The sequence below is a fragment of the Arachis hypogaea genome, chromosome 13 (assembly GCF_003086295.3).
Source record: "Arachis hypogaea cultivar Tifrunner chromosome 13, arahy.Tifrunner.gnm2.J5K5, whole genome shotgun sequence".
Taxonomy (NCBI): domain Eukaryota; kingdom Viridiplantae; phylum Streptophyta; class Magnoliopsida; order Fabales; family Fabaceae; genus Arachis; species Arachis hypogaea.
Genome location: NC_092048.1, coordinates 18,379,313 through 18,451,401, shown reverse-complemented (window position 1 = coordinate 18,451,401; position 72,089 = coordinate 18,379,313). Strand labels below are relative to the sequence as shown.

At 36.0% G+C, this 72,089-nt stretch overlaps 5 protein-coding genes and 1 non-coding gene across 8 annotated transcripts in view; 2 read left to right on the top strand and 4 right to left on the bottom strand.

Moving 5' to 3' along the window:
- Positions 1-12,243: 12,243 nt before the first annotated feature.
- LOC112732855 (antimicrobial ginkbilobin-2-like protein) lies at positions 12,244-13,182 on the bottom strand. The gene has a single exon (XM_025781662.1). It carries the CDS (start codon positions 13,180-13,182, stop codon positions 12,244-12,246), a length of 939 nt encoding a protein of 312 aa, XP_025637447.1.
- A 7,477-nt stretch (positions 13,183-20,659) lies between these two features.
- LOC112737558 (uncharacterized) lies at positions 20,660-23,172 on the bottom strand. The gene is made up of 3 exons (XM_025787518.3): positions 22,242-23,172; positions 21,200-21,730; positions 20,660-21,104 (listed from the first exon to the last, which is right to left on the bottom strand). Exons 1-3 carry the CDS (start codon positions 23,016-23,018, stop codon positions 20,994-20,996), a joined length of 1,419 nt encoding a protein of 472 aa, XP_025643303.1. The 5' UTR covers positions 23,019-23,172; the 3' UTR covers positions 20,660-20,993.
- Positions 23,173-26,427: 3,255 nt separating this feature from the next.
- LOC112737557 (uncharacterized) lies at positions 26,428-30,472 on the bottom strand. Of its 2 annotated transcripts, none has more exons than XM_025787516.3 (4): positions 29,265-30,472; positions 27,466-27,999; positions 27,078-27,339; positions 26,428-26,981 (listed from the first exon to the last, which is right to left on the bottom strand). In XM_025787516.3, exons 1-3 carry the CDS (start codon positions 30,135-30,137, stop codon positions 27,229-27,231), a joined length of 1,518 nt encoding a protein of 505 aa, XP_025643301.1. In that variant the 5' UTR covers positions 30,138-30,472; the 3' UTR covers positions 26,428-26,981; positions 27,078-27,228. The 2 variants fall into 2 exon arrangements, with proteins under 2 accessions (XP_025643301.1, XP_025643302.1); XM_025787517.3 differs by having other exon boundaries at positions 27,149-27,339; positions 29,265-30,424.
- Positions 30,473-32,538: 2,066 nt separating this feature from the next.
- Positions 32,539-33,947, top strand: LOC112732854 (uncharacterized). The gene is made up of 2 exons (XM_025781661.1): positions 32,539-32,548; positions 33,526-33,947. The coding sequence occupies exons 1-2, from the start codon at positions 32,539-32,541 to the stop codon at positions 33,945-33,947; spliced, it is 432 nt and encodes a 143-aa protein (XP_025637446.1).
- Positions 33,948-58,371: 24,424 nt separating this feature from the next.
- Positions 58,372-58,479, top strand: LOC112739101 (small nucleolar RNA R71). Its single transcript, XR_003170041.1, has one exon. It is a non-coding gene; the product is annotated as a small nucleolar RNA R71 (small nucleolar RNA).
- Positions 58,480-68,692: 10,213 nt separating this feature from the next.
- LOC112737556 (putative zinc finger protein CONSTANS-LIKE 11) overlaps positions 68,693-72,089 on the bottom strand; it is a 4,649-nt gene continuing 1,252 nt past the window's right edge. Inside the window, exons 2-8 of one of the 2 annotated variants that reach the window (XM_025787512.3) lie at positions 72,053-72,089; positions 71,265-71,483; positions 70,832-71,133; positions 70,471-70,653; positions 69,970-70,055; positions 69,650-69,778; positions 68,870-69,533 (exon numbers count right to left, since the gene is read on the bottom strand). The exon at positions 72,053-72,089 is cut by the window's right edge and continues 796 nt beyond it. In XM_025787512.3, the coding sequence (XP_025643297.1) occupies positions 70,527-70,653; positions 70,832-71,133; positions 71,265-71,483; positions 72,053-72,089 (685 nt within the window). In that variant the 3' untranslated portion in view covers positions 68,870-69,533; positions 69,650-69,778; positions 69,970-70,055; positions 70,471-70,526. Of the gene's footprint in view, positions 69,534-69,649; positions 69,779-69,969; positions 70,056-70,470; positions 70,654-70,831; positions 71,134-71,264; positions 71,484-72,052 lie in introns of both variants that reach the window. The other variant, XM_025787514.3, reaches the window with a different exon arrangement.

Sequence of the window (72,089 nt, the reverse complement as noted above, 5' to 3'; positions counted from 1 at the left end):
ATTATTATATATTTTATTTTAGAGGTCGTAATACCACACCACCTCTATTTTACATCCTAGGTGTAAAGCTCTGTGTGATAGGGTACACTAAGAATTAATAATATCAATTTTGTTATTTAAATAAGTAATTAAAATACTAAAAAACATTCAGTTTTATTATTACATATTTCAAACAAAACTAATCATTAATAATAATCAAGACTAATATATTTTAATAAAATTTTCAGACCTAAACCACTAAGAAACATATACTAACAACTATTTTTTAAATAAATAAATCTGTTGTTGAAAAAAATATTTTAAATAAAATTAAAATTACTAAAATATATACTAATAATTAATTAGTAATATATTCTAATAACAATTAACTAATACTAACACTAGTACCACTACTACAACTACAAGAACAAAATTATATTTTTTTAATTGCTTCTAATCAACTAATAAGTATTTTATTTATTTAGTATTCATCAATAATAAAATAATATTAATAAAATTATAAATTATGTTTTTCTATATTGTTTTCAGCTTAAAACAAATTAATAATAATAAATATTAACCCAACAAAGGATGAGAGGGAGAGAGAGTGAGAGAGAGAGAGGGGGTGGGGAAACACCGGGCAGGGTAGGACTAGACCGCTACAACAGCAGGGTAAGGATCCAAGGGTTTGGAATCGAGAAGAGTATCTATGATTGGAACAGGATTCTTTCACCGTGTTTGTGGATTGGTTACCAGGTGATATCTCGAAGAAAGAATTGTTTGAGTTGTTCTCGTGGACAGGGCGGATCAATGACATATACCTCTCACGGAAGTTGAGAAATGGTGTTGTTTATATGTTTGCGTTCATTCGCTATACGACAAAAGGAGGGGCCTTGAAAGCAATCTCAGAGATGGATCACATGCGCTTAAGAGGGAAGGAGATCTATGTGGGGGAAACCAAGTATAGAAGGGATAGCCTCAAGCAACAATAGGCGATGGAAGTCATCGTTCCACGGGGAATTACAGGTGTCGGGGAGGCTGAGCGTAAGGAGGACAACGTTAACTTGCCAGAAAAGAGACATGTAGGGAAAGATGTGTGGGTTAATGTGAATGGTCCTGCTCAAACCAGAGATACGATTGAAGGTATGAATCGTGCGGAACCTGAAAAAGATGACTACAGGATCAGTCGGATAAAGGAAGTCGCAGTTACAGTGGGACAGGATAATATGGCCTGGTTAGAGAGAAGTATTATTGGAAGTTCTAATGCACCTATTGATTTCCACCTGTTAACTGAGACATCTCGCAGGGATTGGCCTCAGGTTGTTAAAGTCTGTGACATGGGCTTGTACAAAGCTGTGCTGACCTTTGACAGCGTGTGCAGTTTGGACGAATCGTTGGGTTCTATTATGAACGGTCTCTTGCGGTTCTTCTCTAGTGTTTGCCGATGGGAGGAACGCGTGCGATGTGATAAGTGACGAGTGTGGCTTGAGTGCTTTGGTATTCCACTGCAGGTATGGTCAGAAGATACGTTTAGTAAGCTTGGTAGCATGTGGGGTGACGTGGTTAGTTGTGACGATGTTGCAAAGTCTTGTATGTCGTTTCGCAGTGGAAGTGTGAAGATCGATACGTATAGGTTTGAGCCTATTCATGAATACATTCATGTCCTAGTAGGGAAGACAAGATTTGACGTCTTCGTCACTGAGGTGGCAGGCAGTGAATATAGCATAGGGGACTGTGTGAAAAAAAAGGCTTCGGAAGGAAATCGGGGCCTCCTGTCAAGTGCTTGTGCAACTGGAAATAATGCAAGTAACCTAGGCGGTGGGCGAAGCCAGGAAAAGTGGCCGGGATTGGAGGCTGAGGCGGTTTGTTTGGTACCGGCGAGTGGAGAGGAAGTTCAGCAAAATGATAGAATTGTAATTCTTCCTGAAGAATTGAATGAATGAAGTAACGGCTTTTTGAATTCGAAATTGGAAAGGTTGGTTACTGAGGGAGTTAATGTCGGAAGGAATAACACTGATATCCCGGGATCCCCTGCTAACTATTTGGAGACTAATTCTGAGAGAACAATATCCTGCGACTACATTAGGAAAGATATGGGAGTGGAGGAAGACGTCACTAGTGCAACTAGAAGGGATTTGGGCCCTGAGAAGCCCAATAAGCTTCTCACTTGTTCTGGAGCCCCTATTCTACTACCGGTTGACAAAGATGTTCGGTTGGGCCTGCATTCACAAGGCCCACACGGTCTAACGCTCACTGGGCCAGCGGTCATCCGGGTCACAGGGAACCAGGCGCATACGGAGTGTAGGGTTCGGAATGGGACTTCTGTGGCTAAGGGTGCGAGTGACGGCTCAGGAGGGCAGGACCAGGGCGGTGCTGATGATGCAATCGTGGATCGGGCCAGGTTATGCGAAGGTAGCTGTAAGGTGGGTACTGAAGCGAGTTTGCCTGCGATGAGGGGTGGCACCAGGGAGTTCGTCGCGGTGGTGACGGCTGAAGGTGGGAGAGCGAGCCAGGAAGCGGAGAACGAGGGCGGTCAGTTTCAAAGGCTGCTGCTTGCCGACAGAAGGACAGAGTCACTGGCGAAGCATGTGCTCGTGACTGACGGGGTGTTTGGGGCAATGGAGGTGGCTCGAGAATTGATCCATGGAGAGGAGGGGGAAATGCCGTGTCGCCTGAGGAGGTCAACTTGCGGCCGGGGGGTGTGCAGGTGGTTGAACGATGTGATGGAAACCATGGGATTGATGGGGGTGGTCATGGTGAGGTGGTCTCAAGGGATGCGGCTTGTAATTCCATAAGCCTAGGTGAACCAAGTGCTGGTAATAGGAAAGGCAAGGTGAACAGGGTGGTGACAAGGGGTTTGAGAAATGGCGAACCAGCTTTACGAGCAGGGGTGGTTCAATCAGTTGAGACAGCATTTGAGAAGGACACCAAAGACACAGGGAAGGATACAGAGGCTGATGGCTGGGATGCTGGAAGTGTGGCGGGTTCTGAATCCTTGGAAAGTAAATGGGCGACGGAAATGCAAGAAAATAAGGAAGCTTGGGAGCTTGCCGTGGAGTCTGGGGCAGTGCAGTATAACGAGGAGGACAACATTATGGCAATCCTTCAAGCGCAGAATGAGGCGATAGCTCAGAAGAAAAAGTTGGCTAAACAAAAGGAGAAAGCAAGAAGGAGTCGGCCGAAAAATCGGAAAAAGGTGTGTATTAATGCGTTAAAATGATTTTTAGCTCTTGAAATGTTAGAGGGGTGGCGGGACTTGGTAAGGTGAGTATGGTGAAGAACTTTAGGAGAAAATTTAATCTGAATATGCTAGGCTTGTTAGAGACTAAGAAAACAGCTATGACTAAATTTGATGTAGTAGAACTGTGGGGACATGATGCAATTAAATGGGAGGTTGTTGGTGCAGCAGGTGCGTCAGGAGGTCTACTGTTGATGTGGGATGAATTGGTGTTTATGATGAATAACTGTTATAAAGGAGATAGGTGCCTGTGTGTGGAGGGTGTATTGGTAAAAAATGGCTTCCGTTGTGCTTTCTGTTTAGTGTATGGTGCACACACAAGGGAAGACAAGCTTGCTGTGTGAGAGGAGTTAAGTTTCTTATCTGGGTTATACAAAGTACCTTTTTGTTATATGGGGGACTTCAATGAGATCACTCAAGTGGAAGAACGAAGAAGAGCTTCCACCTTACCAGTGTCTGCAGTAGAATTTAAAGCATGGATGCAGGAGATGGAGCTAGTAGACCTTGCACTATCTGATCGTATGTTCACATGGTTCAGAGGCCAGTCGTGCAGTCGCATTGACAGGGTGCTGGTTAGCCTGGAGTGGGTAGAAGAGTTTCCTGATATAAGGCTTAAAGGAGGACCTAGAGGTTTGTCAGACCACTGCCCATTGATTGTGGATGTCACGCGGGTGAAGGTGGCCCCAAGACCTTTTTAGAGCTTGGACTCCTGGTTTACTCATGAAGGGTTCCTGCGGATGGTCAGGGAGGAATGGAGGAGAATCGGTGATGTACAGTTCATAGACAAGTTGAAGGCTTTCACGGTTCCGCTTGGCAAATGGCATAGAGATAATTTTGGAAACATGGAAGGAAGGATTAGACGTTTTGAGGAGGAGATTAAGAAGGTGGACGACTTGGTGAGCAATGGAGTGTATGACGGGACCATGGAAGCAATGAGGAAGGCGCTTGTAAGCTCTTGTAAAACATGGTATATGCGGAAGGAATTACATTGAAAGCAGTTGTCACGGTCCAGGCATGCAAAGGAGATGGACAGGAACACTAAGTACTTCCACAATCTAGCTTCAGCACAGAGGCGGAACAATCGGATTGATGCCTTAATGATTAATGGAAGGTTAGTAAGGAATCAAGTCAGGATCAAAGTTGCTATTCGCGGGTTCTACAAGAGTTTGTACCATCAGGAGACGTCGCATATTATAGGATTCCGTGATGGGCTGGTAAAACAGTTAAGTGAGGCAGAGGCAACAGAGCTAGAGTCGTTGCCCTCGGTTGAAGAAATAAAGGATACAGTATGGGACTGTCGGTCAATGAAGGCACCGGGCAGTGATGGGTACAATATGAATTTTATCAAGAAGTGTTGGGGAGAAGTAGGAAGAGAGTTTACTGAAGCTGTGATGGGATTTTTTCAATCAGCTGCTCTATCGAGGGATTCAAATGTTACTTGGGTGACGTTGGCGCCGAAGTTTGTGGGCGCGAAAGAAATAAAAGATCTCCAGCCGATTAGTATGGTCAGTTATGTATACAAGGTCATCTCTAAGGTGCTGGTTCAAAGGATGCGGAAGGTGATGCCTGGCTTAGTAAGGGAGACTCAGAGTGCCTTTGTGAAGGGTAGAAAAATTCATGATGGGGGGCTGATTGCTTGCGAAACTGTACATTGGCTGAAGGCAAGAAAAAAGAGCTCAGCAATTATTAAACTGGATTTTCAGAAGGCTTATGATAGAGTGAAGTGGAATTTTGTGGATATTGTGTTGCATAAGATGGGGTTTGGACTCAGGTGGAGAGAATGGATTAAGGAATGTGTATGCTCTGCATCAATGTCGATTCTTATAAACGGGTCCCCCTCTAAACCTTCATAGAATGATTGGTGAGGCGGTGAGGAATGGCCGTATAGCGCCTCTTTTGGTTGGCCGGGATGACATTGAGCTGTCCCACTTGCAGTTTGCCGATGATACTATCATGTTCTGTCCTCCTGAGGAGGCCACTATCAGAAACTACAAACGATTATTGCGTTGCTTCGAGGTGATGTCTGGGTTGAGTATTAACTTTGAGAAATCGAGTTTTATTCCAGTCAACTGTGAGCAAGGTTGGACAAGGAGGATGTGTAGTTTGCTGGACTGTAAGGAAACGTCGCTACCAGTCAGGTACCTGGGCATCTCTCTGGGAGCAAACCCGAGGCTTGTGAAGACATGAAAACCAGTTATTGATTAGGTGAAGAAAAGCTTAGTCTGTGGCAAGGTTGCGAGAACCGGACCGGTCATTGAACCGATCGAGTGACTGGTTCAATGGTTCAATGGTTCAACCGGGGTTGAACCGTGGTTGAACCGATTTAATTAAATAGAGAGTAAAATTATAAAAAATTCAATACGTAATTTTAAAAATTTAAATTCAATCATTTCTAAACTAATAAAATTCAAAATTTAACAATTTCACAAAATAAATTATTCATAATTTATCATTAAAAGTCACCACCAGTTCACAAAATTAAAACATTCTGTTTATGAAATCACCTAAATTGCAAGAAATTTGAGAATTCCACTCATTTAGGTGTTTTCATGACAAAAATATCATCAAGCACAAGCATGAAGAGCTACCATGAGCAATGGATAAACATGAGTTTCATAACTTAAACAAGTATCAAGAGACAACCCAAAGTGCATTATTCTTGAACAATTTGCCTAAACAAAGAGTGGTTCAAACTATATGGTAACTACAACATATAATTCAAACTCAAAGCATCGCAGAGGCTTTTAATCGAACACCTAGCACACAATATACAAATTCAGCATAAACAAACAAACTTCAGCTGCAATGCTTACCCATTCAACAACTTCCACACTTAATACAGCCAAACACATTAATAAATAGAAGTAACCAAGCTTATATAAGCAAGAAAAGCATCAACCAACTGAGAAATTTCCAATTCTCAAAACTTGCAACAAACCTAGAATCTACAAACTGAACTACCTTATTCCAACAACCTAGAATCCACTAACGGAAATAAAAAAATCCAACTAAACTAATGTAGAACAAACTATAGAATTAAAGCTAAACAAAACAACAAGAGAAAACAGAGCAAAAACCTGAAGTACTGGTCAAAGATGGAAATGAAGAAGGGAGGAAAAGAGTTGCTGTCGTACTATGTCGCACACCAAGAAACTCTACGAAAAGAGGATGGAACAGAGGCTCAGCTTCGACTCAGAGATAGAAAGTCGCAGATTGAGAAATTAAACCTACATCAACAGAGCAGAATTCTGAAATTGAACATACATCAAATGCTTTTAAAATAACAGAATGATTAATCATATAATTAATAACATAAAAACAACTAAAAAACAGAACAAGATGTCAAGAGAAGAACTCTGCATCTGAAGAACATCAACCTACTTCAAATCTGCCCTAAATTCTTCAATGAATAAAAAATTAAAATTTAATTGAAGAACAGACGAACAAAAGAACAGAAACAAAAGGCCAGAGCACAGAAGAACAGAAGAACAAAAACAAAAACTCAAAAAGATTGAAGAACAGAAGAACTCAGTAGTCACTAGTCAGTACTCACCGGCGGCGAGGAGGAAGGTGAGCAACGGCGACGACAGGGGAAGAGGAAGACGGCGGACGCTCGAGGAAGAAACAGCGTGCCTGCGACTGATGAGTCTGAGAGCGAACAGGGGTCGGTGCGACGGACGGCACGGCGGCAATAGAGGCACAAGGCGGTGGTGGAGGCTAGGCTTGGGGGCAGGCTTCCTGGATTAGGAGATTAGGGATTAGGGTATGCTAAAGTGGCTGGCTCATCAATTCATCACGCGTTCTTAACTTTTTTTTTTAAAGCAAAACGGCGCCGTTTCATGATCAGGAGAGAAAATTGGTACCTACAGAAACCGGCCCGATTCGCCAGTTAACCACCGGTTCGGCCGATTTTTCAATCGGTTTTTTGCAGAACGATTCTGTTAGTGGACCGGACCGGCTAGGTGACCGGTTTTTGGTTAACCCAGTTGAACCGGCCAGTCCGGTCTGGTTTTCAGAACATTGGTCTGTGGAAAGCAAAGACGCTCAATAAAGCGGGTAAGCTGGTTCTCATCAAGTCGGTTCTCAATAGCCTACCAATCTACTATCTCAACTTATACAAGATGCCTAAGGCAGTGGCGGAGAAGTTGATTTCACTACAATGACGGCTCTTGTGGAGTAAAGAGGATGGGAGTCATGGGATGCCGCTTGTGAAATGGGATTTAGTGATGGCTCCAAAAAAGGAAGGTGGGCTGGGAGTCGGGAGTGTGGTGGCTCGCAATGCAGCTTTATTGTTCAAGTGGTGGTGGAGATTTTCAAAGGAGGACTGTCCCTTATGGAAGAAAGTAGTGTGCTCGTGTAATCACATGAATCCGTCTGAGATGCTTAGCATTCAGAGTGTGCCTACGCAAGGGGGTCCATGGAAGGATATTTGCAGTTTACAAATCACGGGGCCACAGGTGAGGGAGAAGATGATTACCGGCTTGTCTATGGAGCTGGGAAATGGCAGAACAATCCGGTACTGGGAGGATAGATGGTTACCTAGTGGAGCGTTGAAGGATGAGTTCCCAAGACTGTTCTCGGTTTCAAACCTTACTGGATCTGTTATAGGGGATTATGGGTTCTGGGATGGGATAGAGTGGGTTTGGACTTTTCAATGGAGGAGAGAGTTATTCCAATGGGAGTTGGAGCTTGTAAACCAACTTCATGAAAGGATACGGTCAGTGAGGCCTATACATGAGAGAGAGGATAGTGTGGTGTGGAAGTTTGATAGGTCAGGTATTTTTTCGACTAACTCTTTTGTGCAGGTGCTGCAAGCGAAAACTCTTCCGGAGAAAATCCAGAGCTATAGCTTCACTAGCACTATTTGGAGAGGGTTCGTCCCACCAAGGATTGAGTTATTTGCTTAGTTTGTGTTGGTTGGCAGGGCGACGACTAAGGACCGCCTGTGTAGATTAGGGGTCCTTGACCGGAATAATGATATGTGTGTTTTATTTTACAAGTCTGTAGAGTCTGCATTTCATTTATTTCTTGGTTGTGAGTTCACTTGGCAGGTGTGGTGTTGGTGCACGAATTGTGAATCACACTTTTCACATCGCGTACCACTAACCAGCAAGTGCACTGGGTCGTCCAAGTAATACCTCACGTGAGTAAGGGTCGAATCCCACGGAGATTGTTGGTTTGAAGCAATCTATGGTTATCTTGTAAATCTTAGTCAGGAAGTCAATTATGTTTATCAGTTGAATTGTGAATAACCAAGAGAGCATAAATTAAAGGTTACTTGTTGTGCAGTAATGGAGAATATGTTGGAGTTTTGGAGATACTTTGTCTTCTGAATCTCTGCTTTCCTCTGTCTTCTGATTCACGCACGCACGTCCTCCTATAGCAAGCTGTGTGTTGGTGGATCACCGTTGTCAATGGCTACCTTCCATCCTTCCAGTGAAAACTACGCTCACGCGCTCTGTCACAGCACGGCTAATCACCGGTTGGTTCTCGATCCGGTTGGAATAGGATTTACTATCCTTTTGCATCTGTCACTAACGCCCAGCCTTCAGGAGTTTGAAGCTCGTCACAGTCATTCAATCCTTGAATCCTACTCGGAATACCACAGACAAGGTTTAGACTTTCCGGATTCTCATGAATGCTGCCATCAGTTCTAGCTTATACCACGGAGATTCTGATTAAGGAATCTAAGAGATCCTCATTCAATCGTATATAGAACGGAGGTGGTTGTCAGGCACACGTTCATGATTTGAGGAAGGTGATGAGTGTCACAGCTCATCACCTCCATCACAGTTAAGCGCGAATGAACATCTTAGATAGGAGCAAGCGTGTTTGAATGGAAAACAGAAATACTTGCATTAATTCATCGAGACACAGCAGAGCTCCTCACCCCCAACAATGAGGTTTAGAGACTCATGCCGTCAGAGAATACAAAGTTTAGATCTGAAATGTCATGAGATGCAGAATAAGTCTCTAAAAGTTGTTTAAATACTAAACTAGTAGCCTAGGGTTACAAAATATGAGTGGACTATGATGGATGATGCAGAGATCCACTTCTGGGGCCCACTTGGTGTGCTGGGGCCCACTTGGTGTGTGCTGGGGCTGAGATTTCGTGCAGAGGCCATTTGTGGAGTTGAACGCCAGTTTTTATGCCAGTTTGGGCGTTCAACTCCAGTTTTTTATCCTTTTCTGGCGCTGGACGCCAGAATTGGGCAGAGAACTGGCGTTGAACGCCAGTTTACGTCATCTATCCTTGTGCAAAGTATGGACTATTATATATTGCTGGAAAGCCCTGGATGTCTACTTTCCAACGCAATTGGAAGCATGCCATTTCGAGTTCTGTAGCTCCAGAAAATCCACTTTGAGTGCAGGGAGGTCAGAATCCAACAGCATCAGCAGTCCTTTTTCAGCCTGAATCAGATTTTTGCTCAGCTCCTTCAATTTCAGCCAGAAAAATACCTGAAATTACAGAAAAACACACAACTCATAGTAAAATCCAGAAATATGAATTTTTCCTAAAAACTACTAGAATTAGACTAAAAACTAACTAAAACATACTCTAAACTATATGAAATTATCCCCAAAAAGCGTATAAAATATCCGCTCATCAGGTGTGCTTGGCTATTTGCTCTTGGGAGGGTTTGGACAGTGCCAGGTTCTCTAAAGCAACACTTTGAAAGCTGGACAAACGCTTTAGGAAGAAAGATGGACCGAAAGTGGTGGTTTATTGGGTTCTTTGCAGTTATTTAGGCAATTTGGCAAGAAAGGAATGCCAGAATCTTCAAGGATCAGGCATCAGATGTAGTGGACATTATAAGCAGGTCTTTTAGCTTCTCTGATGAATGGATTAAGGATGCACCTTGTAGTTGTTGATGGCAATGTCAAAGATGACTCGGGGTCACTAGGTTCTTTGAGGTCTTTGACATGTTGTGTATCTGATTTTTATTTTCCAATGCTCCACCTGGCGGTGTTTACTTCCAAAAAAAAAAAAAATATTAACCCAACAAATAAAGTAACTATAGCTTATCTTGGTCATACGAAGGTAGAATAAAAAGCGTCTTTTATTGTCCCAACAACGACATTTTTTCTCAATGGTGGGGTGAGAAGCAAAAATTTTAGAAGTGGTTTGTTGTTGTTGCTGAAGAGTTAAAAGGGATCGAAGAAGAAAAAATGAGGATGAGATTGCTTCTGCTGGCTAGGTTAAACAAAGGAGAAGAGAAAGGTAAACCACGTGTCGGCGTTCATGTAGAACAAAACGTCACTGAAGTTTTGCTCAAAATGTCGCCGATGTTTTACAATTAATGGTGGTGCCCTTTCCTGCGTGTCAGACGTGCTCCCATAGCGACGTTAAACGCACTTGTGGACTCATTTCTTAGCCAATCTCACCTAATGGACCAATATTAAAAAAAAATTTTACTAAAATTAATTAATATAAAATACATATTAAAATAAAAAATATACATTAAAAATAAATTAAATTATACACGTCTATTTAACTGATTTGATAGTTAATATTTTGTGTGCACATAGTATTTTGATAAATAAATAAATAAACTTATGAGTACGTTAACCCAAATGGTCTCTGTTGCATAGTGCTAGCAAACTATGCCTTAAACTTCTCTTGTGCATTGAGTTGATCCATGGAATTTTTTAAGCTTCACTAAATTTCAGATCTCCAGTATCATCAAAACGTGCTTGTTACAAAAAGTGGATTTTAAGATGATGGTTAATCAGCATGATGGATTGTGGTTTGTACCTGGTAATGCATATTGTACGTTTCCTCTCTTCAACAATGAAAAAGAAAAGAAAAGAAAAAAGCATTACGCTCATAACTCAACTAATACTTCTTCAGTGTGAAGATGAGTAGTGGGGAAAATGACCAATGAACGAATAAGGATAGATAAACTGAGCATTACTAGTAATCTCCAATAAGGGGGGTTTGCGCGGTACAGTTTGGATCAGTTTTGAGTTAAAAATTAATTTTATTTAAACACTAATTTTACTTGTACTGCGGATTAAATTAGATGATTTTTTTTTTTAAATTTGATCCGATCCGATTTTAAGCGGTTTGGATTGAATTAGATTATATTTACGGTTTTATAAATTAAAAAATTTAAATACATATAACAAGTCTCAACATCAAATTTTAAATAATTTACAATGATATAATAAGTCTCAATAATATCTTAAAAAGCCAACAATAACATAACAATTAAAATAAAATTATAAATTAGTTAAAATAAATAAATAAATAACATTTTGAATATAAATTATTTGTTAAATAATAATAATACATAAATAATATAAAAATATATAACAAATTAAAAATATAATAAAATAATAATATTATACTATATTATGTGGTTTGAATTGGATTGGATTTGTTATAATTCGATCATTTCTAAAAAATAGAATCCAATCAAATATAAATTAGTGCAGTTTTAATCCGTTTTCAATTTAAATTAAATTGGATAAACAATTTAATTTATATTGGTTTAAATTTGAGCACCCTAATCTCTCATGCATCTTGACATATATACGCCTCTTATAGTTAGCAAGGAATTCTAAAGTGTATCAAGAGTTTCAGAGCCTATATAATATATGATTGCAACTTCCAAGAAAATGTACCAAAGCTTGATTGATTCTTTTTTCTTTCCAACTTCTTTGTTTATTTTTTTTTTTTGGTGACTACTTCTTTGTTTATTTTGTTTCTGTATGCGTACTTTCTATCAACAAACGAGAAATTATCTTTGAAAGGGAAAAAAAATGCTCGAATAATGGTGGGTAATGGGAAATGATTTATTATTACCATGATAATCTAATGCAACCACACAAAAAAAGAGAGAAAAAGAAAAGAATATATTCATAAAAAAACTTGCAATAAAGAAGAAATTACCATTACATGCATGTTTAGTAGTATTCAAACATTACAAAATAATTTATAAAAAAGGGTTCCTTTTAATATAACTGCAGCTATTTTCTTATCAGAAATAATCTTATTTGAATATTTAAATCTGACCTTACTCTTACCATACCATAGTTATCACAAATAGCAGAACACTTGAAGAAGAGAATCCAATAAGTGTGGAACCTTCAAAGGCTTTATCGGAAGAAGAAGTTGGTGCAGGATTTGGAGAAACAGCATCATGTGGAACACTCGAAGGAGGAAGAGGAATATGACTTGGAATAGGGTAGTGACTATGATCATTAAGAAATGGATAAAGTTCATATCTTACTCTACAACTCTCACTATAAACTCTAACTCCCACTCTCTCTTTACCACACTGTGGAAGTTCAACATATGAAACTGATTCATTGAGACACTTCATGCAATCAATGGTGGACAGGTCCCTACTACACTGTGCCAAACCATATAATGTGTGAAACTCGTCAAGTTCCGACATTCCCGAAGCGTACATTTTTGTTTGCAACCCAGCTTCCTCACAAAGTTGGGTGAGAAACTCTTGAACTCTTTGGCCAAACACAGCATTCTTCGTCGTGGCTTCACCGGAGGATGCTGTCCTCCAGCAGAACCATGACGAAGAAGTGTTTGTCGTGGTTTGGCCGAAGAAGTCTTCGTTTGAGTACCTTATGGTACAATTCTCGCGGAAGATGGTGGCGGCTTTGTTGTTGGGACAGGATGTGAGCATGTCGCCGGAAGCCCGGACGACACAGTTCCAGCAATCATGAGGGGAGAGATCGCCGCGGCAGAAGGCGAGGCCGTGTATTCGGCTTTGGCCTTGGCCTTTAGAGGCCATGGCAAAGCCATTGGTTGGAGCTTCAGCTGTGAGGTAAATTAGAAGCTGTCTTAGGTTTTTGTCATAAGGGTCATTGGCGGTGTAGTTTCCAGAATCTAAACACAAATGTGTAAGGTCTTCTTCACCGGAGAATGAAACTGTGTGGTTGTTCAAGAGGCTTATTAAGGTTAAGAAAAGGAGTAGTGGGAAGAATTTGCACAAAGGCATTGTTTGTCTCTCTATCTATGTTTCTGGCTTTTCCTTAGCTTTTCAATTTGTATTGAATTTTGCAAAGCAGTGCATTGCAAATATATAGGCAAAGTTTGTTGGTTTTACTTTTACTTTTACTCTAATTATTTTTTCTTGATATAGCACATGTATTTTTACTTTTGGTGTATACTTATTTTTACCCTTTTGGTAAGAATATCAATAAAAAGGAAATGTAACTTGTGCATGCAAATATGCCATTACTGATTAGCAAGAAAGAAATATAATATATAAATTATTATTATTATTATTATTATTATTATTATTATTATTATTATTATTATTATTATTATTGCAATTTTACTTTTAGTATTTTATCATATAAAAAAATATTTTAACTTATTATAAATATATTTAATATAAATTTCTTTATATATTTTATGATTATTAATGTAATAAATTGATTTATTATTAATGTAACAAACAACTTAAAAATATTTTATATTATTATTTTTTTATTTTTTGAATCAAAAGAATAATTATTACTATTTTATATATATATATATAAAATTATAATAATTATTTATGAGTATTTTGGTCAAAAGATTAAAGCTTATAAAAGAGAAAAATATATATTTTAAATAAAAAGAGAAAAGAGTATCATTTAGACGATATCCCATGAGAGAGAGAGAGAGGTGTCATTTTTTCAAGAAATAATTACTTGTCTTGATACTTGATAGTGAGTTGGATCTTTTAAAGTGATGCAAAAGATACATTCAAAGTATGTACGAGTTTTGTCAACATTTGCATAGCTATATCATTGTAAGTTATTTTGGTCTTCATTTTCCTACCTTAATTACGAATAGCAAGATGATTAAGAAGAAATAAATTATTCAGCCGGCAATACACTGAAATCGTTGACAAAATTTTCTTTGGTTTTTCTTATCACTTTTTGTATTGTCAGGGTAACAAAAAGTCAGGGTGTTAGAAATCTTGCAGTTATATATGTAATTCTATTTTATTTCCATGCAGTTAGAATCTTCACGACTTAAAAAATATATATATATAGTAGAATTTATTATTTTTTCTAGTATTTTTAGTCATTAGTTCTATTTTTTTTTATTATTTTAGTAATCTAATAATATATTTTTAACTCACACTTTTAAATATTAATGACTAATTATTGACCAAAAAATTTTGTTAACCTTCCAACATTTTTTAAAGAGAAAATCATCTCCTCAATTATATGACCCTTTTAATCTTATCATATAATTATTCATAAGAACCGGCACTTTGTTATATGCAACAGTCACTAATAATTTTGCCATGCATAAAAAGGCTTCTTTAAAGAGAATGTCTTTGCCCCTTAATCATATAACTAGCCACTATCAATTCTTCAAGTTCAAAGAGGGACACTACTTTTTATTCCTCATGTGAAGTGTGTATGCTACACAAATCAGTTTCAAGTTCCCAATGATATGCCTCCTGTCACTATTTGTGCTACAATGATCCAACTGTGCGTTTGTTAGGCAGTTTTTATTTCTTAGAATATTTTTAAAATTATGTAATTAAAAGAAGGAGAATTCTCTCGTGCCTTTAAAATTTATGTCGAAATTTCTTAAAGATGACTAATCTACAGTATTGGGGTATACGCTTCGAGGTGGGATCGATTTTTTTATATTTGAGTTAGATAAGTGAATAATAACTACCGTAAAAAATACCTTAAAAGAAATTGAAATAAGTCATTCCATAAATAAAAATTTCCAATTTTAAATTTCTTGTAAGAATTGGGATCGTAAGATTCATTTTCATGACATGCATGTCATAGTTGGAAGTATCAGCCTTTGGCCCTTTCACTTACCTGTGTTGACCCTAGTAACATTCAAATAGAGCAAGAACTTACAAACATGAAATATCATCATTTGCTTTGCCAACTAGCAATCATTCTTAATATAAATGAATGCGATTGTTGGATATAAATTTAGGTGACTATTTACATTAAAAAAAAAAAGTTTAAGTAATCTTTTTATCTAAAAATTATTAGATGATTTGATATATTAACATAACGCGTATTTTCAAAAATGAAACTGTATAGGAAGGGGACAATGACCCTGATGAGTTTGGAAAACTCTAAATTAATATTAGTGATAATTAAATATTATTAATATGATTAATTGTAAAATTATTAATTTGATTTCAATTCATATATGTTAATTAAAATAAATTTGTTGTGCAGGATTTGCTGTTGGGCCGAAAAGAAAAAAAATTATTGCAAGCCCAAATGTGAATTTTACATTCAGCATTGGTTCAAAAATACTTAAAGAAGTGTGGCTGAATTATTATTATTCTTGATTGTGTCAGATTGAATTATTATTACTAGCCCATTTAAATCTTTGCTACCAAGACCAAAGCTTGGTCTGAAACCAATAATGAAAGAAAGCAAAGTTTCATGCTTCCAACGGATCTCATTTCCATTATGTGGTGGATTTCAAATTCAATTAACTTGAATTAACTTGCATTGGAAACATGAGAGAGAATATGCAATTGATTTGATGGCCTCGTTAATGTTACACGCCACTAAGCAAAGAAAAGGGAGTAGGAATTAATTCAGTATTGATTTAATTTGTTCAAATCCATTACATGCCTTTCTTTCTAATCTCTCTTCTTCATTTGGTCACTTCACAGAGAAAGCATGGAAGCTATGGCAAACTACTGTAGAGAAGAAGAAGCAAGTAACAAGACCATGGTAATGATGGCAAGAAAAAGAAAACAAAAAGTATGCTGTGACTGAGATCTTCACCAAATAAGGGTAAGATTTGGTGAAGTAAGTTCACCCTCTCCATACCAAAAATAGAAGAAGATCTCGGTCAGAGGAAGAAGATTTCAGAGGCATGGCTCGTCTCTGCTTTTGTGTTTACTCATCACAGAAGGTAGCTAGGGAGGCTACGTGAAGGAGGAAGTAAAAGTGGAGCAAGAGGAGCTGTCATGCATCAAGAAACATTAAGGGCTAGGAGTCCTTCTTGGAGTGCAAGTCAAGCGAAATGGCTCGGATTGATGACGCTTGGTGTAAAGGAAAGACACAGAGGTAATTGCATGTTGGTTATAGCATTCGGTTATCTCTCCTCTCTCTCCGGCCGAACCGGTTTTGCATGAAGAAGAAGAAGTTTGGCTTGGTTCAACAACTTCAACCGTAGAGGATTTTTCCTCTATAAATAAGGGAGAACAGCCAAGACTTGAAGCAAGGAGAAAGTGAGTGAGCACAGAGTTCTCATAACTAGGGGTGTGCATGGTTCAGTTTTTCCCTAAACTGAACTGAAACTGCACTAAACCATTTTAAATGGTTTAGAAACTGAACCAAACTGCTTTGTCACATAAAAAACTAGTTTTAAACCAGTTTATAATACAGTGCACCAGTTTAAACCAGTTCATAAAAAAAAACTGGTTTTAATTAAAAAAAACCAGTTTAAACTGGTTTATAGACTAAAACTAGTTTTCACACCCTCTCTCTCCCTCAAAAAAACCAGTTTAAACTGGTTTATAGGCTAAAACTAGTTTTCACACCCTCTCTCTCTCCCTTTCCTCTCTCTCTTTCTCTCTCTCTCCTTCCACTCTCTCTCTCCCCTTTTCTCTCCCTTTCCCACTCTCTCTCCTCTCTCTCTCCCCTTCCCTTCTCTCCCTCCTCTTTCTCTCCCCTTCCCCTCTCTCTCTCCCTTTTCTTTGTCCCCCTTCCTTTTTCTCTCTCTCCCCCCTTTTCCACTCTCTCTCCCTTCTCTCTCTCTCTCTCTCTCTCTCTCTCCCCTCCATTTCCCACACTCTCTCTCCTCTCTTTCTCTCTCTCCCCTTCCCCTCTCTCCCTCCTCTTTCTCTCCCTTTCCTTTCTCTCTCTCCCCCTTCCTTTCTCTCTCTCTCCCCCTCTCTCTCTCTTTCTCTCCCTCTCTCTCACTCCCCCTGCCCTCTCTCTCTCTCTCTCTCTCTCTCTCTCTCTCTCCTTCCCTTCTCCCCTCTCTCTTCTTCTCTCCCTCTCTCGCCTTCCTTTCTCTCTCTCCTTCCCCTCTTCCTCTCTCTCCCTTCTCTCCCTCTCTCTCCTTCCCCTCTTCCTCTCTCTCTTCTTCTCTCCCTCTCTCTCCCTCCTCCCTCTATTTTCCTTTTTTCTCTCTCCCTCTTTCCCCTCTTTCTCCCCTCCTCTCTCTCTCCCTCTCTCTCTCTCTCTCTCTCTCTCTCTCTCTCTCTCTCTCTCTTCCTTTTCTCCCTCTCTATTCCTTCCTCTCATTCTCTCTCTCCCATATCCCTCTTTCTCTCTCTTTCTCTCTATCCCTCTTCTCCTTTCCTTTCCCCCTCCTATCTATCTTTCTCTCCCTCTCCCTCTCTATCTCTCTCTCACTCCCTCTTTCTCTTAACATATAGAAAATTAGATTTTACATTCTCTTTCTTACCCTTTCTCTCTCCCTCCTTCTCTCTCTCTCCTTCTCTCCCTCTCTCTCTCTCTCTCTCTCCCTTCTCTCCCTTTTTCTCTTTTCTTCCCCTCTTCCTTTCTTCTTTCCCTCTCTCCCCCTCCTTTCTCTCTCTCTTCTTCTCTCCCTTTTTCTCTCTCTCCTTCCCCTCTCACTCTTCCTCTTCTCTCTCTCTCTCTCTCTCTCTCTCTCTCTCTCTCTCTCTCTCTCTCCTTTTCCTCTCTTTGTCTTCCTCTCTCCCCCCTTTTTCTTTTCTCTCTCTTCCCTCTCTCTTCCCCTCCTCTCTCTCTCTCCCCTGCCCCTCTTTCTCCTCCTCCCCTTTCTTTCTCTCCCTTTTCTCCCTCTATCCCTTTCTCTCATTCTCTCTCCCCTATCCCTCTTTCTCTCTATCTCTCTCTCCCTCTCTCTCTCCTTCCCTCTTCCCCTCCTCTCTCTCCCTCTCTCTTTCTCTCTGTCTCTCTCACTTTCTCTCCCGCTCTCTCTTCCTCTCTCTCTTGCGCTCTTTCTCCCCTCCCTTCTCTCTCATTCTCTCTCTCCTCCTCCTCCTCTCTCTCTCTTTTTTCTATCTCTCTTTTTCCCCTCTTTTTTCTTCTTTTCTCTCTCCCTCCTTTTCTCTCTTATTTTGGAGAAAAGAGGGGGAGAGAGAGAAGAGGGATATAGAGTGAGAGAAGGTTGAGAGAGAAAGAGAAAAGAGAGAAAGAAAGGGAAGAAAGAAGAGAAAGAGAGAGAGGAGGGAGAAGAAAGAGAGAGAAGAGGACAGAGAAAGAAGAGAAGGGAGAGAGAGTAAGAGAGAAAAGGGAAAAAAGAGAGAGAGAAAGAGGAAGAGAGAAGGGAGGGAGAGAGAGAGAAGAGGGATAGGAGAGAGAGAAACAAAAGGGGAGAGAGAGGAAAAAGAGGGAGAGAGAGAGAGAGAGGGGAAGGGAGGGGGAGCGAGGGAGATGGGAGAAAAAGGAAAGAGAGAGAGAGAGAGCGAGAGGAAAATGAGAGAAAGGAGGAAGAGGGGAAGAAAGAGGAGAAGGAGAGAGAGAGAGGAAGAAAGAGGGGGGAGAGAGAGGGAGAGGAGGGAAAGGAGAGAGAGAGAGAGAGAGAGGGAGAGAGAGAGATGGGAGGGGAAGAGAAAAGAGGGAGAGGAGAGAGGAAAAGGAGGGAAAGAGAGAGGAGAGGGAGAAAGAGGAGGATAGAGAGAGAGAGAGAAGAAGAGAGACGGGAAGGGAGAGGGAGAGAGAGAAGAGAGAGAGAGAGAGAAGGGGGAGAGAGAGAGAGGAAGGGAGGGGGAGAGAGAAGGAGGGAGACAAAAAGGAGGGGAAGAGAGAGAGAGAGAGAGCGAGAGAGAGGAAGGAAGGGGGAGAGAGAGGGAGAGGAGGGAAAGGAGAGAGAGAGAGAGGGAGAGAGAGAGAGAGAGAGGAAGAGAGAGAAAAAGGAGGGAAAGAGAGAGGAGAGGGAGAAAGAGGAGGAGAGAGAGAGAGAGAGGAAGAGAGACGGGAAGGGAGAGGGAGAGAGAGAGAGCGAGGGAAAGAAGAGAGAGAAGGGAGAGAGAGAGAGAAGGGAGAGAGAGAGAGGGGAAGGGAGGGGGAGAGAGAGAGAGAGAGGAGGGGGAGAAAGAGGAGAGAGGGAGGAAGGGGAGAGAGAGAGAGAGTGAAGGGAGAGAGAGATAAAGAGTATATAAAAATTAATTTTAGAGTTTAAATAAAACCAGTTTTAATTTGGTTTAAAACTAAACTGAACCATAAAAACTGGTTTTTAATAAACTGGTTTTTCATAAAAACTATGATTTCAGTTCAGTTTTTTATTTAAAAAAACTGGTTTATTTAAAACAGTTTCAGTTCAGTTTCAATTCAATTCAGTGAAACCAGTTTTTTTTGCACACCCCTACTCATAACAACCCAAGTTAACAAAAGTTCTTCTCCTTCAATGTTTTCTATTTTGTAATTTTCTGTTTAATTTTGTCTGTCTTGAGTCTCATGGAAAAAAGCAAACAGTGAGGTTTGTAAGAAAAAATCATAGAGCAGAAAAAGGCAAAGTGCATAAAATTAAAAGAAAAAGTCATAGATGTCCTTAGAGGTCCTTTGTACATCTGTGTTGTGTTTCATAATTTTGTGGGAATTTCCTTACAAGTTGGGTTAGCACTTAGCAGTTGGAAGCTTGGCAGTGACCAAGTCAAGTTCAGGATTGAGGAGCAGAATAAAAGTGGGTAGGTTTTGGGAGGTAAAAGTAATTGAAAATAAAGAAAGCTTACTTGGTATCAAACGCAAGGAGAGAGCAATATAATTAGTCTTACTAGTAGTGATCATAGACAGAATTATAACTGTAATAGAGAATCAGAACTTCCCTTGCCTAACCCGTAATTTATCTTTCTTATGGTGAGTGTGCATTAGTACAAGTTTTGAATCCATATTCTTTTACGTTCAATAGAGATACTAGTTTCCGTATTTCTAGTACTAGAGACAAATGAATCCTGGTGATTAAAGTTTTAAAAACATACAGTGAATTATTCTTCCTAGAAGTTCAGACTGTTAAGCATAAGTGTATGAATGACTTTATGTGTAATAGGAGCAAAATATATTTGTTTGGAAAAGTATAGAGTACCAATATATTATCTGTCAACTTATTATCAATAATAATTAATTATTATATTTTAATTACAATTAGTATTGACATGTATAAGGAGACACATCCACAAAAACACTTTCGTTACACAGCCATAAAAAAGACATTTCTATTAAATACATTTACAAAGACACTTCTATTAAACACAGCTATAAACAAGAGTTGGCAGAAATTAATAGAATCCTTATTGGTTATGTAGTGGGATTATATTTGTTTTAGTCTGACAAAAAAGAGAAAAAAAAAAGATATTTATACTACACAATGATAAATTGAAAATCTTTGCTACTTCATAATAAAAAATCACAATGTCTCTCTCTAGCTTTTCCGAACCTCTTCCTATATGCTTGTTCTGTTGAATAGTATTAATGTAATTTTGTTGTAAGTTCAAGCATAGTTAATAACAAGAACAAGCAGAAAGTGAAAGCAGGGCCACACAGATCTTGAAGTACAACAAACTTTATAGGTAAATCTCTATCCTATTGAGTTGTAACCTTAGAGAATATTAAGAGTAAAATTAAAATATTCTCATCAATTACAAAAATGTTTTACAGCCGACCAACTTGTTGCAAGAAATGTCATAATGTGTCCATGGATAAACTCCTACCTTCTTGGGCACGTAAAATGGTCCAGAGGCATATTTTGATTCTGCAAGAATTACCGATGGCAAAGCAAAACTACCTAAAATTTTTAACTCTCAGTTATCTGAAATAATAGTACTAGTATATCTACACATATATCATAATAGAATTACAGAAATCACTATGTATGTATTTGTCAGTGCATATAAATCAATTCTTCATCTTTGCATTCTCTGACTTCAATTTCCATCTGGTCACCACCACTTGATGGCAATACATCACAGCAGTGCCTCCTTGGAGCCTTCAACTGAAATACAAAACAGAATTTAATCAAGACTTTGTTTCAAATTTCAATACACGATTCACTAATTAGGGTAACTAACCAATGCTTGACATTGTTACCTGTTTGATGCCAAGATCGAGCTTATCGGAGACCACTTTGATCGATTCCAACCTCATTAGTGACGATGCATCGCTCGAGCAATTTCTGAAAGATCTCTTGTAACTGCTTATGATGCCATCTTTTCCGGAAGAAACACTATCAAGAAAGAAAATGGTTGGCCTTTTACATGGATCATGGTGAGGCTCTACAGTGTTGAAAGTAAATGACTTGGCCAACAAGTTTCCCTTTCTCCACTGCCTGAATGTTTCTTGAACCTTGATAACTTCTCTCAATGGCATATGGTTAGGGAAAACCTGAACCGTGTATCCCCAAGACACGGAAATCGTCCACGAAAACCTGCTGTTATAGCAGACTGTTTGTTGCAGCATCCTCTGAGAATCAACCTTCACTGCTCCAAAGAAATGTCTCAAAGCTTGTGTAGTTGTCATGTTTGGAAAGATTGGATCAGTGTATTCTGGATGATGCAAGGACAACAATGGAGACACTGGATGTGCAGCCAATAAGCCAAAGGTATTTCCGCGCAAATCCACCTTATCCAATTTCAGATATTATCAAGACCAAGAAATCGCATAACAACAACAGTAACAAAATCTTATCCTACTAAATAGTCGAGTTAATGAATCATTCAAATTAAGGCCTCAACATTTTAAATTAGGTGAAAACTCAGATACTAAGTTATCATCTAAACCTCAAAACTATGACAAACCAAGGACCCAGTAACAAATAAAAAAACTTTTTCCACTTCAGCGAATTATCTTCTCAAATAAAACATGCGAATTTTTCTTTTTTGTTTTTACTTTCCTTCTAGCAATGAGTAATTTAAAGATTAAGAGCAGTATATGTTGCATTTAAATAGTGTCTCTTATAACATAGAAAAACAAGTTAGTGGATACAAATACAAATTTTCTGAATTTTTTATACCTCCTGGTTCCTAGGGAAACAGAAAATATCCAAAGACTGCCTTATATCAAGAAAATTATCTACATTTTGATGCTAGATTTTTAAGAACTGAATAAATAATTAATATGAAGTATTTGTTACCTGGTGAAAACCTGGTTCATGTGTTAATCCAACACCAAGTTCAGCTAAGCAAGAATACACCCTGCCATCACTACCATAGAGAAAATGGTATCTTTGAATACAAGAATCAAAAACCTTGGCTAAAACCTTTGCAAGGGAAGAACTGATGGCAAAACCAGCGCCGCCAAAAGCCATTCCAAAACCAAACAACCTATTCTGCTCATAAACCTCAGAGTGCGAACCAATATAGTACCATAGCTCATGATCATACTTAGAAAGTGTCTTCACCACATTCTCCGGGAAGAAGACGGTGTCGTCGTCGCCGAACACATACCACCTCACGTTTGAATGGTTCAAGGCCACTGTCTCGGCAACTACACGTGCCACGCGTATGGCTGACCTCAGGCCACCGTGGCACGTGTAGCGAAACCGGGAAGTGTCTTGAGAGACGCAGAGAGGAGGGAGGGAATTCTTATCATCCCTACCTTGCTTCTCTTCATCTGGTAGTGTATCCAAGAACACACAACCCTTCATTGAATTGTTTGGTTTCCACCACAATTTAACAAACTCTTTTCTCTTAGGCCATGATCCTTTGCTTGATGCAATCCCAAACACAACATGATCAAGAGTTGTTTGTGTTGGTGTTGACACGTATTTTGATGAAGAATGAAATTGTACTAGCTTTGATGTTCCCAAGAACAACACTGATACAAGAACATATATGCCACAAAATGAACTAGTGACTAGAATGAAATTAATCAGAGACTGAACCTTGGTAGGTTTGTGAAAAAACTGCATCTTTAACAAAAACAAAATTTGCAACACCCTGTCATGAAACAAGGCTAATGTGTGTCAATTTGTGAGAGTAAAGGTTTGAAGACAAAGATGGAAGCTAAATATATATATATAATTACAAAAGAAATCAAAGTGCAAATAACCGCAATTCACGGCTAAATAAGTTATGGGGGGTGGCCATGTATATTAAAAATCAATGATATTGAAATACGAAATATACATTAAAAATAAATTAAAAAAATATATGTAATTATACATAAATACATAATAATTATTTTGATGATTGATTTTGTTGGTGTGTAAATATTATTTATTGGTAACAAATTAGGTAATGTTAGAGAAAAGATTTATGTCCTTTCCAATAAGAATTGCACGATTGGATGGTGGTGATGGTCACCAGATTCAAGTCAAGTTAATTAGTTGAATAAGTATGTGCGTTGACTAATGACTAATATAGTATTGAGTGTGGAGAAGAAATCAATGGAAAAGGGTTGGGTGGGGTGGACTAATGGTGATATAGGTAGGCCACCTGTTATGGTATGGTTTGCTTATCCTTACACAACAACTATCTCAACCAAGTACTTTGGTTTTGGTTGGTGAATTAAACATGTCATAAAATGATATATTGATAGACGAAAATTAAGACAAACAACCATAGGGGTCAATATGCCGCTAATGTAGGCCTGAAATGATAGTATTCTACGTTTCTAGTGCTACTGTGTATTTGTGTTTACACGTTTATTATTCTCTTTCCTTTTTCTTCCTCAAGAGGCGTCTTAGAACAGTAGTGACTAGTGAGTAACATCCCTTTTTAAGACTTTTAAACCACCATAATATATAACATCTCATCTAATAATTTTTTTAAAAATATTATTGTTATTGTAGGCACTTTATGTTAACAATGTGTAATACTTTCTGGTTTCTGCTACTATAAAATTTTCCGTCGATTTTCTTTTGTGAGAATAATCATATTCATGTGTAAATTACACTTTTAAAAGTAGTGTGCCAAAGCTAAGCGAGAGATAAAATAAGACTCGGGTATAATTAATCTCACAAAATTATTTTATTGGACCCATACCATTTCTCTTTCTAGAGTAATCTAGGGATGGCAAAATTCCCCGAGACGCGGGGATCCCTGCGGGGACTGCTCCGAATGGGGATCCGATTGTGGAGAATTTTTCCCGCGGGGATGGGGATGGGGGACAAAATTCCCCCAAAGCAGGCGCGGGGACCCGAGCGGGGATCCCCGCCCCGTCTCCGCTATTCCCCGAAATTTATGAATTCCTTGAATTATCCTTAATAGTTTATTTCTCATATATGTTTTTTAGTCATTTCTCACACACACATATATATAGAAATCCAAAACTCCTAATCTTTATTTGCATAACTCCTCTTCAATTCAGAGATCCCTAAGGCTATCTATACTCCATCCAACCTCTCTGCAGCCATCCCCTCGTCACCCCTTCTCACCGCATCGTCACACCTCACCGTGCCATCACCCTTACTGCGTCGTAATTTCTATTTGCGGCGTTCCTTTTCGTAACTCTGCCGTCGTGTCCATTCTTCTCTCTGTTGCCGTGTCTCCCACCTCGTCCACTACTTTTTTCTTTGGCTCGTCGTTGCGTCCCCCCATTGCGTTATTTTGAAAGAAGTCACCATCGTGTCATTTAGACTTTTTGTATAAAATCTTGCAGTTTTTGTGTAAGATAGATACTTGTAGCTCTATTCATATGGAAATTAATAATTAGCTAGAACTATTATGTAGATGGGGAATGGGATCCCCGCGGGGAATGGGGCCCCGTGGGAAATGGGGATGGGGAGCAATATTCTCCCACGGCGGGGAATGGGGCGGGGATGGGGAGCAAATCTGAGGGCGGGGATGAGGAGCAGGGAGGCATCCCCCGCCCTCGCCCTGCGCCATTGACATCCCTAGAGTAATCCATGACAATTACTTAAAAGGTTGATTTTGGTGGCTATTTACACCACAAACTAATTGGCACGTGTTTCCAGCTTTTCTAAAACGGTACCCCTTCAAGATGACATGTTCACATTTTTTTCTCCACACTTGTTGGACTTAGTTTTTCTTTTCGGTTCCTGTTCTATAAAAATAAATAAAGCTGGAAATTTCCCTACGGCTACCATGGGATTATTAAAATATACTTGTCAGATACGATGATGACCAGCGTATAAAAATGGCAACCCTGACTTAAAGAGAGATGACATTCAATTTAGTCTTTCAAATTGTACGAGAACTTTAATTTAGTTTCTAAAATTTTAGTTACTTCTATTTAATCTTTAAACTTTGTAAATGTGATTTATTCTAAAATAATTTTTGATGTAGAGACATTAATGAAATGCTGACGTGAATATTCAGATGTCACATTAGATTCTATAAAATGATATTGTTTTTGTTTTGGTACTCAAATATTTCAAAAATAACATTCTAAGTGGAGTTAATTAAAAATTTTTCTCTCAAAACAAGACATTATTTTTTCGCTATTTAAACGCCAAGGTAGAATCTAATTGTCTATGTCAACACTCTATTAATATTTATGTGCTGAAAATTATTCTATAAACTAATGTGAGTCACATTTATGAAATTTTAGAATTAAATAAAAACAATTAAAATTTAAGAAATTAAATTGAGAGACAAATTGAACATTAAGTCCACGTCAAATTTCTCACAAGTCACAACGTATATATGTTATAACAGGCTTCATACCTTCACGTCGACGTCCTGGGATTATGCAACACCGCTAACACGTTTGAGTTTGACTTTAAATTTTTAAGCACGTAACTTGGAAATAATAAGGATTTCTTTCCTATATAGAATAAAAAATAACAAAAATTACGGAAATAAAATTTAGTTACATGCGTGTCTTCTTTTTTTATTATATGCATATCTGATTTAAGCAAAAACTAATAAATCGTGGAGCAAATCCACTAGTTATTTGCATTTTATTCATTGGTGAATCATGAATAATAAGTAATAACCACCAATTATGGACACTCACTGATAGTGGTAAATCATGAAACTACACCCAATTTATAAACTAGCAGAGACATCATAAATCATGAAACTTAACCAAGATTTACACGAATTTCTTTGACGCAAAATTGTGGTTTAATTCCACGATTTATTAGTTTTTGCGTAGATCGAGGTTTAAATTCACGATTTACATATAGTAAAAGAGAACACTCAACCAAATTTCATTTAGTAGGTCTCTGTAATTTCACTTATTTTATTTTATATACTAAAAATCCAAATAATAATATTATATACTAGAATTTAGTGCTACCAAGTACCAAATAGAAGCAGTACAAAAAATTAATCAATAAATACTTTTTGTTCAAAAAAAATCCTCTTCACATATTTCTCACTTATTTTCCATAGATTACTACGCAGCCAGCAAACTCTAATGTATGCATGTAATATTAACAAATCCCTTATTATCATAATTTCTGCATATTTTCTGTATTCAGGGACACATCCCTTATTAGGATCACATTCTAAAGTACTCCTTTTGTTCCTTTTTACCTTTCACGGTCCGCACAATATATTGATCCAACACTGGACTAGAAGTGTCAACAACTGATAAAAAATGGGTGTGTAGAAGTGATAAGGCTGAGAAGTTTCCTCACTCCAATACATGGAGCAGCATCCATGTGATTTAACTACACTAGAAAAACAGAAACCAAAATATGTACAGCTGCATGGAAACTTAGATGGCAAAACTACTACGCAGCAAATAAAAAAGGAAAATGATATTTGTACACCAAAAAATAGGTGTTTTACTTTTGTATACCTAATCTATCACCATTAATTTAAATGTGGTCTCCGGACACTTTTACAGATCCATGAAGTTGAGGCAAAGTTGTGAGGGGTTGAGCACCATACACCAAGAGATCCTTTATGAATCTACTAGCACACGTTTTTCTTGTAGAAGGAGGTCATGGATCCTTTCTCTGCACCAAGTGTTATTTTCAGAAACTTATTAGTGTTCAGAATGTGTGATCAAAATTAATTGAGAATTGCAGAATGATGAAAACAAATCTATATACCTCACATTGGATTTTGAAACTATAACATCAAAGCTAAGTTTCATGGTCCACCTAAGAGAAGACACACCCACCTCGGGGAACTGTCCTCCAAACATTCATGCTCATGAAGAAATTCAAAGCTTTTGAGAGAGATGACAACTGAAAAGGAATACTATTGGTACATGGAGATCAATTCATCAGTTCCGCAATGTCTAAGATGGATAATTGTTGTTTCATTGGAAGACGGCAAAACATCGCAGCATTGCCGACGAGGGGCTTTCAACTGTAACAAAATCCAATAAGGCAACATGAAGTCAAAATACCCAGAATAGGAATGCCCACATGACCAAAAAAAATAATAATTAAAAGATTTTAGATCAACGATTTTTAATGCTAATTTTAACAATACCTCTTCAACATTAAGCACTAGCTTCCTCGAGAAAACTATAATCTTCTTCAGCTGCTTTACCGAATTTGATTCTTCAAAGCATTTCCCAACAGCATGCCTGGTGTAGTTACTCCAAATGCCACTTTTATCGTATTCAACACTTTTCATGAAAAAGAGAAAAGGTCTTTGACAAGGATCTCTAGGGTAGTCTCTCGTGTTGAACATAAATTTGCCAACAACTTTGCTACCCCTCTTCCACGGCACAAAAGTCCTCTGCACTTGAAGAAGATCGGGGAGAAATTCATTTCCTTCAAAAACTTGGATGGCAAAACCCCATGAAACCGAGAAAGTTAAAGACTTTGAACGATCATAGCACACAGTTTGCTGCAAAATCCTTGCAGGGTCTACGGCTGCAGCTGCCATAAGATGTTCAAGGGCTTGTGTTCTGTTCATGTTGGGAAAGAGAGGTTCCACTGCCTCCAAGTGATGAAGGGACAATAATGGAGATAATGGATGTGCAGCTAGAATCCCAAACAAATCACCCCGCATATCTAACTGGTATCAAAAGAAGCAAGTAAAAATTATTTCAATAGAGATACAGAAAAGGTAACCAGAATTAAAACCATAAAATAGCCTAGGATGTTTGCTTGAAATAGTAATAAAGAATTAGTAAGATAAAATCACAAGCCAGATCTTTAACCCCAAAAAAAAAAAAATACAAGCCAGATCAGTATAATTATTAATATTATCTGTTCCTTATTTCATGTCCATGGAAGACAAAATTACAGTTTTAGTGTTACAAAGAATAAGTATGAAGAAGGCAAACAACAAATAAAACAGCAAAATTGAACACAAGGTATGTTTAAAAGGACAACACGATGCACAAGCAACCTAACATGATAATTACATTCTCAGCTTACATAATTACATTTCAGGTTACATAATTCTTAATTCATAACAAGTTTCAACATTCAAGAAGGAATACCGTCGGAAGTGAAACAGATATGGGCAGTTCAGTACGTACTAAAGCTCTAGCAGAAAGAAAAACCGCATCTAATAGATAACAAGCCTACTCCCCCAACCCCCATTTTTCTTCTTTTATCCCCCTTTCATTTTCCAATTTCTTCATTCCACCTTCCCAGTCTAATCAAAGAAGCATACTGTAACAAGATTATGAGTGTTGATTAGGAAAAACCAGGGAAATGAAGGGTTTGAAGTATAAACACTTAAGTCCATTTTACACTTCAAGCCCTTTCCTTCCTCTTCCCTTCAAAATAAAAAATCACAAACATTGTTTAAGAGAGTAGAAAACATCCCACATTGATAGGTTTCTAACGATTAGCCTTGATATCTATATATCCAAATCTAATCACTCTACAAATCATGCACTATTAAAAATAGAGTATTCTTTCAATGGTCATGCGCTTATAATAATGTGTTTCACTCCACCTCATATTTCGTTTCACCTACTCGTATATGGCTCTTCTCACTACACATCTTACAAATAGTACAATATAACATTTCTTACTACATAGACCAGCCAATTCGACATTAGTCTACCATCAACCACATCAACAATTAAACATCAACGCCTAAACCATCTTACACTTAACATATGTAGGATATAGCTTTCAAGTAACTAAAGAGCACTAATCAAGTAAGCAAAAAGAGTAGCAGTTTGTTCTATTTGCATGTGAGCTTGGGATCACCCAATTCCCTCTAAGAATAATTCCTAGTTTTTCTAGCATTGATCAGCATCAGAGTAGTTAAAACAACAAAATCATAAAAACAATTACCCAAAAAAGAAAGTTTTTTGGTACCTGATGAAAGCCAGGTTCATGTGTTAATCCAATACCAAGCTCAGCAACACAAGAATAGATCCTAGCATCACTCCCATACAAGTGGCCATACCTCTTCAAGCAAGAATCCAAAACCCTAGCCAAAACCCTACCAAGCGCGTGGCTCACAGCGAAACCGCCACCACCGAACGCCATCTCAAACGAGTACTTCTCATTCTGCTCATAGCTCTCCGAATTGCTCCCAACATAGTACCACCGATCATGATCGTACTTCGACAATACACTCACTACATTCTCCACTAAGAACACTGTGTCGTCGTCGCCGAACACGAACCACCGCACCTCCTTCTCCCCCCTCTCCACTGCCTCTTTCACCACACGCGCCACCCGGATCGCCGACCGGAGCCCTCCCCGGAACGTGTACGGGAACCGTGAGGTATCGCCGTTGATCACCACCGATGGCAACGAAGAGGAGGACGAGGAGGAATCCGAAGCTGGCGGCGAATCGAGGAACGCGAGTGATCGCGTGGTGTTTGGAGAGTACCAGAGGCGGAGGTAGGGATGGCGGCGGGGCCAGGAAACGGAGGAGGAGGCGATCGCGAAGAGGATATGGCTGCGCGTGGTGGGCACGAATGTTGAGGGGCGCGTGGTGGGCACGAATGTCGAGGAGCGCGTGGAGATTGTTGGTGGGACTCTTTGGGAGCAGAGGAGGAAGATCAAGTAAAGGTTGAGAAGGAGAGAGAAAGAGAAGAGTAAGGACTTGAAGGAGAGTGAGTCGCAAAACGACGTCGGTTTGGAAGCGGAAGAAGATGATGAAGGCATTGGAGTTTCTAATTCTGGAACCGAGGTTGAAACAGGCAAGTTACCTGTACTAGGTTTTCTTCGCTGGAACATATTGATTCTTTTTCTAAAAATTTTATTATGTTATTTATTGTTTATTTTTTTGTGGGGTTTTGAGTTTTTTATTTGGATTTAATTAAGGTAAGAGGGATTTTGCGAGTAGCGTAATGATGAAGAAGAGTGAAAGGGACAAAAGAAACCGCTGTAACGGTTACAGTTATTTTTTGGGAGTGAAAGTTTCTGGGACCGTGTGGACTGTGGAAGCAGCCAGCAGGTGTTTTCTGTGGTGAAAGGATACAGATTATAGAGAGATCTCTATACAGGAACAAGAACAGTGCTCTGAAAATGGAAGTGTGTTGTGATGTTACTACATAAACATAATTCGAAGTGAAGTGGGAGCTTCCGAAAATGAAGCCTTTGTTTCTGGATGGATACTTTCTCATTCCTTACATATGGGCCAAGTCCAGCCCAACAAGAATGGTTAGGCTTACAATAATACCAAAAACAAACCAAGTTAGATTGGTTTAGTGATTAAATAAGTGTCAGGAAGTTTGAATTTTGCTTGTGCGTATAGTAAATTATTTGCCACCAACAAAACTTTTAAGTTTTAAATTTTTTTTTGAAACAAAGGAAGCTCAACACATTAAAGTGGAGCAAATAAAAGAAAAAAGAAGACACATAACTAGCTACCAACAAATAAACCAACCCCTACTATCCCCAGTACTCTCATCCTCCCCCAGGATCACCACCACTCCATTCCGTGTAGCTCATCAACGTCCTTGTGTGTATGACCTCCAGGCTTGCTCTTGCATTCTTGAAGATTCGTGCATTCCGTTCCAACCAGATGTTCCAAATCACTGCAAAGAACACTGACATCCACACCTTCTTCCCCTGTTGTCTATTATGCATTCCATGCCAACTCTCAAACATTTCTTTAACAGTTCCGGGAATCACCCACTCCCTTCCTAGTAACCTCAGCCACTTGCACCACACCTGCCATGTTACCTCACACCTAAGGAATAAATGCTCAACAGATTCTAATTCCTTGGTACACAGTACACACATACTATCCCCCAGAATGTTGACTCCTAGTTTAGTCAGCCGCTCCTTGGTGTTAACTCTACCCACTAGCACAAACCACCCAAAGAGCTCAATTCTCGGAGGAACGAAACCTTTCCAAATGGAACTCGTGAAGCTATAACTCGTTATCTCAGCTGATAATGTCTCCGCTTGTATAGCCTGGATCACAGAACTAGTAGAGAAAATACCTTTATTTTCAAACTTCCACACCACATTGTCCTCCCTACCTGATGACAACCTCACTGGCCTTAACCTCTCATGCAGTTGATTGACAAGCTCCAGCTCCCATTGGAACAGTGCCCTCCTCCATTGAAAATTCCAAATCCAATCAAGCCCATCCCAAAAACCACACTCCCCGATGACAAGTCCTTGCTGACTGGAAATAGAGTAGAGTCTCGGATGACTTCCTTTCAGAGTACCACCTTGAACCCAGTTATCTTCCCAAAATCGAGTCTGCATACCATTGTCTACTTTCATTGCCAGTCCACTTACCACTTTATCACGAATCCGCGGTTCTTTTATATTCAGCTGACATATGTCCTTCCAAGGGCCACCCTTTACTGGTAAAGGCTGAGTTGCTAACATGACATCCGGGTTCAACTTATTACACGAACACACAATCTTCTTCCACAACTTTTAAGTTTTAAATAAAGTGGAATAATGGACTAATGGGCCACAAAGATTGGTAGTGAATGTGGTGGGATTTAATTTTTTTTTTGGAATAATGGACTAACGCCCCACAAGAATTGGTAGTGAATAGGTTAAAAGTGTGTTTTTTGGTTTAACAAAGTTTGTGGATGAAGTCTGGATTGCGTGTATAATTCATTTTTAATAATTCACCCTTAATATAATCACAAAAAGGATTTTTTTTATTATAATATTCATATTAAAAAATTCTTTTAACTATATTTTTTGTCAAAATTAAAATTAACTTAAAAAAAAATATCAATAAATAAATATGTCTTTATATTTTTAATTAGTTAAAAAAAATACAAATTCTATTTAAGTGCGATAATTAATACTTAAGTTGCATATAATACAATAAAAAAAAATATAAAGTTAGTTATTAGATGCCAAAAGTTAGAAAAACTAATAAATGAAATTAAAGTAACTAAATTATGTTAGAATTTTTATTCTAATTGTGGTCTAATTTGTTAATATAGAAATTAATTTGTGTGGTATTATAATTATTTATTGATTATATTGGCAGTTGGTCTATTCTTTGATGGAAAGAACACGACTGTTTATTATAAATTTTATAAAATTTGGGTCTCCAATTCTGATCACAAACAATAAACAAACACACCTTGATTTCATCTGATTTTGTTGATTTAAGAATTGGAAGTTCTAAATTAAATCAAAGAATTTATTGGTAATGGCTGGAGGTACGCAAATTACTGGTTTTATAAAATATCTAACATGTGGTATTAGAGCCTTGTTGTCTCCGCCTTGCCATTTCAAAATTTAATTACTATGCATTATTTTGATTAATTGTTTTCAAAAGAAAAATGTATAGTATGAATTTTGGAATAAGTAAGAAAAATCATTGAAACTGAAATTAACGCACCATAAGAAGAGAGAATAATAGAAAATACTCCAAAAAAAATTCTTTAAATTTGTGTGGTAGTTGTTCTTCATAATGGCATGATTTTCATGATTCCGCTAGGTTTTCTCAATTTAAAAAAAAATGAAATGGGAAACGAAAAAGTGAAGAAGAAAAATTTTCTTGGCCCACTTCTTTGATTTTTATGTTGGACTTCATTTGATTTGCTATAAAATTGTAAAATTTGTTTTGAGGGAGGTTTGAACTTGGATTTTTTAAATATTAACAAAATAGTAGTCCACTAGATCATCTTCGCTTCTAATATTATACATGTTATTGAATTTATTTATTTAATACTTATATTTGCATGCAATATAAATTCTTCCGCTACATATCATATTGTGATTAATATATGATTTATTGAGGAGTAGCCACAGCATCCTTGATAATAATAATATTTAAAGAAATTACATAAATATTAATATAATATATTTGTAATTATTGTGAATTATATAATGAACTTACCCACATGAATTTATTATGTTATTCACATATAATTAGATTGAAATAGAAAATATTTATTATTTCTTAATTAGCCTACATGTATTAAGAAGTAGTATTTTATTTTTTAGTTTCAATACTTTAGTTAATATAGTGAATATTATGCGTGTTAAAATCTTTGACCACAGGTAGATTTTAATGACACTATGATTTATATTTATTTTGATATGACTTGCATTGGCATGTATTATCATATGTTATGGATTTTGATGTGCCTACTTAAAGTTGAGTAATGTTAGCATGATTTATTATTTGCAGCAGTAATAATATCTGAAACTGTATCTGAAGTTCATTTGTTAAGTGGTGACAACTATAAAGAATGGAAAGATAAGATTCTCTTTCACTTAGGATGTGCAGACCTTGACTATGCTCTTCGTAGGGAAGAGCCTCCGGCACCTACTGATGCTAGTTCTAAAGCCAAGGTAGCATTATACGAATGGTGGGAGAAATCCAACCGTTTAAATATGCTGTTCATTAAGTCTCGTATCTCAGCTAGTATCCGAGGTTCAATTCCTGATTACATGAATGTCAATGATTACATGAAGGCTATTGATGAACAATTTGAATCTTCTAGTAAGGCACTTGTAAACACCCTAATGGCGCAATTGTCATCCATGAGGCTTACCGGCGTAAGAGGTGTGCGTGAACACATCATGAGGTTGAGAGATATTGCAGCATAACTGAAAGCTTTAGAGGTTTAGATCTCTAGCTCATTTCTGGTGCATCTTATTCTGAATTCTCTTCCTATCCAGTACAGACCATTTAAGATTTCTTATAACACATATAAGAAAAAATGGTCCATTAATGAATTACTGGTGATGTGTGTGCAAGAGGAAAGAAGGCTAATTCAGGAACTTGGTGAAAGTGCACTATTAGTGACAAATGAGGGTGGTAAAAAGTAAGCTCATAAGAAGAAAGGAAAGTTTATTGTATCCCATCCTATGAAGAAAGAAGGTGCACGGTGTTTCTTTTGTAAAAAAAAGACACATGAAGAAGGAATGCCCAAAATTTAAAGTTTGGCTTGAAAAGAAAGGTATTAACCTTTGTGATCTTATTCCTTCAGTGTGTTTTGGATCTAATTTTGTTGAAATATATCATGACACTTGATGGATTGATTCTGGTGCTAAAATTCATATTTCAAATACTATGCAGGGTTTCCATAAGGAAAAGAAAACCGATAGGAAGTGAACTAAGCATCTATATGGGCAATCGGATGTATTCACGTGTGAAAGCTGTTGGAATATTTAGGCTTGTATTAAGTACTGGTTGTATTTTAGATTTAGAAAAAACCTTTTATATTCCAGATTTTTCTAAAAATTTAATTTCTTTATCTATGCTTGTAAAATAAGGATTATGTATAAATTTTTATGATGATTATGTTGACATTATTAAAAATTCTAATATTATTGGATGTGTTACTTTAATTGGTGATTTATTCAAAGTCCATTTAGCTAATAATATTCTATCCGGTCTTATGGTTATGCATGGTAATGGTATGAATGAAAAATCTTTCATGTTATGGCACCGAAGATTGGGACACATCGCCATTGAAAGAATGAAGAAATTAGTAAGTGATGGGGTTCTTGAACCTCTAGACTTTACTGATTTTGATACTTGTGTGAATTGCATTAAGAAAAAGCAAACCAAAAAGTCTCAAAAAGGTGCTAAGAGGAGTTCTGACATATTAGAAATAATTCACACTGACATATGTTGTCTTGATATGTCCTTAAGTGGTCAGAAATATTTCATCTCCTTTATTGATGATTATTCACGATATATGTATCTCTATATGCTTCATAATAAATATGAGGCATTGGATGCTTTTAAAGTTTATAAAGTTGAAGTAGAGAAACAATGCGGAAAGCAAATTAAGATCGTGAGATCAGATAGAGGTGGAGAATTCTACAGGAGATATACTGAAAGTGGACAAGCACCTAGTCCATTTGTAAAGTATCTTCAAGAGCATGATATTGTGGCACAATACACCATGCCTGGTACACCAGATCAAAATGGTGTAGCTAAAAGAAGAAATAGGACTTTGCTGGATATGGTGAGGAGTATGCTTGGTAACTCCAATCTTCCTTTATCCTTGTGGAGTGAAGCCCTTAAGACAGCCGCGTATATATTAAATAGAATTCCAACAAAGGCAGTTTCTAAAATGCCATTTGAGCTATGAAAAGGTTGGAAATCTAGTTTGAATCATATACGCATTTGGGTTGTCCTGTTGAAGTTCGGATTTATAATCCACAAGAAAGGAAGTTGGACCCAAGGATGATAAGTGCATATTTTATCGACTATGCAAAAAAGTCTAAGGGTTACAGATTTTATTGTCCCTCACATTCAAGTAAAATAGTTGAATCTAGAAATGCAAGGTTTTTAAAGCATGATGTGGAAAGTGGGAGAAATCATCCTCTTAAAGTTGTTGAGAATGATAATGTTTGTCAAACATCTCCATGTACAAGAGTGATTGTTCAATACAATACCCATACAGATAGGATTAATGTAAAACAACCTATTACTGATGTTCCACATCATGAAGATAATGTTCAAGTAGATCATATGGTGGAGGATCAAACTCTTCATAATAAAAATGTTGTTCAAGAACATATTGCTCAAGAGCAACTTCAAGAAGAGGGAGAACCTATTTTGCCACTACCTTTACAAGAGGTAATGATGCAACATTAAGAAGATCAATAAGAATAGGAAAGCTTGCAATTTCTAGTGACTATGTAGTGTATCTTGCTAAGTCTGACTATGATGTTTGTAATGAAAATGACCCAACGACGTTTTCACAAGCAATAGAAAGTCGTAATTTCAATTTATGGCTAGATGCTATGAAGGATGAAATGAATTCTATGGCAAATAACCGAATTTGGGATCTTGTAGAATTGCCTGATGGGAAAAAGGCCATTGGTTGTAAATGGGTCTTTAAGACCAAGAAGGATTCATCAGGCAATATTGAGCTCTACAAGGCTCGACTTGTTGCCAAAGAATTTACTCAAGGGGAAGGAGTTGACTACAGGGAAACCTTTTCTCTTGTTTCAAAGAAAAACTCTTTCCACATTATTATGGCATTGGTAGCATACTTTGACATGGAATTGCATCAAATGGATGTGAAAACGGCCTTCCTTAATAGAGATTTGGAAGAAGAGATCTATATGAGACAACTCGAAGGATTTATCTCAAGTGCTGGTAAGGAGTTAGTTTGCAAGCTTAAGAGAGCAATGTATAGTCTTAAGCAGGCTTTCCGGCAGTGGTATTTGAAGTTTCACAATGTGATTTTTTCATTTGGGTTCATTGAGAATATTTCTGATCAATGTATATATCACAAGGTTAGTGGGAGTAAGATCATATTTCTCATCTTATATGTAGATGATATTTTGCTTGCAACAAATGATTTAGGGTTGTTACATGAAGTGAAATAATTTCTCTCTAGACATTTTGATAGGAAAGATGTGGGTGATGTATTTTATGTCATTGGCATAAAGATTCATAGAGATAAACATAAAAGAATTTTAGATTTATCTCAAGAAGCCTATATTAATAATGTTCTTGAGAGGTTTAAAATGTAAAATTGTTCACCAAGTGTTGCACCTATTGTGAAAGGTGACAAATTTTGTTTAGATCAATGTCCCAAAAATGAACTTGAAAAGAAACAGATGTAAAATATTCCTTATGCTTCAGCCGTTGGAAGCCTAATGTATGCTCAGGTTTGTACAAGACCTGGCATTGCTTTTGCTGTTAGTATGTTAGGAATATATCAAAGTAATCCAGGAATTATCCATTGGAGAGCTACAAAGGTCTTAAGGTACCTTCAAGGGACCAATATATATATAGACCAACCGACAATTTGAAAATTGTTGGATACTCAGATTCAGACTTGGCAGGATGTGTTGATTCTAGGAAGTCAACGTCAGGATGCATCTTTATGCTTGCTGATGGAGCAGTATCTTGGAAGAGTGCAAAACAATCACTTGTAGCCACTTCTACCATAGAAGCCGAGTTTATTGCTTATTTTGAGGCTACATCACAAGGTGTTTGGTTAAAGAATTTCATCTCTAGGCTTAAGATTATGGATTGTATCTCTAGGCCATTAAGAATATATTGTGACAATTCAGCTGCTGTATTTATGGCTAAGAATAATAGAAGTAGTAGTCGAAGTAAGTACATCGATATTAAGTACTTAGCCATTAAAGACCGAGTTGGGTCTAATGAGATATGGATAGAGCATATTATTAGTACTAAACAGATGATAGCTGATCCTTTGACAAAAGGCATGCCACCAGAATTGTTTAAGGATCATGTTACTAGTATGGGTTTATGTTCTGTAACGTCACTTATATGACTTATGTTATATCATATGACATATTTGGATATGAAATTCTAATTATTGTTTGTTTCTCATTTGGTTAATATATATGCGCATACATGATTGAGAATGACAAATAAAATTCAGTGAAGGACCTAGAATAAGCATTGGGCTTATTCCTACAGAAATACCACATAAAGAGTTTATTCAATTAGAAGATGTTACATTGTAATACATAAAAGGTAATATTCGATTAATAAGAACCTACTGCTATGATTCGTGTAATTTGTCTTAATTGTTTAAACATAGTATGTAATTACAGACTATACGTAACAAATGTTGGATCAAGTGGGAGAATGTTAGAATTTTTATTCTAATTGTGGTCTAATTTGTTAATATAGAAATTAGTTTGGGTGGTGTTGTAATTATTCATTAATTATATTAGCAGTTGGTCTGTTCTTTGATGGAAAGAACACAACTGTTCATCATAAACTTTATAAAATTTGGGTGTCTAATTCTGACCACAAAACAATAAACAAACACATTGATTCCATCTGACTTTGTGATTCAAGAATTATAAATTCTAAATTAAATCAAAGAATTTATTAGCAATAGTTGGAAATACGCAAGTTACTGATTTTATAAAATATCTAACAAATCACTCTCTTGTTATTAAATACTAAAAATATGTCTCTTAAATTAACGCAAGGTATATAAAAATAAATTTAATATTTACTTTTGTAAAATAATTGTGGAGACTTAAAATCTTTAAGTTGATTATAGGGATAAGTATGGTTTTGGTCCCAAAGGTTTTCAGTCAGAATCGAAATCGTCACTCGTCTAATTTTCGATTTAGAATCATCCTTAACATTTTTTTCGTATTAAAATCGTCCTTTTTATTTTTTTAGACAAAAATACCCTCATCACTACCAACACAATTACATCCTCCACCACCACCACCACCAACACTAACACCACCGCCACAACCTCCACCAACAGCACCACCAACGCCGCCACCGTCCCCCTCCCCCCTTTCCCCTTCCCCCACCCCCACCCCGCGTCCCCTCCCCGTCTCCCCTTGCCCCCACCCCGCGTCCCCTCCCCCTCCCCGTTCCTTTCCCCCCACCCTCCCCGTTCCCTTCCCTCCACCCCCACGTCCCCTCCCCCTCCCCGTCTTCCCTTCCCCCCACCCCCACCCCCACCTCCACCTCCACCTCCACACAGAGAAGAAGAAACAGAAAATCAACAAATTCAAGCACAAATTTAATACAAGCAAAAACAGAAAGCAACAAATCAACAAATCAACACAGCCAAATCAACAAATTCAACAGAAAAGCACAAAGCCAAATCAGAAATTCAAAGAAGCAAATGCAGAAGGCCAAGTAGGACCACCGGCAAACTCATCATCAGAACCCATAACCGCAAGAAGCTGAAGCGGCGATGCGGCGAGGAGCAGTGGCGAGGCGGCGAGGAGCAGCGGCGACGGTGGCGCTGGCTTCCCTCAGTGGCTAGGCGGCAAGAAGCAGCAACGCGAGTCCTTCTCCCTCTTTGCGTCTCTTTCTGTCCGATCTCTCTCCTCTGGCATGGATGGCTGGCGCGACGGTGAGGGTTGGGCGAAGAGATGAGGGCTGGGCGGTGAGGCGGTGAGGGCTGGACGCAGCTGGCGGTGAGGGCTGGGCGCGGCGGTGAGGGGCTGGCTTCCCCTTTCCCCTTTCCCTCCCCTCCCCCCCTCCCCGACGCGTTTCCCCTCCCCCCCCCAACAACACGTTTTTTTATTTAATCGGTCTGGTTTTAAGGAGTATTCAAGGTGAAGCATCGAAAGTCTTCCCGACAAAGGTGGTCCGGGCGGCGTGTCCTGCGGTGTTTTGCAGCGGTGTGATGAACGAATACTCATGTGGTGGAGGAGCTAGAAAGAGGGGGAGTTGATACTTGATGTGGAGGCTCACACTTGAGGGGGGGAGATTGTTAGTGTTGCAAGTGTGAGGAGTGTTGAAGTTAGTCCCACATCAAAGAAAGTAAGGAAGGGTGATGAGTTTATAAGATGAGAGACCCATTAACTTGATACTTTAAGGTTTTGAGTTGGATGTGGTGTCTTCTCATCTTATGTTCTTTCGTTTGATTCCTCCCCGAAATCTCTCCGGTGGTCGAGAGCTCTCCACGGTTGGCCCAACATTAACTGTCTAATAAAAATGTTTGAAATTGATAATTATTTTAATAAAGTAAAAATTGAGTTTAATAAAATAATTTTATAAGATTAATTTAATCAAAACAATAATTTTATATAGAGAGTCATATTCAATAAAATAATTTTTATATATTTATCTAATATAGGGACAAATTTAACAATTTAATAGAAACAAATAAATAATAATAGGACAACCCCAGACACTAGCATGTGTATAGATCCGTCGTTGGTAATAACGTTGACAAAAAATAAAAAGTATAATAACAACAATATTTTCATAATAATTGTTATAATTAGTTTATAAGGATTCTTCGTGGAAATATTAGATTATCATTAAAAAACGACTTTAAAAAATGAGTCATCTTGGAGTGATTAAATGTTCTATTAAATCTCTAAATTTAAAATATAATTTTTAAGTTGCGTATCGTAAAGCATTATTTGATTACGCTAAAATTCAAAATCGTAAAACCTAAATTCTAAAAAATATTAAATCTAAATTATAAACCCTAAACCATAAATCATAAACCCTAAATCCTAAATGTTAAACTCTAAAATATTAACTGTAATCATAACACGTAAACTTTATACTTTAAATTCTAAATTTTGAATCCTAAACCATAAATTTTAAATCTTAGACTTTAATTTTTAAAATCTAAAACATGAACCGCAAATTTTAACATATGAAACTTTAAATTTAAATCGTAAATTCTAATCCATAAAACTTAAATCATTAATCATAAATTTTAAATCATAAACTCTAAACTTTAAAATATGATCTCTAAACCATAAAATATGAACTCTTAAATCCTAAACCATACAAATTTTAAACAGTAAAATCTAAATCATAAACTTTAATAAATTAGTAAATCATAGATTTTGAATCGAAATAATAAATTTTAACCTTAAGTGTAAAACACTCATTCCTAAATTATAAAGCATAAATTATAAATCGAAAACCATAACCTTTAAAATGAAGAAAATAAACTCAAATTTTGAAGATATATATCTTAAATCCTAATGTATATGTGTTAAATAACAATATATAGAAGCTAATATGTATCGGTAGTGTTGTCGCGATTTACAAGTATGAGTGATGGGACTGTAGCTTCTATTTGTCTCTATCATTCCTACTCTATATGTAACTTATAAATTTTATATTACTAATTTGACAAATTATGAGATATTCTTTTGTTAAAGTTAAAATAAATTTGTTTTCGCTAAAATTAACAAACTCTCTCTATCATCTTTATTTATCTTTATCTATCTCTTTTCTCTGTCATTCTGTACTCTCGCTACCTTTCTGTTTTTAAAAAAATAAAATTAATCAGATAATACAATCTAAATAAATACATAAAATTATAAAGAATAAATTAAATTTATAATTACATATTATCAAAAATAATCTCATAATATCATTCACATAAAAAATATTCATTTTTAGTTTTTTTTATTTAATCTCCATGATGAATTATAAAAAAATCCACTCAACTCTATCATATGCTTTACTCATATCGAATTTAATCACCATTTCACATTACAATTCGCACCTCTTAATTTTGAGGTAGTGTACACATTCATGAGCTATTAGAATATTGTAGAAATTAATCTACTTTTTAAAAATGCACTCTGATTTGGACTTATTAAATTATTCATAAACTCCTAAAGTCTATGTACTAGAATTTTAAAAATAATCTTATAAAAATTGAGGATAAGTTAACAAGTCTGACTTGTGACATGTTTTTAGCATCTATGATCGTAGGGGTCAAGCAAATTTGTGTGTGATTAAACGTCTTGAGAATTTTACCTTCACCAAAAAAGTTATGAACTGCCTTAAAAACATCACCACTCATAATGTCCAAATAAAACTGAAAAAAATTGTGTTGTGAAACCATCCTCATCTGAAGCACTTTGAAGACAAATGCTAAAAATAGATCTCTTGATTTTTTCATAGAGATTGATCTCATTAGTCTTAAGTTCATGAAAGCTGTAACCAAAAAACTGAAATCACTGAATATATCACCAAGTTCTAATGAATTAGCAGACAAAAATATTTCTTTAGAATAATTTTTAGTCACCAGAATAATATTTGTTGGGTATATGAGTATGAGAAGATGACAAAATTTTATATTTATGTAGTGGTTTCAAGGCACGATTAGATCGCTTTCTTTAGAGAGATATTTGTTCCCACACTTAGTTGCTATAGGGTTGATGACAATACTCTCCCAAGATACAATGAAACCTAAGAATTTCTTAATTAGCAATAGTAAGAAAATCTCAACTCTCTTGAACAAAGAAAATCTCTTGAGTAAATTGTACACTTAGTACTTTTTTTTTGAAATAGTGGACAAGGACTTATTTATACATATTGCACGTAGCAATTATGATTAGTTACGTATACAAATGGTTGTGTCTTTTCTATTGCCAATAGATACAATGTTTTGAACATATACAACTCTTAAAGAGTTGTGTCCCTTTAGCCAATAGATACAATGTTTTGAACACACACAATCCTTAAAAGGTTGTGTCCTTTCAACCAAATGGTACTAAACGGCTAGTAACCGTTTATTAATATTAATAATATTAATAATAATATCAATAATATTAATAATATTAATTAATCAAATTTGTAAATACCCTTCAATCCCCATTATTTACAAAATTTAAATGTCATACAAGTATATGCATAAAGAATGTGTCACTAAGATTAAACATTCTTTTAGTGTAAATTTTAAAGTTCTAACGAAGTAATAGGTGTCTAATCGATTAAACCTATACTCCATATGCTAGTACCAAAAATCACACACATTACTTATACCCTCCAAGTTCAAGAGTTTACAATTTTAAGCACTTATATGGCCTTGTGCTCATCCTGGTTTCATGAATATTTACGAGAATAAAACCTCTAAAATTCTCGATTAGAGTTATATTCATATAGGTGGAATCTTTTGATAGATAATATTATCATTTCCATTAAGAGTTTAAACTCACCCTCCTAATTTATTGTAAATAGCACTAAATCCTATACCTTAGTGCTCCAATTGCTAAATAACTTGTTATTACCCATTAAACCTTGAAACTAGTGGTCTACTAGAATAAGGTTGGGTTCCCATCATTTAGCAATAATAGGTTTTAATCCCATTTTAGCAGTAGTTTCATTGATTTTATCCCTTGACAAACCTTTAGTCAAAGGGTCTGCTAAATTTCCTTGAGATCTTATATAAGTAATGGTAATTACACCATCATCTATTAGTTGCCTCACAAACTCATGTCTCAAACTTATATGTCTAGACTTTCCATTATAAACCTTGTTATATGCTCGAGACATGGTTGATTCACTATCACAGAAGATTGAAATGGCTGTCGTCTGCTGTGGCCACAGCTTTATATCATATAACAAATTTCTTAACCATTCCGCTTCTTTACCTGCGGCTGATAAAGCTACAAACTCAGCCTCCATAGTAGAATGTGTAATACATGTTTGTTTCTTTGAGGCCCAACTTATTGCTCCACCACCTATGGTGAAAATCCATCCTGAAGTGGATTTGTTATCACTAAGATTTGTAATCCAACTTGCGTTGGAATAACCTTCTAAAACTGCGGGATAATCACTATAATGTAATCCCAAGTTTATGGTTTTCTTGAGATAACCAAGAACTCTTGTTATAGCTTTCCAATGTTGATTGCTAGGCTTTCCTGTAAACCTTGATAATTTGCACACAGCAAATGCTATATCAGGTCTAGTACAATGCATTGCATACATTAAACTTCCTATAGCACTAGCATATTCTAATTGTGCTATAGGTCTTCCCATGTTTCCTTCTAATTTAAGATTAGGATCATACGGCGTATTGGATTCTTTAATTGTGAGATGATCAAACTTTTCCAATACCTTTTTAATATAATGAGATTGACTTAAAGTAAAGCCAACTTCATTCTTATACACCTTTATGCCTAATATTGTATCAACTTCACTCAAATCCTTCATCTTGAATTTAGAAGTTAGATACTCCTTTGTTATACGAATTCCTTCTAAATTTGTTCCGATGATCAACATATCATCAACATATAAACAAATAATTACTCCATAATCTTTAGTAAATTTTGAGTAAATACATTTATCCGCACTATTATGTGAGAAGCTATTTGATAACACCACTGAATCAAACTTCTCATGCCATTGTTTAGGCGCTTGTTTTAGCCCATACAAAGACTTAATTAATTTGCAAACTTTCTTTTCATTTCCGGGTAGCACATAGCCTTCCGGTTGCTCCATATAAATTTCTTCATTAAGATCTCCATTTAAAAAAGCCGTTTTAATATCCATTTGATGTATATGAAGCTTATGTATGGATGCTAATGCTATAAGAGCCCTAATAGAAGTCATTCTTGCCACAGGTGCGTAGGTATCAAAATAGTCTAGACCTTCTTGTTGTCTAAACCCCTTGGCCACTAACCTTGCTTTAAAGGTTTGTAATGAACCATCAGTGTTATACTTTCTTCTAAATACCCACTTACATCCTATAGGCTTTGATCCTGGAGGCAAATCAACCAAGACCCAAGTATTGTTAGATAATATTGAGTCCATTTCATCGTTTATTGCTTCTTTCCAAAAAGCAGAATCCCTTGAAGCCATAGCCTCTTTGAACGTTTGAGGATCACCCTCTATGTTCATCATAATAGGAATCTTGTTTGTTACAGAATTCCTAGTTCCTTCTACCAAAAAGGTGATAGCCTGAGAAGAAATAAAATCTGGACCCAAGTCCTTTTCTTTTCTTACTCTCAAGCTCTTCCTTGGTTCAATCAACTCTTTGTCGTTTAGACGTTTATTATTTTGATTATTTATTTCTTGTGAAATATTAGTATCATTTTTGAGATACTCAGAATTAGAAGTTGAATCATTGATAAATTTATTTTCAATAAATTCTACTTCTCTTGATTCAACAACTACATTAGACACTAAGTCTAATATTCTATATGCTTTAGAATTTTGAGCATATCCTATAAAAATGCCTTTTATGACTCTTGGCCCCAATTTGGTTCTCTTTTGATCAGGAACTCGATAAAAGGCTAAACACCCCACACTTTAAGATAATTTAAATTAGGTTTCCTTCCTTTCCAAATTTCATAAGGAGAAACCTTTCTATGTCTTGATGGTATCCTATTATGGATATGACATGATGTCAATAATGCTTCACCCCACAAATTGTAAGGCAATTTTGCATTTAGTAACATTGAATTAACCATATCCACTAAGGTACGGTTTTTCCTTTCCGCCAAACCATTTTGTTGCGGAGTATATGGAGCGGAAAATTCATGCACAATACCATGTAATTCACAAAAGTGATCAAATTCATTAGAAAAATATTCTCCACCTCGATCACTACGAAAAACTTTTATTTTCTTATTATGCATATTTTCTACTTCCATTTTATATTTCTTAAACATTTCGAAAGCTTCATCTTTATTTCTAAGCAAATACACATAAGTAAATCTAGAACAATCATCAATGAAGGTTATAAAGTATCTTTTTCCTCCTCTAGTAATATTGCCATTTAGTTCACAAATATCACTATGAATCAATTCTAATAAATGTGTATTTCTTTCAACCTTAGGAAAAGGTTTCTTAGTAATTTTGGATTGTATACAAATATCACATTTCTTATTAAAATCCTTGTTACTAAGATCAATATAGTTATTCTTTTGCATATATTCAATTGATTTGTAATTTAAGTGTGCTAATCTACTATGCCATAAATCACAAGAATCAACAACATACAAGGAAACATTCACTTTATTAATACTAAGTTTAAACATGCCTTCAGTACAATATCCTTTTCCTATGAATACATCATTCTTAAGCAAGATCACTTTATCGGATTCCATTACAACTTTGAATCCTTTCTTACACAAGAGACTAACAGAAACTAAATTTTTTCTCAAATCTGGAACATGAAGTACATTTATTAAACTTAATTTCTTTCCAGATGTAAAATTTAATTCCACACTTCCTTGACCACAAACTTTGGCTGAGTTATCATTGCCCATCAAGACTTCTCTATTGTTCACTTCTTCATATGTTTTGAATTGGTTGCGATCATTGCAAACGTGAACAGTAGCCCCAGAATCTAACCACCACTCAAGTGATTTTCCTTGTGTTGCTATGTTGACTTCTGTAACCATGTCAATATGCATGTTTTGTACTTTTTCTACAACCATAGCAATTAGATCCTTCTCTTCCACTAAGTTGGTCTTTGATGCTTCCTTTTTCAGAAGTCTACATTCTTTGATATAGTGTCCTTTCTTGTGACAATGATAACACTCTCTTTGTCTCTTCTTATCTTGCTTTGAATCTTTAGAGAACTTTCTTTTCTTCTTATTGATGTTATTTTCATCAATATGATTCACTTTAGAACTTTGAGAAAGATACACAGCATCACGTTTTCGAGTTTCCTCCTCTATACGTATATGCCTTAGTAATTTCTCAATTGTGAAGTCCTCACCAAGATGTAAAAGTTTCTTCCTATAACCATTCCAAGATGAAGGCAATTTTGAAATAATTGCTCCAACTTGTAATGATTCAGGGATCACCACTTGTAGATCACGAAGTCTACTTACAAGGATTTGTAATTCATGACTTTGATCCATGACAGGCATAGTATCATTCATAATAAATTCAAAATATTTCATCATGATAAACTTATCTGTTCCTTGTCGTTCGGTATTGTACTTTTCTTCCAAAGACTTCCAAATCTCTAATGGTGATTGAATTGACATGTAGAGATCATAGAGTCGATCGGATAAAGTGTTGAGGATATGACCTCGACATGCGAAAGTATCTTCATCACGTTTCTTCTTCAATTGAACGATCTTTTCTTTCTCTTCCGGTGTGACGTTTTCAGTGGCATCGGCAATTGGTGTAGTCTTTGGGTCAATCACATATGCAAGATTGAGAACCGAAAGAAGAAACATCATCTCGTCTTTCCAACGGTTGAAGTTCGTTCCATCAAAGCGATCTAATTTGACAAACTCTTGATTCATGACCTTGAACGTAGTGTTTTGATCTTGTGCCATCTTCAAGAAATATCTCTCTAAAATTGTTGGGTATATGAGTATGAGAAGATGACAAAATCTTATATTTATGTAGTGGTTTCAAGGCATGATTAGATCGCTTTCTTTAGAGAGATATTTGTCCCCACACTTAGTTGCTATAGGGTTGATGACAATACTCTCCCAAGATACAATGAAACTTAAGAATTTCTTAATTAGCAATAGTAAGAAAATCTCAACTCTCTTGAACAAAGAAAATCTCTTAATGGTTGAGTAAATTGTACACTTAGTACTTTTTTTTCTGAAATAGTGGACAAGGACTTATTTATACATATTGCACGTAGCAATTATAATTAGTTACGTATACAAATAGTTGTGTCTTTTCTATTGCCAATAGATACAATGTTTTGAACATATACAACTCTTAAAGAGTTGTGTCCCTTTAGCCAATAGATACAATGTTTTGAACACACACAATCCTTAAAAGGTTGTGTCCTTTCAACCAAATGGTACTAAACAGCTAGTAACTATTTATTAATATTAATAATATTAATAATAATATCAATAATATTAAAAAAATTAATTAATCAAATTTGTAAATACCCTTCAATATTATGTGAATCACAAATCATCCTTCTACTTCTTATAGCTTTTACTTTATGTGAGATTTTGATCGATATATAAACATTAAATTTTATTTCTAAATTTTGAGACGAAAATTATACCTCATCTAACATAAAATTATTAATTTTTTGCACAAATTCACAATAAAAGCAAGTAGAAATAATATTTTTCCATTTCAAACAGAGCATTTGAGTCATGAAACACGAAAAATTCTTTGATTTTTCATTTGGGTTAGTCATGCTATATTGCTAGTAGCTTCCATTTTTCTTGTGATTGTTCCTTTTCAGTTCGTGTCTTTTTAAAGCAATCATTGCATCCCTTCACATGCCTTAGCCATCCAACACAGAAATTTTCCTTCTCCAACCATACCAAATCAAAAAACAAATCAACATTTTGATTTATAAAATTTTAATTTATTTTGATGTAGGCCAACAAAAATAACCATTTTCAAGTTTATGACTAAATTGTTATCCAAAAATTGATATAATTAAATTATTATGTAAAAATAATTGCATTATATGTGTGAACTTTTTTCGTAAAAAAAATATTTTAAAAGAAAATTCACATGCTATATAAGAATAAAGTATAGTTTTAGTTTTTGAACATTGGAATAAGTTTTAATTTTATCCATAATATTTAAAATACTATATTTTTATTTTAAGTGATTTATTTCGTCTTATTTTAGTTATCTAATTAAAATTGATTTTTTTCTTCCAAAAATACAAATTTCTCTTCTATTAATTATTTGGGTAAACTATCGAAGCCACCGCTCTCAATTTTTTATAACCACAAAAATAACCAAAAAAATAATATTTTTTTATAATAAGTGACAAATAGCTTTTGTATTTGACAAACCGCTTATATATTTGATCCAAAATTTTGAAAGAATATTCGGATAACTATTTAGAAAGTACATTTAGAAAATGAATAAAAAATTATTTTTAGAGGTTTTTTCATTCTTTCTTGGTCATTAATAAAAATAATTCGCAAAAAATCAAGAAAGATTTCAGTAGTTTTTTTTTTCCCAAAGATAGACAATGGGCTTGTTTGGGTGAGCTTTTAAAAAAAGATCTTTTTTCGAGTTATCTTTTTTTAAAAGATCTTATAGAAAAGTAAAAGTAATTTTATGTTTGGATATCTCATGTAAAAAGGTCTTTTTATCAATCAATTATGTTTGGGTATAACAATATAAAAGTACTTTTTTGTTTATTTATTACATGAAAAACATCTTTTTTTTAAGGAAAAAAGATCTTTTAAAAAAGATGTAAATTACAGCTTCTCAAAAAAGATCTTTTTTTTATTTTACTAGTGCTTTTACTTTTACTACTAGAAATTTGTCAAACATGTTAAAAAATAAAAAAAGATCTTTTTTCATCAAAATAATGGCACCCAAACATGTACAATATTCATTTCATCATATAAAATGAGTAGAGTGTTATGGTCTGGTCCATACTTGGACAACAAATACTAAAAGAGAAATTTTTTATAATGCCCTTACATCAAAACATAATAACCTAATGGAAAAAAGGAAAAGTTAATATAAAATTACATTGCTGAACTAAAGAAAAGCTAGTGAAAGAAATAGAAAGATAGAGATTAGATTGCATGTCTGAACTTAGGATAGAATAAGAAATTAGTGGAATTTGTGCATTTGATATTCAGAGTGAAGTTCATTAGCTAGAACATACATTTGTTGAGGGGAACATCTTTTTCTTTGAAGACTTTAGCGTTTCTTTCTCTCCAAATTGCCCAAGTTAGCAGCACCGCCAACGCCAATTCCTTCTTTCCTTGCGATTGTCGTCGTGCAAGCTCTTTTAGTTCCGACCACCACCGCCACGGTTCTTTATTGTTATTAACTGTTGATGCCGCGTTGAGGTTGAATAATTTTCAAATCTGATTTGCAAGTGGACAGAGCACTAAGCAGTGAAGAGCTGTCTCTCCTTCTCCTCCATACCTAGGGCACACGTCCTGTACATTGTAGAATCTAATATGGATACGCTGTCGAACCGGAGTCCCATTGTGAAGTAGCCTCTAGGTGAAGATCTTTACCTTTAGGGGGCACTGCAGATCCCGGACCGAGTTCCAAATGTTCTTTTAGTTACAGACTTCAAGGAGCTGGTCAATTGGAGGATGGAAGAAAAAAAAAGCTATTTGGTACCCCGATACTACTGAGTAGTGGCCTGATTTCTCATTTTCTCAGGTAATCCTATCCTCCCCTTCATTAATTTCTGCTTATAAAATGCTTGTTGCAATATTTGGACTAAAGATTGATTGAATAATTGTGCATCTCATATTCTGTTTTGTTTGAGTAGCTGATTCACCCATATAATATCTGAGGTTACATTCTGTTGTTAGTAACCTGAGATAGGCCTGAAATTCCTAATTCAAGGGTCTTCAAAAATTTTAACTAAACCTCCGCTCCCTATCCGCCACATTAAACTTTTTTTAATCACTTTTCTTCCCTCCAATAAACTTCTCCAAGCCCAAGAGGGGATTGATCCAGTGTCTGCTTTAAGAAAAGATGAATATTTAAAGTAGCGGCCTTTGTATATCTTTCTAACTAATGATTCCTATTTAGTTGCTATTCTCCAACTTTGCTTGGCTAGCATAGCTAAGTTGAAACCTTTAAAATCCTTGATGCCTAACCCTCCATGCTTCTTGTCTCTGCAAATTATATCCTATTTAATCCACCACTGTTTTTGCTCGATTCTCCTCTGACCCCACCAGAAATTCATAATTTTTTATTGGATATCATCAATTAGGGAGTCTGGTAACTTGAACAACTCAGAGTGTAGAGAGGAATAGCTATCGCAACAGCTTTGATAAGAAACCTCCCTTCCACTGACCGAGAGTAATAACCATTTCCAGTTGTGTAGCCTGTGTTCCACTTTATCTTTAATATAACTAAAAATACTCATCTTGGATCTGTTAATTATTACTGACAGTCTCAGATATTTGTTCTGGTTCCCTACATGTGAAATTTGTAAAATATGGGCTAATTCATCTCTTACATGAGGGGGTGTTCTTACTGAAGAAGATGGAGGATTTGTGAAAATTAATCTACTGCCCACTAAGGTATCCGTAGGTGTTCAGTACCTGGAGTAGTCTCTGACAAGCCTCTTCATTCGCTTTACATAAGAGTATAGAATCGTCTGCAAAAAGTAGATGGTTGACTGTAGGGAATCTGCTATTGATCCTCAATCCTAAGATCTCGCGCCTCTATTCTCCTCTGTGGAGTAGATAGGATAAACCCTCTACGCAAATAAGAAATAGATAGAGGGAGAGGGGATCACCTTGATGCAATTCCTGCATGGTTTAAAGAAACTATGAGATTGGCCTTCCACAATAACAGAGTAGGATATAGAAGTGACACACTCTTTAATCCAGTCAATCTACTATTTACAGAATCCTAGCTTTGCGATCACCTCCTATACAAAAATCCATTTGACCCTATCATGGGATTTGCTCATGTCAAGCTTCACTGCCACCTCGTGATCACCATAAGTTTTATTCTTCAAAAAATGCATGAGCTTATGAGCTATTGGGGTATTGTCACTAATCAGCCTTCCTTTGATGAATGCGCTCTGATTCTCGCTAATCACCTTATTCAACACTCCTTGCATCATGTAAACTAATATCTTTGAGATTATTTTATAGAAAACACTACTCAAACTAATGGGTCTAATTTAGGCCATATTTTTTGCCTGTTGAACTTTTGGTATCAAACAAATATGCGTGTGGTTAAAACTTCACAACATCTTTCCTCCTGCAAAGAAACTCATGGCTGCCTCTGTTACATCCCTTTTAATGATCCCCTAGGAATGATGGAAGAATTTACCTGGGAATCCGTCATCACCTGGGGCCGAAAAGGGATTAATGGGAAAGGTTGTTGTTTTCCTCTTCTTCCGTAACTCTCCGCACTAGTCTTCTGTAAATCGTGACATCGATCCTTACCTTCATGTCTTCTATACTCTCCATAGATGAACTTGGGTTAGAGGTTGAGAAGAGTTCAGTGAAGTACTGTTGTGCAATCTGAGCTATTCCTTCCTGATCGGGTTTATAGTTACCCGAGTCATCTAGCAACTTTTGAATCTTGTTTTTCCTGGCTTTATTATGAAATTTTGCATGAAAAATTTTGTATTTTGGTCCCCCCCCCCCATTTCAGCTATTGAACCCTTGATTTCTCCTGTCAATACCGCTCTTCCTTCTTATACGCATCTGTTAGATCAGCCTCTAGATTTAGAATCTGTCTCCTATCCACGCCATTCCTTTTCTCCTTCTCCTGTTCTAGCTTGTTGGTGCACGAAATTGTGATCTCAGGCAACGGCGCCAAAAACTCTGTACGCACGTCTTAATAAATTGTTTTTCATTCACAACTTCGATACAACTAACCAGCAAGTGCACTGGGTCGTCCAAGTAATAAACCTTACGTGAGTAAGGGTCGATCCCACGGAGATTGTTGGTATGAAGCAAGCTATGGTCACCTTGTAGATCTCAGTCAGGCGGATATAAAATTGATTATGGAGTTTTCGAAAACAAATAATAAAATAAGGATAGAAATACTTATGTAAATCATTGGTGAGAATTTTAGATAAGCGCATAGAGATGCTTTCGTTCCTCTGAACCTCTGCTTTCCTGCTATCTTCACCCAATCAATCATACTCCTTTCCATGGCTGGCTTTATGTAAGGACATCACCATTGTCAATGGCTACTTTTGATCCTCTCTGGAAAATGGTCCGATGCGCTGTCACTGCATGGCTAATCGTCTGGAGGCATCACCGTTGTCAATGGCTGCGTTCCATCCTCTCTGTGAAAATGGTCCGATGCGCTGTCACTGCATGGCTAATCATCTGGAGGTTCTCGATCATACTGGAATAGGATTTACTATCCTTTTGCGTCTGTCACTACGCCCAGCACTCGCGAGTTTGAAGTTCGTCGCAATCATTCAATCCCAGAGTCCTACTTGGAATACCACAGACAAGGTTTAAACTTTCCGGACTCTCATGAATGCCGCCATCAATCTAGCTTATACCACAAAGATTCTGATTAAGAGATCCAAGAGATACTCATTCAATCTAAGGTAGAACGGAAGTGGTTGTCAGGCACACGTTCATAGGGAATGATGATGATTGTCACGTTCATCACATTCAGGTTGAAGTGCGAATGAATATCTTAGAAGCGGAATAAGTTGAATTGAATAGAAAAACAGTAGTACTTTGCATTAATCTTTGAGGAACAGCAGAGCTCCACACCTTAATCTATGGAGTGCAGAAACTCTACCGTTGAAAAATACATAAGTGAATAGAGGGTAAGCATGGCCGAGTGGCCAACCTCCCATGGAGGTCTAGAGATCTAAAAATGATCAAAATATGTCTAATACAATAGTAAAAAGTTCTATTTATAATAAACTAGCTACTAGGGTTTACAGAAGTAAGTAATTGATGCATAAATCCACTTCCGGGGCCCACTTGGTATGTGCTTGGGATGATCTTGAATGTTACACGTGCAGAGGCTCTTTCTGGAGTTGAACGCCAGGTTGTAACGTATTTCTGGCGTTCAACTCTGGTTTGTGACTTGTTTCTGGCATTTAACTCCAGACAGCAGCGTAGAACTGGCGTTCAACACCCTTTTACATCGTCTAAACTCGGCCAAAGTATGGACTATTATACATTGCTGAAAAGTCCTGGATGTCTAATTTCCAACGCAATTGGAAGCGCGCCATTTTGAGTTCTGTAACTCCAGAAAATCCACTTTGAGTTCAGGGAAGTCAGAATCCAACAGCATTAGCAGTCCTTCTTCAACCTCTGAATCTGATTTTTGCTCAAGTCCCTCAATTTTAGCCAGAAAATACCTGAAATCACAGAAAAACACACAAACTCATAGTAAAGTCCAGAAATGTGAATTTAACATAAAAACTAATGAAAACATCCCTAAAAGTAACTAGATTCTACTAAAAACATACTAAAAACAATGCCAAAAAGCGTATAAATTATCCGCTCATCACAACACCAAACTTAAATTGTTGCTTGTCCCCAAGCAACTGAAAATCAAATAGGATAAAAAGAAGAGAATATACTATAAATTCCAAACTATCAATGAAACATAGCTCCAATCAGATCAGCGGGACTTGTAGCTTTTTGCCTCTTGAATAGTTTTGGCATCTCACTTTATCCATTGAGGTTCAGAATGATTGGCATCTATAGGAACTCAGAGTTCAGATAGTGTTATTGATTCTCCTAGTTCAGTATGATGATTCTTGAACACAGCTACTTTATGAGTCTTGGCCGTGGCCCTAAGCACTTTGTTTTCCAGTATTACCACCGGATATATAAATGCCACAGACACATAATTGGGTGAACCTTTTCAGATTGTGACTCAGCTTTGCTAAAGTCCCCAATTAGAGGTGTCCAAGGTTCTTAAGCGCACTCTTTTTTTTTGCTTTGGACCTTGACTTTAACTGCTCAGTCTCAAGTTTTCACTTGACACCTTCACGCCACAAGCACATGGTTAGGGACAGCTTGGTTTAGCCGCTTAGGCCAGGATTTTATTCCTTTAGGCCCTCCTATCCACTGATGCTCAAAGCCTTGGGATCCTTTTTATTTACCCTTGCCTTTTAGTTTTAAGAGTTATTGGCTTTTTGCTCTTGCCTCTTGGTTTTAAGAGCTTTGGCTTTTTCTGCTTGCTTTTTCTCTTCTTTTTTTTTCTATTTTTTTCGCTATTTTTTATTTTTATTTTTTTTTTCTGCAAGCTTTGTTCTTTGCTGCTTTTTCTTGCTTCAAGAATCATTTTTATGATTTTTCAGATTATCAAATAACATGTCTCCTTGTCATCATTCTTTCAAGAGCCAACATATTTAACATTCTTAAACAACAACTTCAAAAGACATATGTACTGTTCAAGCATTCATTCAGAAAATAAGAAGCATTGTCACCACATCAATATAATTAAACTAAGTTCAAGGATAAATTCGAAACTCATGTACTTCTTGTTCTTTTGAATTAAAACATTTTTCATTTAAGAGAGGTGATGGATTCATAGGACATTCATAACTTTAGGACATAGTTACTAAATACTAATGATCATGTAATGAAGACACAAACATAGATAAGCACTTAACATAGAGAAAACGAAAAACAGAGAATTTAAGAACAAGGAATGAGTCCACCTTAGTGATGGTGGCGTTTCTTTCTTGAGGAACCAATGATGTCCTTGAGCTCTTCTATGTCTCTTCCTTATCTTTGTTGCTCCTCCCTCGTTGCTTTTTGATCTTCTCTAATCTCATGAAGGATGATGGAGTGCTCTTGATGTTCCACCCTTAGTTGTCCCATGTTGGAACTTAATTCTCCTAGGGAGGTGTTGATTTGCTCCCAATAGTTTTGTGGAGGAAAATGCATTTGAGGCATCTCCGGGATCTCATGGTGATGAACTTCATGTGTCTCTTGAGATCCATGAATGGGCTCTCTTGCTTGCTCCATCCTTTTCTTAGTGATGGGCTTCTCTTCCTCAATGGGAATGTCTCCTTCTATGAAAGCTCTAGCTGAGTAACATAGATGGCAAATAAGATGAGAAAAAGCTAGCCTTGCCCCAGGGGAGGGCTTTTCGGCTATTTTGTAGAGTTCAAGGGAGATGACTTCATGAACTTCTACTTCCTCTCCAATCATGATGTTGTGAATCATGATGGCCCGATCCACAGTAACTTCAGATCGGTTGCTAGTGGGGATGATGGAGCGTTGGATGAACTCCAACCATCCTCTAGCCACAGGCTTGAGGTTCAGTCTTCTTAATTGAACCGGCTTGCCTTTGGAGTCAATCTTCCATTGAGCTCCTTCCACACATATGTCCATGAGGACTTGGTCCAACCTTTGATTAAAGTTGACCCTTCTAGTGTAGGGGCGTGCATCTCCTTGCATCATAGGCAAGTTAAACGCCAACCTCACATTTTACGGACTAAAATCTAAGTATTTCCCCCGAACCATTGTAATGTAGTTCTTTGGATTCGGGTTCTTACTGTGATCATGGTTCTTAGTGATCCATGCATTGGCATAGAACTCTTGAACCATTAGGATGCCGACTTGTTGGATGGGGTTTGTTAGAACTTCCTAACCTCTTCTTTGGATTTCATGTCGGATCTCCGGATACTCATTTCTCTTGAGTTTGAAAGGGACCTCAGGGATCACCTTCTTCTTGACCACAACATCATAGAAGTGGTCTTGATGAGCTTTGGAGATGAATCTTTCCATCTCCCATGACTCGGAAGTGGAAGCTTTTGTCTTCCCTTTTCCTTTTCTAGAGGATTCTCCGGTCTTAGGTGCCATCAATGGTAATGGAAAAACAAAAAGCTTATGCTTTTACCACACCAAACTTAGAATATTGCTCGCCCTCGAGCAAGAGAAGAAAGAATAGATGAAGAAGAAGAAGAAATGGAGGAGAGGGAGAGAGAGATGTGTTTCGGTCAAGAAGGGGAAGAGAGGGTTGTTAGTGTGAAAATGAGGAAGAAAGGATGGCTATATATAGGGAAGGGAGGGGGGTTAAGGTTCGGCCATAAGGGTGGGTTGTGGGTGGGAAATTGATTTTGAATTTTGAAGGTAGGTGGAGTTTATGAGGTAGGTTTATGGGGAAGAGTGGATGGATGTGAGTGGTGATAGGAAAGAGAGATTGAGGTGATTGGTGAAGAGTTTTGGGGAAGAGTGTTTATGGGATTGTGTGAAAGAGGGGTAAGAAGAAGTGAGTGGAGGTAGGTGGGGATCCTGTGGGGTCCATAGATCCTGAGGTGATCCTGTGGGGTCCACAGATCCTGAGGTGTTCAAGAATTTACAACCTTGCACCAAATTAGGCATGCAAAATGCCCTTGCACACAACTCTGGGCGTTCAGCGCCAGATTGGTGCTTGTTCTGGGCGTTGAACGCCCATTTGTTGCCCATTTCTGGCGTTGAACGCCAGAACCATGCTTGTTCTGGGCGTTCAACGCCAGCTCTTCTCCAGGGTGCAATTCTGGCGTTCAAACGCCCAGATGCTGCCCATTTTGGGCGTTCAGCGCCAGAACCATGCTCTGTTCTGGCGTTGAACGCCAGCTAGATGCTTCTTACTGGCGTTTAAACGCCAGTAAGGTCTTCTTCCAGGGTGTGATTTTTCTTCTGCTGTTTTTGATTCCGTTTTCAACTTTTATATTTATTTTGTGACTCCACATGATCATGAACCTAATAAAACATGAAAAACCGTGAAAATAAAAATTAGATAAATAAAAATTGGGTTGCCTCCCAACAAGCGCTTCTTTAAATGTCAATAGCTTGACAGTGGGCTCTCATGGAGCCTCACAGATGTTCAGAGCATTGTTGAGACTCCCCAACACCAAACTTAGAGTTTGATTGTGGGGGCTCTGGTTGACTCTGTTTTGAGAGAAGCTTTTTATGCTTCCTCTCCATGTTTACAGAAGGATGACCTCGAGTTTTAAACACAAGGGAGTCCTCATTCAATTGAAGGACTAGTTCACCTCTGTCAACATCAATCATAGCTCTTGCTATGGCTAGGAAGGGTCTTCCAAGGATGATGGATTCATCTTCATCCTTCCCAGTATCTAGGACTATGAAATCAGCAGAGATGTAAAGGCCTTCAACCTTTACTAATATATCTTCTACTTGTCCATAAACCTGTTTTCTTGAATTGTCTGCCATCTCTAATGAGATTTTAGCAGCTTGCACCCCATAGATTCCCAGTTTCTCTATTACAGAGAGGGGCATGAGGTTTATCCCTGAACCAAGGTCACACAGAGCCTTTTCAAAGATCATGTTGCCTATGGTACAAGGTATTATGAACTTTCTCAGGATCCTGTTTCTTCTGAGGCAATGTCCGTTGATCCAGATCACTTAGTTCATTGGTGAACAAGGGAGGTTCATCTTCCCAAGTCTCAATACCAAATAATTTGGCATTCAGCTTCATGATTGCACCAAGGTACTTGGTAACTTGCTCTTCAGTAACATCCTCATTCTCTTCAGAAGATGAATACTCGTCAGAGCTCATGAAGGGCATAAGGAGGTTCAATGGAATCTCTATGGTCTCTAGATGAGTCTCAGATTCCTTTGGTTCCTCAAAGAGAAACTCCTTATTGATCACTGGACGTCCTAGGAGGTCTTCCTCACTGGGATTTACGTCCTCTCCTTCCCTTACAGGTTCGGCCATGGTGATCAATTCAATGGCCTTGCACTCTCCTTTTGGATTTTCTTCTGTATTGCTTGGGAGAGTACTAGGAGGGATTTCAGTGATCCTTTTACTCAGCTGGCCCACTTGTGCTTCCAAATTTCTAATGGAGGACCTTGTTTCATTCATAAAACTTACAGTGGCCTTAGATAGATCAGAGACTAAGTTTGCTAAATTAGATGTATTTTGTTCAGAGTTCTCTGTCTGTTGCTGAGTGGATGATGGAAAAGGTTTACTATTGTTAAACATAATTCTTCCACCATTATTAAAGCCTTGTTGAGGCCTTTGTTGATCCTTCCATGAGAGATTTGGGTGATTTCTCCATGAGGGATTATAGGTGTTTCCATAAGATTCACCCATGTAATTCACCTCTGCTATTGCAGGGTTTTCAGGATCATAAGCTTCTTCTTCAGAAGATGCCTTTTGAGTACTGTTGGATGCAGCTTGCATTCAATTCAGACTCTGAGAAATCATATTGACTTGCTGAGTCAATATTTTATTCTGAGCCAATATGGCATTCAGAGTATCAATTTCAAGAACTCCCTTCTTCATAGGCGTCCCATTATTCACAGGATTCCTTTCAGAAGTGTACATAAACTGGTTATTAGCAACCATGTCAATGAGTTCTTGAGCTTCTGCAGGCGTTTTTTTTAGGTGAATGGATCCACCTGCAGAGGTATCCAATGATATCTTTGATAGCTCAGATAAACCATCATAGAATATATCCAGGATGGTCCATTCTGAAAGCATGTCAGAAGAACACTTTTTGGTCAGTTCTTTGTATCTCTCCCAAGCTTCATAGAGGGATTCACCTTCTTTCTGTCTGAAGGTCTGAACATCCACTCTAAGCTTGCTCAGCTTTTGAGGAGGAAAGAACTTGGCTAAGAAAGCCTTGACCAGCTTATCCCAAGAGTTCAGGCTGTCTTTAGGTTAGGAGTCCAACCATATTCTAGCTCTGTCTCTTACAGCAAAAGGGAAAAGCATGAGCCTGTAGACTTCAGGATCTACTCCATTAGTCTTAACAGTATCACAGATCTGCAAGAATTCAGTTAAGAACTGAAAAGGATCTTCAGATGGAAGTCCATGAAACTTGCAGTTCTGCTGCATCAGAGAAACTAATTGAGGTTTCAGCTCAAAGTTGTTTGCTCCAATGGCAGGAATGGAGATGCTTCTTCCATGTAAATTGGAATTTAGTGCAGTAAAGTCACCAAGCATTCTCCTTGCATTATTGTTGTTGGGTTCGGCTACCATCTCCTTTACTTGTTCGAAATTTTCAATAAGGTTGTCTCTGGATTGTTGTAATTTAGCTTCTTTTAGTTTTCTCTTTAGAGTCCTTTCAGGTTCTGGATCAGCTTCAACAAGAATGCCTTTTTCCTTGTTCCTGCTCATAAGAAAGAAAAGAGAACAAGAAAAGAAGAGGAATCCTCTATGTCACAGTAAAGAGGTTCCTTATTGTTAGTAGAAGAAGAAAAGGAATAGGGGTGAAGAAGAATGAAGAATCCAAACACAGGGGTAAGGATAGGAGCAGTGATGTGAGATGAAGAGACGTGTTAGTAGATGAATAAATAATTAGAAGGAGATGAGGGAGAAGGATTTTTGAAAATTATTTTTGAAAAAAGGGTTAGTGATTTTCGAAAATAGTTTTTGAAAAAGGTTAGTGGTTTTCGAAAATTAAAATCAAAAATTAAAATAATTAATTAATTAAAAAGAAATTTTGAAAAAGAGGGGGGTATTTTCGAAAATTAGAGAGAGAGAGTTAGTTAGGTAGTTTTGAAAAAGATAAGAAACAAACAAAAAGTTAGTTAGTTAGTTGAAACAAATTTGAAAATCAATTTTGAAAAGATAAGAAGTTAGGAGGTTAGAAAAGATATTTTGAAATCAAATTTTTGAAAGAGATAAGATAAGAAGATATTTTTGAAAAGATATGATTGAAATTAGTTTTTGAAAAAGCTTTGATTTTTAAAATCACAATTAATGACTTGATTCACAAGAAATCACAAGATATGATTCTAGAACTTAAAGTTTGAATCTTTCTTAACAAGTAAGTAACAAACTTGAAATTTTTGAATCAAAACATTAATTGATGATGTTATTTTCGAAAATTATGATATAAAATTAAGAAAAAGATTTTTGAAAAATATTTTTAAAATTTTCGAAAATAACTAAGAAAAATTAAAAAGATTTGATTTTTGAAAAAAGATTTTGAAAAAGATAAGATTTTTAGATTGAAAATTTGATTTGACTCATAAGAAACAACTAGATTTTAAAAATTTTTGAAAGAGTCAACTCAAATTTTCGAATTTATGAGAGAAAAAAGGGAAAGATATTTTTTGATTTTTTGAATTTTTAATGATGAGAGAGGGAAACATGAAAAATGATGCAATGCATGAGAATTTTGGATCAAAGTATGTGATGAATGCAAGAACACTATGAATGTCAAGATGAACACCAAGAACACTTTGAATGTCAAGATGAACATCAAGAACATATTTTTGAAAAATTTTTAATGCAAAGAAAACATGCATGACACCAAACTTAAAAACTTTTCATGTATAGACACTATGGATGCAAGAATGCATATGAAAAACAAGAAAAGACACAAATTATGAAAACATCAAGATCAAACAAAAAGACTTACCAAGAACAACTTGAAGATCATGAAGAACACTATGAATGCATGAATTTTTCAAAAATTTTATGCAACTTTAAAACATGCAATTGACACCAAACTTAAAATCTGACTCAAGACTCAAACAAGAAACACAAAATATTTTTGATTTTTATGATTTTATGATTTTTTTTTGTATTTTCTTTTAATTTTTTCGAAAATCATTTTGAAAAAAGAAAAATAAGGATTCCAAAATTTTTAATATGAATTCCAGGAATCTTATGCTCTTTAGTCTAAAGCTCCAATCAAAGGGTCAGGCATGGCTTAATAGCCAGCCAAGCTTTAGTATGTAACTCAGACATGACACGCCTAACATGCCCTATCCAGAAGAATTAGACATGGCTTTACAGCCAGCCAGGCTTTAACATGCTTCATGAAACACTAGAATTCATTCTTAAAAATTCTGAAGAAAAATATATTTTTTTGAAAACATTTTTTTTTCGAAAACAAAGGAGAAAATTTTGAAAACTTTTTGAAAATAAAACAAAAAGAAAATTACCTAATCTGAGCAACAAGATGAACCGTCAGTTGTCCAAACTCGAACAATCCCCGGCAACGGCGCCAAAAACTTGGTGCACGAAATTGTGATCTCAGGCAACGGCGCCAAAAACTCTGTACGCACGTCTTAATAAATTGTTTTTCATTCACAACTTCGATACAACTAACCAGCAAGTGCACTAGGTCGTCCAAGTAATAAACCTTACGTGAGTAAGGGTCGATCCCACGAAGATTGTTGGTATGAAGCAAGCTATGGTCACCTTGTAGATCTCAGTCAGGCGGATATAAAATTGATTATGGAGTTTTCGAAAACAAATAATAAAATAAGGATAGAAATACTTATGTAAATCATTGGTGAGAATTTCAGATAAGCGCATAGAGATGCTTTCGTTCCTCTGAACCTCTGCTTTCCTGCTGTCTTCACCCAATCAATCCTACTCCTTTCCATGGCTGTCTTTATGTAAGGACATCACCATTGTCAATGGCTACTTTTGATCCTCTCTGGAAAATGATCCGATGCGCTGTCACTGCATGGCTAATCGTCTGGAGGCATCACCGTTGTCAATGGCTGCGTTCCATCCTCTCTGTGAAAATGGTCCGATGCGCTGTCACTGCATGGCTAATCATCTGGAGGTTCTCGATCATACTGGAATAGGATTTACTATCCTTTTGCGTCTGTCACTACGCCCAGCACTCGCGAGTTTGAAGTTCGTCGCAGTCATTCAATCCCAGAGTCCTACTCGGAATACCACAGACAAGGTTTAGACTTTCCGGACTCTCATGAATGCCGCCATCAATCTAGCTTATACCACGAAGATTCTGATTAAGAGATCCAAGAGATACTCATTCAATCTAAGGTAGAACGGAAGTGGTTGTCAGGCACGCGTTCATAGGGAATGATGATGATTGTCACGTTCATCACATTTAAGTTGAAGTGCGAATGAATATCTTAGAAGCGGAATAAGTTGAATTGAATAGAAAAACAGTAGTACTTTGCATTAATCTTTGAGGAACAGCAGAGCTCCACACCTTAATCTATGGAGTGCAGAAACTCTACCGTTAAAAAATACATAAGTGAATAGAGGGTAAGCATGGCCGAGTGGCCAGCCTCCCATGGAGGTCTAGAGATCTAAAAATGATCAAAAGATGTCTAATACAATAGTAAAAAGTTCTATTTATAATAAACTAGCTACTAGGGTTTACAGAAGTAAGTAATTGATGCATAAATCCACTTCCGGGACCCACTTGGTGTGTGCTTGGGCTGAGCTTGAATGTTACACGTGCAGAGGCTCTTTCTGGAGTTGAACGCCAGGTTGTAACGTATTTCTGGCGTTCAACTCTGGTTTGTGACTTGTTTCTGGCGTTTAACTCCAGACAGCAGCGTAGAACTGGCGTTCAACACCCTTTTACATCATCTAAACTCGGCCAAAGTATGGACTATTATACATTGCTGAAAAGCCCTGGATGTCTAATTTCCAACGCAATTGGAAGCGCGCCATTTTGAGTTCTGTAACTCCAGAAAATCCACTTTGAGTGCAGGGAAGTCAGAATCCAACAGCATCAGCAGTCCTTCTTCAACCTCTGAATCTGATTTTTGCTCAAGTCCCTCAATTTCAGCCAGAAAATACCTGAAATCACAGAAAAACACACAAACTCATAGTAAAGTCCAGAAATGTGAATTTAACATAAAAACTAATGAAAACATCCCTAAAAGTAACTAGATTCTACTAAAAACATACTAAAAACAATGCCAAAAAGCGTATAAATTATCCGCTCATCACTTGTTTTTAAGATCAGTAAGGAGCGTCTTCGAGTTGCTTCTGCTGCTTTTCTGCAACTCTACAAGCATATGGCGGCATCTTTTCAGTTTGCAAAATAGTTTGTATATAGGTGATCTATTTATTTGGGTTTGCCATGCTTCTTTCACAATGTTTGATACCTCCTTGCTGTTACACCACCTCTCTTAAAATCGAAATCTCCTTTTAGTTCTTCTTTCTTTGTTGTCTGAATGTAATAGAAGTGGATAATGATCTGATCTGGTATCCTCCAAGTGGATGACCATTGCTTTCAGGTACTTTAACCTCGAATGTGTTAAGGTCAAACATCTATCCAACTTTTCTTTAACAAAATTCTCACCAAATTGTTTGTTGCTCCAAGTAGATTTGCTTCCAATATACCCTAAGTCCACCAACTCACCTTCATTAATAAAATTATTGAAAGCCTCAATAAATCTTCTCGTCTTTATACGATTCCTTTCTTTGTCGTGGTACTCTGAGATAGCATATTAAAATCTCCTATCACCAAAGAATATTGACCTGAGCGGCGAATAATCTCCAAAATCTTGCCAAACTGCTCCTTCCTCCGATTCTCCTCACAATGAAGATGAATAGCCACCACCTCTCATTGCTTTTGGAGTCTACGGCCAGTTCATGAGAATTGAATCATAAATTCTTCTTTGTGCTGAACCATAATATCTAACTCTTCCTTCCATGCCAACACCAATCCTCCTGCCAATTCCCTAGGATCCATACAAGAAAAGTTCACAAAATCCAACTTCCTACAAACTTCCGACACAGTCAAGGTATTATTTTTCGTTTCACACATAAACAATACCTCGGGAGAATGGGATTTACAAATCCCTTGTATGATGTGAACTATCAAGGGTTTTTTCAAATCCCGATAGTTCCACATCAACATCTTCATAGCGCTCCGGGTTCCCTTTCAAGGGTAGCACCCTCCCCTTCAACAGTCGCAACAGTGGATTTTTGGCACATTTTCTTTGAAATTGCCATCTCCATTCCTTCTTGGGCCTTCCTCTTTTTTTCCTGTCACATTGATTATTTTTCTTCTAGCGAGAATTTTCAAGTTTGGCTTCCGTTTATTTTGTTGTCCTACTTCTTCGGAGTATCTTGGTAACATCCAGGTTAAGCAGCACTTTAACAATCCTACTTTCCTTGCCTCTCATTTGAAATATGTCAACATCTAAGACTTCTCCCATTGCTCTTTCGATTTTTCCACCTAGCTCCTTTGTTTTGTAGTATTTCAGTAATTCCCAAAGTTGAATCCACACCAGAACGTGAGAGAATTCTGCATCATTAAGTGTCTCTTCTTCCTTCCATCTCTTTAGATTTAGGATATAATTTTTGAAAAGCCATGCCCCCTCTTTCGATTCGAATAAGCTCTTTTTTGTTAGAGAAGAAAAACAAGAAGAGGTTTCCTCCATGATCTACCACCCTAAATCCCTCTGGTTCCCTCCAAATAGCCTGCATTGCTGCCTCCATAGTCCCTCCTAAAAAAGCTCGATCAGCCAGCAACCCACCTACCAAACTCCTTGAGCATCTCTCTACCCCTGCTCGAATTTCCTCTTCACCAAACGCAACGACTTCCTCCTCTTCCTCCCAACTCCTTCTTCCTCTGTCTCGATTGTGTGAGCAGTCGATATTGCCATTAGGATCTCAGTGACGCTTGTAGAATTTAGATGAATTTAGATGGACGTTTGTGTTTTTTATAAATTAGAATTTCTCCCGCTTAAATTCTCGCAGAGCACTATAAAACCCTGGTAGAGCACCATCAATCCCTAAATTATTAGACCAACTTGATTAACCTTAATTACTCAAATGAGTTGGAGATTTTGGTAGTTTACTCTTATTATCTTCTTTTTTCTTATTATTATGTCATTTTTACTCACAAATTACTACAACCACCATGACCACTTCAATTGTGATTTTTGTCGTTACTCAAAAGAAAATCATAATGAAAAGAAATGATATTTTTAAAAGAAAAATGTTAATTTTAACTAAAGAATTAAAATAGAACGAAATAAGATGTTTGGGATAAAAATTAAATATTTTAAAAATTAAAGACGAAATTAAAAGTATCAGAAAAATGTAATTTATCTCTCTTAACTTTTTGCTCATTATGTGTAATTTATCTATTAAACTTTTAAAAGATGCAACTAATTGTTCTCTTAAATTTATAAAATATTACCAAAAAAAACTTCAAATAAGTGTTCTTCAAAATTATTCTTCCATTAAAGAGTGATTTATTTATAAAACACAATTTACAGTAATAAATTAACAACTTCATATATAGTTTTAACTTTTAAGCTATACATTTTAAGATTCTAAAGTACGTATATATAGACTGCAGTGTGAAGATGAAGTAAAATTTGTTTAGAAAATGAATGAATAAAAGAGCTTTCCCTAACTCTCAACAATGAATAATATATATGTTCAACAGTTGAATGACATTCTTCATAACCATAACCATAACATAATATAGTTGCCTCTTTAGTGGTTGTGTGGTGAGTCATATTGAACGGTTGGAATGATGCTATTACACTTTTCTTCGAAAGTCACCAAATGCACCAAACCAATCATATCTTGTCTTGTTTCTTTAGAGTCACCATTCACCAACAACTTACATATATGTGGCAAGTGTATAGTATCCCCAAATCCCCTAAGTTTTGAACCATACATGTGTATTAATAATGTGTCATTCCCTCAACTCAAAAGAATAATTTTGTGGACAAAGACATTTTATTTTATGCCTCTTGTTTCCTTGTGCATAGCAAATTCACGTTTCATATGCCTTTGAATCCAACCGTGTCACAAAAGAGTGTCATAGAAACTAGTACTACACAAAAATTTCTACCCTTAAATTATATCCTTTTATTAAACTAAATCCAATCATGTTCCATTTCACGTGGTCATGTATATATTTATATATAAAAGTTAAAACAAATGGACATTGGTCGATCACAAATTTAAAGTTAATTCTAAGCCATACAATCAACCTTTCTTCATTAGGAAGTGTGCATATATATATGCCTCAATGACAATGCAGCACCTTCAATTGAATGAAGCATCTATCTTCTTAATCATAGTTTATTAATTAACATTTTTGTTTTTAAAATATATATATATTCCATTTTTTTGTCAAAATCTAGTGGAGTCAAAAAATTCCCTCTTTTTCTTCTTGCGTCACTAAATTGACCATTTGACCCTTTTGGAGCATATGATTGGAAAAGGACAAATTAATAGTGTAAGAATGTGATTACGTGAGGTATTGGCATTCATGTCCTTATCCACAAGAAATTAAATATTGGTCTAGGGAACATGTATGTGCTTCAAGCAATCAAATCCGTAGATGAGTTTCTAGTTTTTCTATAAAAGGTCTTCATTCATCTATATATTTATACCATTTATTCAAAGAAAGAAAACTTATAGGTACTAAATACTGCAACTAAAGATTAATTTTTACTCTCAAGAATAATGTGCAAAGGTGCAGAAGAAAAAAAGCATGGTGGTGGTTTTTGTAGGAGCTTCACACATGAAGAGGGTGCATCATCACAACATCATCATCATGATGGTGGTTCAAAATCTTGTGAGCTATGTGGATTTCAAGCTTCATTGTATTGCCAAGCTGATGATGCTTATTTGTGTAGAGAGTGTGACAAATGGGTTCATAAGGCAAATTTCTTGGCACTTAGACACATAAGGTGTTTTTTGTGCAACACGTGTCACAATCTTACAAGGAGATGTCTCATTGGAGCTTCAATGGAGGTCATTCTTCCAGTCACATTAATTGAGAACCTTTCTAACAACAACAATAGCAGGGATTGTTCAAGAACACAAGACACCCCTTTCAAGTTTCTCTAATTTTCATGCATCCCTTTTCTTTTGATGTAATCTTAGTTTTCTTGGCTTGTTTCCCCTGGATGATATGTAGAATAGTGAAATATCATCATTTCATTTCAGGCGTTCTTGGTGGAACTATTGAAAATGGGGAAGTTCTACAAGAATTTTATCAATATCTATATTATATGAAAAAAAAATTGATAACAATTTGTTTGAAAAATATTTTGCATATTCATATCAAGTTTTGTTCATCAAATTTACACACACATATATATAATGAAAATTATAGATTTATACGCTTATTCAATAATAAAAAAAATATATATTTCTTCAGTGACAGATCCAAAAATTTTAAGTCTATGAAACAAACATATAACAAATAAGAATAACAAAAAAATTTATATAAACATATTGAAGTATATAGAATTAAATAATATTAAATATTAAATACTCAATAATCTTATATTATCCATATTAGTTAATATTTAATATTAATTATCTTCTAACCAATAAATTTTTTATTCAAGTCTTCAACTAAGTTTTAAATGATTTTATTCAATTTATGTTAATCATTAAAATACATATATAATTTACTACTAAATATTAAATTCGAGTAAAAAAATTCAAAAATATAAATGTCAACTAAATAAATTCATTAATTGAATAGTATTAATTAAGTTAATTTAATATATAAGATCTTGCTAACATGTGTTCTGATAGCAATTTTAATAATACCATAAAAAATATTTTTTTTTAAAGTAATTAAGAAGATAAATTTTTTATATTTTCAATCATTAAATATATCAAAAACTTTAAAAAAAATTATTATATACTTAAGATATGTCTTAAAAAATAAAATAATTAATTTCATTTAATAAAATATTTTTTTGATATAAATAAAATAATTTTTATGTTAATACAAAAACAGATATAATTTAAAAATGAGAGCATATATATATATATATATATATATATATATATATATATATATATATATATATATATATATATATATATATATATATATATATATATATATATATATATATATATATATATATATATATATACTTTCTTATACATTTTGAAAATGTTACTTGCCCCCCAACCCAAAAAAAATTCCGTCCGTGTCAACTCAATGTAGGAATTTATTTATAATAGATAAAAAAAATTAAAGTAATGCTATATTAAGAGTTTGACGCATAATTTTCTATATTATTGTCACGTTGATCACCCTAATAACAAGATTAGCAATCTCTCTATAGTTTACTCTATATATATTGCCACACCAATAAAGGCTATGAAAAAGACATATAATTAAATTAATAGTGTTTGAAACATAGTAAAAAATAGTCCAAAGTTATTGCCTTATTTTTATTCTTTGATTATTGCTTATTTTTATATTTTTAATTATTATTGAAATAATTAAATAATATAGACGTAATAAATATATAATTAGAGATATTATATATAAATTATAAATGTTAAGTTAAATAATATAACAATCCAAATAGTTTGTTTGAAATTCTTTTTGGGTTGAAATACAGGAAGAGATTGCAAAATTTAGTAACAAGTAAAGATACAAATTTGATCTTTGATAAGATTTTTTTTTTTTTTTTTGGGAAGAAAAATTAAAAGGTTACATGAAAATAAAGAGATACCTTGCAACTCAAAATTTTACATTTGCTGAAGAGAACATTAATGTAAAAGCTTTTTTAAAAATATATATTACCTTTCATTTCAAACATGTAATCTAAAAAAAAATGTGATATTTTTATAATTAATAATTATAAACATATGCATACTTGCTTATGTTTAAAGTCATATTAGGTTCCAAAGCTTTTGTTGTTTATTTTAAAATTTATTTATTCTAATTTTATGAATTTCGTAAGAACTTTAGCTGCATATTATATGAAACTTCCTTTAAATATTTAAGTTTCATTTATTTTGAAATAAAATGTGTTAAACTACTAGCACGATTACTATATTAATTTTAGATTAATACAATCTGCAAATATCTTAATTAAAATGAACTTTATACTAATTTTTAAAAAATCATTTCTAAATTATTTCATAAAAATTAAATTCATTTTAGTCCTGCTCATAACGTGAGTCTACATTTAGTAAAGATTGAACACAAACAATATATTTTTATCTAATTCAACTTAATATTTGATTTGCAGTATTAGATTTTCCTAAAACTTATTCAAATATGCTATGTATACTATCATATATATTAACCATGGTAGAACATATATCATAATAAAAAAATAAATAAATGCATCTTATTATATAAATAGTTTGGGCTGCTATGCTTTCAAAGATTACATGCTACAGTAACTTAGAGTAACTGCTAGGTTACAAATATTGTCAAAAACATGAATGAAACTTGTTAAAACTAAAAATGAGTAGAAATAAAAAATGTTTACACTCCTACTTAAATAATCATCTAAAGAATGAATTTGACTGAATGACAATATAAAATCTTTACATTTTCAATACATCAAAATGAAATCATGTATATATAGTGGATATTGTTTGAAATCATCTCATATGGTTGTTCCTCTAGAGATGATGATAAAGCTTTACCTGCACTATTGCCATGCAGCAATATTTTCATACATCTATACATAAAAAAAAGGAAGAAGGGTAGTGGGAAACAGCCTCTCTCAACCCTAAACTTCAACCAAGTAATGGAACAGGAGTGGTCATTCAGAGTCACCAATGCCAGAAAATGAAATTTCCTTCAAGCCACAGGAGCAATGTTTTGAACTTCAAGATAATTAAGAAAGTAACATTTCCACCAACTCAACAATAGTTGTCTCAAATTTTGAATCAATGCTTGGCATTTTCACTATTCTAACGAACAATGGATTAAGAATACTCCTTCTTTCTGTTCCGTTCTCTTTTATCTGTCACTATCATTATTCTGTACATCTTGAAATCAATGTATGTAGATACAATTTGTACACCAGTTTCTCTTTTATTCCTTACTAGATGGTATTCAAATACCATATAAAAGCCCCCTATAAAACAGGGAAAAAAGGTAGGTGGACCCTGAAGAGTTAAATTTCAAATATGGATCATCATGCATATCTCCTCTGAAAACAAGAAAAACAAGTATAGAAGCTTGTAAATAATAAAAATTAAGAGCAGTAAAATCTTAAATCCAAATGTCAACTTAAGAGACAATTAAGGTTCTTTTGAAACACATTACCTCAAAACACACCATAGAAGAGGGAAATAAAATTGGCTATCTCCAACTCTAAGTTTTATGCAACAAAGGGTCTTTTTCTATTTTTGGTCATGGAGCAGTAGCAAATGGTATGCACATTAGGAACTAGATCTGGCAGGATTCAAAATTTCAAACACTCAATTAAAATTGTTTGATTTAAAAGCTTTGATTTCACTAATTCAATTAACAAAGGTAGAACAGATATTTGGTAGAGGTACTCAAGGATTCAATTAAATCCTTTTGCAATTTGAAAAGTGGTACTAAAATTGTTATCGATGAAAAAGAGTTGTATTTGTTCTTACCCTTTGGGTGCCTGAAGTTTGAGGCAACTTGAATCTGTCAAACTTTCTGCTCCTCTATGCAACATGTCTGTTACCTCTTACACTTCCTACAAATAATTAAATTCAATATCTTGTTACATATACTATATGTCCTCTTTTGCAATTTCCAGATGCAAAAGCATTTTCTTATATACCATCTTCTTTCCAAAATATCCGTCACTTTCAAAATTTGACCCATCAACAATTCAATATATCTTGATACAATTTATATCAAGAAACCTTGAGTTAAAAATATACCAAATTGTTTCCGTCTATTTACTAATAATGCCTTGATTATGAATCCTACCATAAAAGGTCTAATATATCTGAAACAATCACTTAAGTAATCAAGTTTGGGGTTGAGTAATTATCTAGCTACATCAAAATTTAAAGCACTATCTCACAATCATTAGATTAACAAATCTCATATTGATTAAACATTTGAGAACAAAAATCCAATGTATCTACAAAACATTCATATACCTTAATATTAGCAGGCCATATTTGCAGGAAAGGACAGTGCTACACATATAACATGTTTAGAGGCTCCTTGTCTTCTTAGGATCATAATCATATGCTTCGCCTGCTTTCACAAATCTACCTTTCACACGTTTTCTCGAATCAGCCCTTGCTTTGCGAGATTCATATCTTATTTGCTTACCAAACCTGCACAAGAAGAAATAAGAAACTCCATCAGTAAGCGTGCAACTTTACTTTCTTAGAGACTCATCTAGCATAAGGGATTCAAATCAAATTTTACAGGTCATGTTGTTTAAATAAAGTCAATACTGTTAATTTTGTACCATAAATTATACAAACGAAGAGTTGAAGATAGATAAGATACCTTAGATTTTTCTTTTTCTCATTTAATCTCAATTTCGCTTTCTCCCGGGCTTGCTGGCATGTACCCTTTGAGATCGGTTCCATAGACAAATCACCCATCGGGAACATCGATGACAAACCAGAATCTTGATAATCTGTAGCACCGATTTCACTCTCGCCGTTAGGAAGTGGAAGTGACATGCTTGAATAGAGTTGACTACCCTTTGAGAATCCCAGATTGCTGTTTTCATTGCAGCTAGGAGGCATAAGCACACAATTCTCATTGCTGTTGATTCCATACATCTCGCTAGCTGATCCACCAGCCTAGAACAAAACAAAACAAAACATCACCCCCGACGAAAAATCAGTTTTGCTCGAACAACTCCATCGCTATTAAACCACACAAAGTTTTTTCACATTCTAGAGTTACAATAGAAAATAAGTTTGCTTGTAACCTCTATTGTACTCTCGAAAAGAGCATTAGATTCTGTTGCTGATATGTTATTTCCCATTAATTCACGGTCCATTCCTCCATTAACAAGTTGGTATGTTGTGTCAATTTGAGAATAGTCAAATATTTCATCAGTATTTTCAAAGTTAAATTGAAAATTATCCATGTTGAGACCATCACCATCATGGATTCCTAGATTGTTCAAATTCGGACATTCCTGCAGCTAGAGTTAAGGGAGAGTTATAAGAAAAAGAATTATTAAAAATTGGATTATCTAAAATTTTAGTTAATAAGAACAGCAGGGTATTGTTAAGAGAACTGATCCAACATACAAAGTACGTTACTACTTCTTGCAGTGCAAATTCTAACCACTTCTCTCATTATTCTAGTACTTGCTATCCTGTGACATAATGAAATAAACTATTTGCATGTCAATCAATTGAGCATTATCGTTTCATATATTAATAACCAAATAAACAAGTAAATAAGAATATACAATTAAATAAAAGGGTAAATGAGTTTTTGTCCTTATAAAATTTAGAAATTATGATTTTGGTTCAAAAATGTCTGGAAGTAAGTTAGAAATGGAAAATAATGCATTGTTCGAACCATAAGTGCGAAATTGATTTGTACATCGAACAATATGGATGACAGCAGAGAATAATTTCATTTACTTTTGAAAACTTTCCAATCAAAACCACACACAGATTTTACAGAAGTCGAGATCATAAATTGCAAATTTCTCAGGATCCAAAGACAGTCATTAGATAATAAAATAGTAGAAGGTAGTACCTTCGGAAGGTTTGGAAGGAAAATTGCTTGGTCACCA

Bases quoted from the DNA above. Each gene is read 5' to 3' on its own strand.
- LOC112737557 (XM_025787516.3), bottom strand. From the start codon at position 30,137: ATGTTCCAGCGAAGAAAACCTAGTACAGGTAACTTGCCTGTTTCAACC. The intron at 28,000-29,264 runs GTACCAAAAAAC...TTTTGATACCAG, and splicing joins ATGAACCTGGCTTTCATCAG to TTAGATATGCGGGGTGATTT. The intron at 27,340-27,465 runs GTATTGTTAAAA...ATTTTGTTACAG, and splicing joins TAGTGCTTAATGTTGAAGAG to TTGAAAGCCCCTCGTCGGCA.
- LOC112732855 (XM_025781662.1), bottom strand. From the start codon at position 13,182: ATGCCTTTGTGCAAATTCTTCCCACTACTCCTTTTCTTAACCTTAATA.
- LOC112737558 (XM_025787518.3), bottom strand. From the start codon at position 23,018: ATGCAGTTTTTTCACAAACCTACCAAGGTTCAGTCTCTGATTAATTTC. The intron at 21,731-22,241 runs GTAACAAATACT...AAATTGGATAAG, and splicing joins ATGAACCAGGTTTTCACCAG to GTGGATTTGCGCGGAAATAC. The intron at 21,105-21,199 runs GTAACAATGTCA...TTTGTATTTCAG, and splicing joins TCGATCTTGGCATCAAACAG to TTGAAGGCTCCAAGGAGGCA.